Source organism: Amblyomma americanum, chromosome 5 (assembly GCF_052857255.1).
Source record: "Amblyomma americanum isolate KBUSLIRL-KWMA chromosome 5, ASM5285725v1, whole genome shotgun sequence".
NCBI lineage: Eukaryota > Metazoa > Arthropoda > Arachnida > Ixodida > Ixodidae > Amblyomma > Amblyomma americanum.
Window position 1 is genome coordinate 168,911,036 of NC_135501.1, and position 72,089 is coordinate 168,983,124.

Sequence of the window (72,089 nt, forward strand, 5' to 3'; positions counted from 1 at the left end):
CGTATGATGTCTGTAATGATTTTAGATGAGGTGGTTTTTGGGGACAATTTCAGGAAATGTGAAACAGCGTAGGCTTTTCGCCGCACCATGGACAGAAGGGGCGGTATTTGGAAGGGTGAATGAAGCTGTACAAGTACAGGTGAGGGAAGGTATTCGTTTGTATTCGCCTCCAAAATGTGGCTTCTTCTGTGGTGAGTTTAATATGGGGAAGGGGATATGTTCTACGATCTAATCTAAGCATCTCCAGTCGTTACCCATAGTTTGATGGCAGAGGGGTGAGGTACGGGCAAGGATCTGCTCGGTTTGTTAGCTCACGAGCTAGATCGTTTGCCGCCTCGTTGCCTTCAAGACCTGAATGGCCCGGGGTCCAAGTAATGTTATGGGGACATTGAAGTGTAGGTTAGAGGCCCGACGGTATGAGTAGAGCCGCTGTCATTTTTGGGACTCTCCCTGTAATCTAATATTGACAGGCTCGCTTCGAGTCAGTTATTATGTGAGCTGATTTGTCCGCCAGATCACAATGCCTTATGGCAAGGGCGACGGCGGTGGCTTCCGCCGCGGCAGGATCCTCAGCCCGGAGTGAAACACTCGTCAATAGTTGAAAATTGTGGTCAAGGGCGACTGCAACAAAGATGCTCGGTTCAGTGTACGCCGCCAGGTCTACATAGACTGCTTTGTGACCTGACTGTAGACGCCGGCGTAGATGAGTGACCCTAGCCTCCCGTCTGCCTTTGTGGATTTCTGGATGCATATGTTTTGGGAGCGGAGCCACCGAGATCTTTGCACCGAGATGTTTGCAGGTAGGGAAGTGTGTCGCCAGAGCTCTTGTAGATCTCGTGGTGTACCAATGAAGGTTGCACTGAGATAGGCTAGAATCAGGGAGCAGGGTATCCCGAGCTTGCATAACCCTGATGAACAGGCGCTTTTAAAGGACGGGAACAAAGAGAGGCTCATGCGAGCTGATCACGATGTCATTATTGCTGCCAGAAATAATGTTAAATTAAGGCGCAAAGAAACCAGCATAGAGCTAAGCTGCCAATGTCTAGTGAAGCTTTCACATTTTCTTTTTCTTCACATCTTGGAGCCGTGAACAGGAATTCCGTTAATGGTGCCGTGAACAGGAATACACAGAAAAATATGACTAGTGTGAAACTAGTTTATGCGCTAACGATCTATCTAAACGACGGGCCTTGCTGTGATTCATTGAAAACGTGAAATTGGTACAAATAAATAATGAGAGCCATATTTTTCTGTGTGTTGAGAGAGATTATTATTCTTCTGCATACTAAAAGCAGCGCGGATTTGTTGGCACGACTAATTTGAAACATGCAATCAAGGAAATGAAGCGTGCTGCGACAGTTTTCTATGAGACTCTTAGATTCATTCAGAAAAATTGCATAATGAGACAAGGCAAAAAAGTTGTAATTTTAAGCTGCTCAGCCAAAGAAGACGACTGCGCACTGATGACCCAGACAACCTGCAAGCCGATCACAACTTCACAGAACAGTCAGCTCCTGCAACGTCAGCAACAATCAGGAACTTCCGCACATGAAGCCAGCAGTCTAAACTCAGTTCGTCGAGCTGCACTGCGTCGCCACGTCTACCAATGCACACCACATGGCGCTTGACTACACCTGTCAGCTTCATGTATTCGTCAAGGCCCGTCAAGCATCGAAGCCCCAAGGCGCACCTGACCATCGTTTCCGCTTCCTTGGCTTCGACGCCAGCATTTTCTTGAACGATGCTGAGGACCCTTTCATGTCCCGAGACGAGCTCGACCGCTCGCGCGTTGTAAGGATCGTGGTCACCCATCACGAAGCGTACTGCTCTGGTGACGAGGCTCGCGTTGCGTCTGGTGATGTTCCGGATGACCACGAGCTCTCCGTCACGGTCTTTGCAACTTGGCAGCTCAACCCGGAGGAGGCGGCGATTTCTTTCGATGCCCGACACCAGCGTCTGCAAGAAGGCATTGTTGCTATCGCGGCTGAGCACCGCGAACGACATCTCAGAGATGTTTTGGCTGTTGATAACAGCTTTCGCGAAAAACTTGGAGTTGTCTTCGCTCAGAGGCAGCTCTTCGATTGTGATTCTGGTGAGGCCAAGATTCGATGCCAGCGCGTTCACCAGGAGCTTCTCTTTGTCAGGGTCATGCCGCTGGTCCTCGCGCTCCTGCATGTCGATGTAGACGTGCACTTTTATGTCTTTCAGTGTGCGTGCATCCGCTATGTAGGCAGCCATCAATGCTTGGATCCCATCCAAAAAGCAGTATTGCACGCATAAACGGAGGGAAGTGACGTGGCTGCAGGTAGCGAGGATCGCGAAGGTTCGACGAAGGATCTCCAAGTTGTCTAGATGCAGAGAGCTTATGGTGAGTGATGTGACTTCGGGACATTCGGGAAGCACGCGTAGGCTACTGATGCTCAGGTGGTGATCTTCAATGTGAATGGCCTTCGCCAAGCGGGAATCGCGAATGATTTCGCAAATCACCTTAAGGTCAGCGCATGCTGGAAGATAGCCTATGGAGACGTTTTTAAGGGATTTGTTGAGCGCCAGAGCACGAAAGAACACGCAGCACTCATCCTCTGAGAAACCCAAAAGGTCTATGGAAAGTGCTAAGAGTGTGGTGCTTTCTAGGAGCGCAAAAAACCAGGGATCGATCCTTGTAGCCGCGTCTCCGGTGTCAATGTGTACACCATAGAGGTTAGTGGACACGACGCAGTTTCTCGCCCACGTAACACTTAACGTTCGCAGAGTGAAGTTCCGTGCGATAATTTCGGCAAAGAGGGCTTTGTCTTCGACATCGCAGATATCTATGTCGACGACCAACTCTTCCAGTGTCGTCGTCATTGCAGTGGCCTCGACCAGAGACTCCAGTGCGAACCTGCTGACCTCGGGAGTTCGTACTGTCAACTTCTTGAGCACCGAGGGTTCCTGCGCCAGGTAGACGACGAAGCCGAGCAGGAGGTCTACACAGCCGTAACTGAACACGCAGTCTCCAACGGTTAGGTCACTGATTGTGTCGTTCTGTAAAAGCAAGTCTATGAACTGCCCTTTGCAGTCGTCGCTCATTTCCAGATCAGCGACATCCAGCGCAGACAGGGCGATGCTGCCGGTCTGATGAGGGTGTAGAAGCAGTGGCGATCTGATGGAGAAGCAGAGGTATTTTTCTGCGGCATCTAAACCAGTTTGGTTTGACGGGATGGCAAGGTTCTCCAAGGCCTCAAGCACGCTCGCTTCACAGTACGGAACGCCCGAGATTTTCAGCTTCCTGATGCTGTGCTTGCATTGAAGAAGGCTGAGGAGGAAAGGGTTCCTGGCCACCACAAAAGTGAGCTCCACGGCCACAATGCAGTAATGGTGGGCGAGGACATTTCCGAGGAGAATCATGGCGAGGGTTTCGCAGTCAATTTGTGGGTCTACCGAACGGTACATGAGCTCTTTTCCCGGGGAAATAGCGATGGCTAGTTCCCCCAGGCCATTCTCCTCTCTTATCTCAAGGCCTACGTACCAGAGAACCTCGTTATACTCGGCGATACGCTGAAACAACTGACAAATTGGTGCCGCTTCACTTCTGGTGCAGGGCAAGGTTAACGGCGTGCGTTTGTTTGGCATGGTTGTTGACGTAGTTGTCATTTGACGTCCAGCGATGAGAACTTGACTTTCGCTTCAGGATGGCAACGCAAGTGTAGAGCAGGCTTCCGCTTCAAGACTGGGAAGAAAAAAGAAAGGATTTAAGTGAAGAAATTGCGGATGAAACCGTTCTGCGAGGTTAACTGATTGAATATCAAGGACTGGGAACGCAGTAGGAGGCTACAGGTGGTCTTATAGGGTTATCAATAAGGTCAATTTGCTGGGACAGCGTGGCTGGGGCTGGAGTTTAGAGAGCTATGGGAGAAACGCCTGTACAGCAGCGGATTTAGCCCCCATGGTCATAAGGGTCGCCGAGGAATACAGGATGGCTAATTAACGTGGAATTTAGCGGTGTAATCTTAGATGAAGGGCAATCTTGTAAAGCTTGTATCGACTGAAGGAACGAAACTGCAGTGAACAAGATCTCTTACTCTGTGCCACTACGACTTACAGCTAGAGGAAAGCTACATGTGCTACGAGGCGGCTGCCAGATGGACAAGATGGGAGTTTGGGCTTTACATCGCCAATTCGATGCTCGCTGTTATTCACCTTACACTCCGTTTTCCTCAGCTTTTAATTTGATTTTCTTCTTGCTCTGCTACGCGCATATGGTTTACAACAGTAGGCGATCTAATGAATTTGGAGGGGCATGTGTGCTTTCCTCGTATTTTATAACAGCCACGTAGTACCAGAACCAACACTTGCGGACGTGTGTAGTTGGCTCGTGAGTTCAAACAGCCCCCTTCTCGAAGCCGTCGCATGACGCTCGTAGCTTCTATTCTACCGCAGGTAGTGGGATCAAATTTGTATAATTCTTATGAGTTAAGGACGCAAGTACGCTATCGATAGTATTTAGATGCCTCCTGCAGCCTGGAAGCAAATGCAGCACGGTAGAAACTTAAAAAAAATGACTGCATGAGAAACAGTATGTTTCAAAAGCGGTAACAGACGGAAGTGAACCATCACAGAACCTGTCATTAATATTTAAAGAACAAGCATCAGGTGGCTTGTCCCGAACAGCCTAGAACAAAGATAAAAAGCCACCAATATTGAAAAAACTCTAGAATAATTTGACAAAGAATGAAGTAAAAGGCATGCGTGCAAGGGTTCAAAACACGCATGTAAATCTACTTGGAACTCTTTTATGAAACTGACGTACCTACCCTGACGACTTAACTAGTGGCGTATTGCACATTCAGTGTTCATAGTGATGTTTAGGTTGTATTGCGACCGTCATAACCACAGTCGACATGGAGCTTAAAACATCATTTGAAAAGGACATATCAGGATGTGATTGAAATGAATCAGCTCCTCGCTAAAGCACATATGAGCGACCAGAGCCCGCAGCAAAGGTCAAAATACGCAAGGAAGCTCAGTCTGTATGAGGGGCCGGATAATCTAAATGAGCGCAGCAACCGTTCTTTCGGCAGCTAAGCGTGTTTCAGCCCTGTTCCCAGCTTATTCGATGGAGGCGAAATGCTGAAGCCGGCCGTTTGCTGTGGGATGTAAGCGCACGTTAAAGACCCGGTGGTTAAAATTATTCTGATGCCCGCCACTTCAGCACCTTTTTCTCTCTCTCTACTGTTACTTCCTCCTTCCTCCCCTACCTCATGGCGTGGTTGAGGGGTCCACCGAGAACTGAGACATTTACTGCGCCATTTCATTTCCTAAAAAAAATGCCGCCTTGTGGACGCGATTTGTTTTTGCTTCGTAAGAGAGATCTTCACGAAGCGTTATTTGAAGCCCCCTCCCCACTTGTGGTTGGGGAAATGTGGCCGTCCGAAGTTCCTGTGCTCCAGCATGTGCGACTCTGAGTTCCGCTTTGCATGTAAGCACACGTATGCTTCGCACGTTTTTTATGAAAATAATCGAGAGTAAATTGCTCCCTTGAAACTCTCTCCACTTAAAAATTTGGTCGACTTCAGCCAGACTCCACCAGAGCATGTGGTCGTCTGAAAACCATTAATTCGCGAGCACATTTGGTTGAAGGTACATTCCGGGGATGTTTGCGGTTATGGCGTTCGGATGCCGAGGCTAAGAAGGCGGGTCCAGTCCCGAAGGCGGTGCCCGGGTTCCGCGAATAAATAGAATAATAATTGGTTTTTGGGGAAAGGAAATGGCGCAGTATCTGTCTCATATATTGGGGGACACCTGAACCGCGCCTTAAGAAAAGGGATAAAGGAGGGCGTGAAAGATGAAATGAAGAAAGAGGTGCCGTAGTGGAGGGCTCCGGAATAATTTCGACCACCTGGGGTCTTTAACGTGCACCGACATCGCACAGCTCCTGGACACGTTAGCGTTTTTCCTCTATAAAAACCTGGACAGGGCGCAAGCCAGAACACAGACGCCTACAAACAAAGGCCATTATTAACCCTAACCGAGTATGTTTAATCAGGAACGGTAAATATGTCCCTGCATGCCCACGCTGCGGTTACGCGACGCTCTCCACCCAAGACTGTATATAATGGGGAATGCGCAGGCAAAACCCCTCCGACGACACACTTGCCAGCTCCCTCGGCAGAGGAGTGGGACAAGCTCTTGGTCAGATCAAGAAACACAACGCATCTGGCTCTCATCACGCGAGCTCGAGAGATCCCCCCGACGGGGAGCCAGCCTGGCCTCGCCCCAGCCCGAACTAATCCCTTCCATTTTGTGGCAATAAAGTTGTAATCCCCACTATCACCACCTGGCCCCATGTGCACCTTTACAACATCGCTCAGAACACGGCACCCTGCGTCTCGCTTTCATGGAAACGCGGTGGTGACGGCGGGGGGTTTGGCCCTGCGTTCTAAGGCTGAGCAGTAGTGGTGGTTGTTATTTAGGAAAGGGAAAGGCGCAGTAACTCTCATTTCTCGACGGAGACCTCAACAAAGCCGTGAGAGATGGGCCCCAGTGGAGGGCTGCGGAATGATTTAGACCATCCGGTGGAGCTTTACTGTTCCCTGACATCGCACAGAAAACGGGGTTTTCCCTCCAGGTGCTGTTCCCGTGTCTTCAGAGAAATGAGACCATCACTGCTCCTTCAATTACCTGATAACCAATCACTTTGCATTTTGAAGCCAATGTTTTGCTCCGTTAAGTAACGAAGATTTCGCCATGCGTTGTCAGTTCATCTTCAAATGAGCCAGAGGTCAAGCGTGACTGCAAGCCTTGCCATATGTGGTCCACCATGGTGTCACACTACTTGACCTTTTACCTTTTGATTCGCCGGTAGAGGGTGGTAGAATAGGCCGCAGCATTCATTGGGTGACCAACGTCTCGCGATCCACCATTAATTGAACTGCCACCTGCCAGGCAGGGGGGCAGGGTAGGAACGCTGCAAATTATAGTGCAGAACGCACTTGACGCTACAGACGCCGAGCCGCGTCTAGTTTCCCCATACAATATAGGTTTTGCTCTCTATCAGGTTCGGCAGTTGTCAAACCGTAGCTCATTTTTTACTGCGCAGCCATGCGCCCTGTTATTGAGGCACACCGGTGAGGCTCATTTCGATGTAGGTAGAATGCAAAATTGTGCGCCGGCTGCGCGATATCAGTGAACTGTAAAGACCGGGTGGTCTAAGCGCTCAACTACGTCACTTCTTTCTCTCTTCCTGCTTTCGCTCCCTCAAAAGTTCTGCCCTTCAACGGTTCGAAGTGAGAGAGCTAAGGCGCATTGTTTTTGTTGCGACTGCAGGAAAAATGCACAGGAAAATGCACAGGCCTGCCCACTGGCTCACGCTGAGGGACAATCGCTGCCTCGTGCAGACAGTAGCAGAGTTATGGTATGACAGGAAAGACAGGAAAGGAAAGGAGATATGACAGGAAAGATTGAAAGAATGGACGCGCGTCGCACCAAGCGCGTCATCAGAAGCGACGATGACAGGTTAGCAACAGATACCCCCGGTGACAAGGAGCTCTCGTCGCATGTGCGAGGGCCCCTAGATACCAGCCGCGAAAGGCCAGGAAGCCACCACCTCAACTCCCTAAGGCGCGTTCGCACTAGCGTGTCGGGAAGGCTACGCGACCTTTTCTAGTCGACTCTCGACGGACGTCACGCAGCAAGAAGTATTCACACAGAGAAGTCGAATACGCGTCCTGCTTCGCGAAACCTTCCCTCTGACCAAGATTTTACGGGTGAGGCGCCGCTCAAGTGCTCTTTCCCTTTGGTGTCTGCTTTCTCGTGCTGTCGTGATCCCTTCAGCCATGGACGCACATGACGATTTAATAAAGAGGTAGTGACCATGCTCAAGAAATAATCCCGATTTGGAGGCCCAGAAACCTGCACGACAACAAAAACGAAGCCAGCGGCGGTTGATGTGCCAGCATTTGCGGCCACGCAAAGTAGCCGGCTCGCTATCTGGTTGCACCTCTGGTGCCTGCAATGTCATGAGAACCGCTTGAATACTTGTTATGAGCAAAGCAAAGGCGTAGGAACTGTCGCATTCTTGCTGTAGGCCTAAACTGCACCGCACATGAAGGGACAGAGAGACGGACAAAGCAGGCAATGGAAGAGACGCCGCTGTGGGGGCTTAGTTCTAATTTCTCCCACCTACGGTTAATGTTCATTGACATCGCTCAGAACACATGCGACCTTTGCGTTTCGGTGGCACCGGCAGATCTCGGCTTTAAATCGAGTCCTCGTGCTGAGAAACCGGGCACCGCTGCCACTGAACCACCGCGCAGATAAGAAAAATAAGGGGTCGGCGCGAAAAACGAGGGCCTCACCAGTTTCAGGATCCCAGGCATGAAGTCTACGGCTCCGGATGTCTGCTCTTCGAAACGGCACGCGCAGCACTCACACGAGCTGCCTCTTCATTTTCGTTGCATCCAGCACTCGTACTCTATCTCTCAGTGCGAATGAAAAAGAGCAAAGAAAAACACTTTTTTTGCCATTCTCATTCCTAAATTGGTACGCATACGCGCATGTAGTTTAAAACGCTTTTAATTGCACGTATGCGACGCACAGATGCAGACACTGCTGTAGCCACTCTAATACAAGACGAGCCAAAACCAAGCCAGTCCAACTGCGTCGGAGCGCTGCTTAGTCAGGCTTAACACCTGAGAAATCGCCTTGATATCTGGAAAACAAAAGTATTTGCAGCTTGAAACTTTATGCGAGGGTAAGAATGGGCAAATCGAAGGCGAATACAACAGTTTAGAACGCGATATTGCTTTAAGGGATTAGCGACGAAGCTGTTATCGCAGTGAAGCGGGCGGGCAGGGCGCCGCCATGTTGTCAACGCAAAGTACGCGAGCAACGCTAAGACCGCAACACAAAATTATTCCGCTTCATGCGCTTAAAACCAGTCTGATTTTAAAACTATTGTGCAGACTGCTTGCATTAAAGTTTAGGCGAATAATTTTGTTCAAGCTTTTGTACCATAATGTATCGTGTATACGAAAGTGCGCTTGGCGCCACTCTTAAAGAAACGCTAGCAACCTTGGGCAGTGCTCGAAGGCCCTCACAACCTCGATGGAGTTCCGCGTTGCTCCGTTGACTCGATGGACTATTAACTCGATGGCCATTGAAACTGCCCGTGTTGGAGCGCTCGATCGCCTTTGAATCGATAGACTATCGGTTCGAGGGCTTTCGAAATGCCCGTGTGACAGGGGTATCAGGCTATGAGGGATGCCGTAGTAAGGGGCTCCGAAAATTTCGACCACCTGGGCTTCTTTCACGTGAATTGACATCGCAGAGTACACGGGCCTCATGAATTTCGCCTCTATCGAAATTCGGCCGCCGCGGCCGGGATCTGACCTGCGTCTTTCTCTTTACTGTAACTAATAGTAATCGTGGGTTCAGATGCCGTATACACGCTGCGTTCGTGGACGTCACCAACTTGTGCCATCTGTGGGCCATCCAGGAGGACCAACACAACTCAATGGGAACAATTTTACTTTTAATGAAAGAAAACTCAAGCGTGAGGTGATATGGTGCGCGTTGATGGCCTTGGCCAGCTGGTGGTTCTACGCGGTGAAGAATCTGTTCTATAAAATGCTTTATGCGCTCACGCACCCTTAGAAAAATAAAACTAAATAACTTGCTTACAAAGTGTATGCGATGCAACATGCAATAGTAATTTCTGCCGTAATTATTGATGTTCAGTGCCATGAATCGCGCTGTGGCAACCGCGCGAACTAGAGGCGTTTCTCCAGATTTGCACTTCTTGAAAGACCCGTCGCGGTGGCTCAGTGTAAGGCTCTCGGCTACTGATCCGGAGTACCCGGGTTCGAATCCGACCGCGGCGGTCACGCTTCGATGGAGGCGATACGCTAAGGCGCCCGTGTGCTGCGCGATTTCAATGCACGTTAAAAGAAAAAAAAATGAAAATTAGTTTTTGGGGAAAGGAAAGGGCGCGGTATCTGTCTCACATATCGGCCAACTCCTGAACTGCGCCGTAAGCGAAGAGAAAAGGAGGAAGTGAAAGAAGAAAGTGGTGCCATAGTGGAGGGCTTTGGAATTATTTCGAAAACCTGGCGATCTTTAACGCGCACTGACATCGCACAGTACGCGGGCGCCTTGTAATGTTCGCGCTTGCAATCGAAGGCCCTTAATAATAATAATTATTATTTTTGGGGGAAAGGAAATGGCGCAGTATCTGTCTCATATATCGTTGGACACCTGAACCGCGCCGTAAGGGAAGGGATAAAGGAAGGAGTGAAAGAAGAAAGGAAGAAGAGGTGTCGTAGTGGAGGGCTCCGGAATAATTTCGACCACCTGGGGATCTTTAACGTGCACTGACATCGCACAGCACACGGGCGCCTTAGCGTTTTTCCTCCATAAAAACGCAGCCGCCGCGGTCGGGTTCGAACCCGGGAACTCCGGATCAGTAGTCGAGCGCCCTAACCACTGAGCCACCGCGGCGGGGTCGGAGGCCCTTCGCGACAACTGGCGGACTGTGCTGGCTCCGATGAGCCCACCTGCTAGTGATTGAATGCTGGTACTTGATAATAATAATAATAATAATATTAATAATAATAATAATAATAATAATAATAATAATAATAATAATAATAATAATATTAATAATAATAATAATAATAATAATAATAATAATTGGTTTTTGGGGGAAAGGAAATGGCGCAGTATCTGTCTCATATATCGTTGGACACGTGCACCGCGCCGTAAGGGAAGGAATAAAGGAGGGAGTGAAAGAAGAAAAGGTGCCGTAGTGGAGGGCTCCGGAATAATTACGACCACCTGGGGATCTTTAACGTGCACTGATATCGCACAGCACACGGGCACCTTAGCGTTTTTCCTCCATAAAAACGCAGCCGCCGCAGTCGGGTTCGAACCCGGGAACTCCGGATCAGTAGTCGAGCGCCCTGACCACTGAGCCACCGCGACGGGTGCTGGTACTTGTTGATTTTTCAAATATAACCAAGAAAACCAAACACTATACTTGCCCCGCCAGCCAATGTGCACGGAAACTTGCCGAACGTTCAGTTTGGTGCAAACAAAAAGTTACATAACCGACTCTGAGGAAAGGAAAGTCGCAGTATCTGTCTCACTCTCAGTAGGCACCTCAACCACGCCGCGAGGGAAGGGATGTGAAGAGAGATGAAGGAAAGAAGAGAGGAAGAGATGCCATAGTGCAGGGCCGCCTCCATAGTTTCGCCTCCATCGAAACGCAGCCACCACGGTCGGGTTCGAATCCGGGTAGTCCAGATCAGTAGCCGAGCGCCGTAACCACTCAGCCACCGTGGTGGGGTCGTTAAAGATGCAGAGGTGGTTGAAATTATTTCAAAACCCTCCACTACAGCAACTCTTTTTTCCTTTTTTTCGCTCAGTCCCTCCTTTATCTTTTCTCTTACGGCGCGGTTCAGGTGTCCGCCGATATGTGAGAAAGATACTGCGCCATTTACATTCACCAACCATCAATTTCCCAATTCACTTCTTGCGAGCTCGGTTCAAATGCGTTTGCTGTAATGAAAGTTGTTAGAAATTTATCTGCTTAAAATAAAGAAATACAAATTGTATCTTCGGACGCGTTGCCCTTTATTTCAGATGCTGATATTGCTTTCAGCAAAAAAGTTAATCTGGATTAGCTCAGCTAATCCAGGATATACAAAGTGAAATATGTCGGCGTTCACTGTGTTCATTGGCTTTGGCGTTGACAATGTGCTAACGGTGATGGCTTTGAGGAAAGGAAGGGCGCATAACTGGCTCCCTGGATATGCGTACGCCTCATTCGTGCTTTGATGCATGTGGCGGTGCTGAGATAAGAGTGTGGCCTGAATGCATTAGCGCTAACAGCGTTGCGGCCGACATGCGGCACTGCAGCAATAGCTAGGCCACAGCGTTCATTTGGTGATCAATCTCACGCGATCAACCACATGGGCGCCTTAGCGTTTTTATGGAGGAAAAACGGTAAGGCGCCCACGTGCTGTGCGATGTCAGTGCGCGTTAATGATCCCCAAGTGGTCGATTGGATTGTAAAACATTTATTGCGCCGAGAGCAGGTTGCAGGAGACATGCTAGATGACCGCTAGCCCATGGCTGGCGGCGACCTCATTGGCCCGCTCGATTGCCCGTACTTGAATGTTAGGGTCCGAGATGACCAGCCCGGCCTTCCACCGCTCGGGAGAAGGGAGCTGTATCAACTCCACCGGAGGCGGATCATTTGCACACTTCCAGAGATTGTGGTCGCATGTGGCCCTTTCACCACATTTATGGCAGTTTGGGTCGTACTGGCCAGGGTACATGGGGGCAAGCACTGCCGGATTCAGAAGGGAGCGTGTTTGCAGTCGGCGCCAGGTGGTCGAAATTATACCATAACCATCCACTACGCACCTCTTTCTCCCTTTCTTCTTTCACTCCCTCCTTTATCCCTTCTCTTATGGTGCGGTTCAGGTGTCTAACGAAATATGAGACAGATAATGCTCAATTTGTTTTCGCCAACAACCAAATACTATTATTATTATAACCATTAACTGCTTGCCACCTCCCAGGGTGGTAGGGAGGGCGCACTGCCTATCCAATGTGGTGGTGGTAGTGGTTTTATTAAAAATAATAGTAAAAAGGAAGGAAAAGATTTTTGCTAACCCCGGCATCTGCCATCGATACTGAAGCACCTGAGCTGGGGCAGCGGAAATAAAGAATATCAGGCAGAATGGAGAAATGAAATTAAAGGGGTGAGGGGACAGGAAGAGAGGATAGGGGTAGAAGTAATATGTACAAACTATTTACACAATAAGAAATGTGTCCAGGTTGTGCGCGTGGTTAGTTGTGCGGAGTGCAATCAAAGCAGGCTTTTGCAGTTGGACACCAACGCCACCAACATGAAAGCGAGATTGAGCTCTCCTCTGATCCACGTAGCCGGTTGTGCGCCTTTCCTTTCGTGAAAATGAACGGCCTTTGCAAAGTTGTCAACGCCAATGAACTCTATGAACGCAGTTGGCTCACTTGTTTTGTTTGGTTTTTGAGGAAAGTAAATGACATAGTAACCATCTCACATATCTCGGTGGACACCCGAACCACGCCTAAGGAAGAGATAAAGCAGGGAGGGAAAGAAGAAAGAGAAACCTGAAAATTGAAAGTTGGATTTTGAGGAAAGGAAGTGAGAGAGAAATATCCGCGGTGAGGCGCGCGTTGTGACGTCATGTGCCTCCTTGGAGCGCCGCCACGGCGAAATCGCAAGTTCGCGGCCAGTAAAGCTTTCGCTGTAAAATCGCAGCTAAAGAGTGGCGAGTTGAGAAAGTGAAACTAAAAAGCGAGAGTTTATTACTGCAAGAGGACTTAAACTTTCCTCTATCGCGTCCTAAAACACAGAGAGAATTGATTACTGCTACAACTGATAACAATCAAAATAGTAATCTTTACGGACACCGGAGGGCGAAGTTCGCTGCTTTTTTCTGCAAAAAGATTCTTTTGCTGGGGATCTTTAACGTTCACTCGTTAAAGACCCCCAGGTGGTCGAAATTATTCTGGAGCCCTCAGCTACGGCACCTCTCTCTTCCTTTCTTCTTTCACTCCCTCCTTTATCCCTTTCCTTACAGCGCGGTTCAGGTGTCCAACGATATATGAGACAGATGCTGCGCCATTTCCTTCCCCCAAAACCATTTATTATTATATTATTATTATTTCGTGCTCTAAACAAACGAAGTGCAAACTATTTATGATTTACGCCTGATATGCGTTACTTTTAGATCTGATTCTGAGGACGTTCACAAAAAAATCGCTGTTTAGAAACGTCCACCCCGCCGTGGTTGCTCAGTGGTTAGGGCGCTCGACTACTGATGCGTAGTTTCCGGGTTCGAACCCGACCGCAGCGGCTACGTTTTTATGGAAGTAAAAACGCTAAGGCGCCCGTGTGCTTTGCGATATCAGTGCACGTTAAAGATCCCCAGGTGGTCGAAATAATCCCGGAGCCCTCCACTACGGCACCTCTTTCTTACTTTCTTCCTTCACTTCCTTCTTTCCCCTTTTCCTTACGGCGCGGTTCAGGTGTCCAATGATATATGAGACAGATACTGCGCCATTTCCTTTCCTCAAAAACCAATTAATATTATCATTATTAGAAACGTCCGTGGTGAGAAAATGTAAAAACAAAAAGTTCACAGGACGGTTATGACTACCTAACGCGAGATAAAGCGTTAGTTGTCTGGGCGTTGAGTTTCGGGGGATATTTTGAGGGTATGGTAACCATTGTAGGGCACCCACCGGCTGCGCTGACGCGGGACGATTACGACGGGAAAGCCAGAACGGACGCCTTACAGCAATCGCTGTAGAAAAATGCGTCTCGGGGCTCACATGTGTCTACCTGCACACGATAAAGGAGATGACTACATTTCTCTCGGATTCAAGAAGTCGACGAGGTCGATGTGTCTATCTGCACACGATAAAGGAGATGACTACATCACTCCCGGATTGAAGAAGTCGAAGAAGTCGAAGCAGGAAAGGTGTCTAAATCTGCAGCCCCGCCGTGTGTCCCTAATTCTGACTTAAAATTCACAACTGCGCAACCTCTCTGTCTGGTATCAAGAATCCCAAGCATCGACGGGCCAGTCATGACCGACGTGTGTCAGGGAGGGCCGACGACGCTTGCTGGCGGGCTGAATGCGGAACGGGCAGGGGCCACTGAAGAGCGGAACAGGCCGCCAGCTGAAATCAACAGAAACTACGAATACTGCGTCGAAGGGGACGACCTTGCCTCGAGTGCAGTGTCTTGTCCGCATTGCTGTAAGGAGGGGCTCAATGTAGGCGGAAGCGGACAGGAGGTTGTGCGGTGGGATCAGCAGCAACTCCACGGTGCGCTGCGGGTGCAGTGGTGTACTTTCATCTACCAATGGAGCGATTATGCCCGACCCTGGCGAAACAAGTTCTTGCGACTGGACGCAGCCACCAGACAAGCCTTATGTGCTTGTGTCATCGGTTTCATGGTAAGTAGATTCAGGGCGAACAACGTGCGTGCGTAAGGAGGACGAGAAAAATTGATAGGCAGTCAGTTGGATTGATGCGGTGAAAATGCGAAAGCATTATTCTTTTAATTGGAAGTCTACTTCACTACCGATTATTGTATATTTGAATTGTGATTGTATTCCAATTCTGAGCCTATTGTTATTCACTCCCCATTTAGAGCAGTTGCGATTATTTTCTGATTCCAAGTTTTGATTCTTTTCTGCTTCCGACTACGCAACTAAGGAAAACGCGTCACACTGCTAAATTAGTACCTTTTTCTTTATTGTGCCAAATCACTACCCGCCGCGGTGTCTCAGTTGTTAGGGCGCTCGGCTACGCATCTGGAGCACCCGGGTTCGAACCCCAGCGCGGCGGCCGCGTTTCGGTGGAGGCGCACGAAACGCAAAGACGCCCTGTGCTGTGCAATGTCAGTGCGCGTCTAAGATCTCCAGGTGGTCGAAATTATTTCGGAGCCTCCCACTACGGTACCTCTTTCTTCCGTTCTTCTCTCACTCCCTCCTTTATCCCTTTCCTTAATTGTTTTTTTTTTGGAAAAGAAATGGCGCAGTATCTGTCTCATATATAGTTGGACACCTGAACCGCGCCGTAAGGGAAGGGATAAGGAGGGAGTGAAAGAAGAAAGGACGAAAGAGGTGCCGTAGTGGATTGCTCCGGAATAATTTCGACCACCTGGGGATCTTTAACGTGCAGCGTTTTTCCTCCACAAAAACGCAGCCGCCGCTGTCGGGTTCGAACCCGGGAACTCCGGATCAGTAGTCGAGCGCCCTAACCACTTAGCCACCGCGGCGGGTGATTCCTTTGTTTACGGCGATGTTCCGGTGTCCACCGACGTATGTGAGACAAATACTGTGCCATTTCCTTTCCTCGAAAACCAAATACTATTATTATCATTGTTAAAGTCACTGCTAGTTCCCATACCGCTACCCGTGCTGTGGCGCAGCGGTTAAGCGATGCGCCCCTGCGCTGACAGATGGCTCTTTCAAACAAAGGAGCCGGCTGTGGGGCTCGCGACGTTCCCCTTCTCGAGCAGTGAGAGAAGGAATAGCTCCTGCGAGCCTTATTTTTGCCCGAATAGTTCTTCCGGAGGCTGTGTAGTTTGCACGTGGGCCTGCTGTTGTCCGAGTCCTACTCTTAGTCATTTTTCTTTTTGAAGCGAAAAGCTTCACTACGCTAGTCAACACCGAGCCGGCGTATGTCGGAGTACGAGTGACGTCATGCAAGGCGCAGGTGGCCGCCGCCGACTCCGTCGCCTGACCTTTCGTCGCTGTTTGAAGCCAAAAGCTTCACTGCGCTGGATAAAACAGTCGTTGGGTAGGCCAGAGAATGGCCTTGAACGACCTTCAGCCCAAGCACGTTTATTCCTTCCTTACGGCGCCGTTCGGGTGTCTACCGATATGTGAGAGAGTTACGCGCCATTTCCTTTCTGCAAAACCAATTTTAAAAACCAATCTTCAATTTTCTTCGAAACCAAAGGAAATGTGTATAACTGGCACCCTGGGAAAGTGGACACCTCAGTCGCGCCTTAACTTACGCATTCACAACGTTGTAAGAGAAACGTAGCACTGAAGCTATATACCGTCGGCGTCCATTGTGTCCACTGCCGTTGGCGTTGACAGCGTTCTAGACTCCGATGATTTTGAGGAAAGGAAGGCGCATAGCTGGCTCCCTGGGGCAGTGGACGCCTCAATCGCGATTTGAGGTTTGTGGCGGTGGGGAGAGAGAGATGTGGACTGCTTGCATTAGCGCTTATGACGTTGGGGCAGACACGCGGCACTGTAGCAATAGGTCGCAGCGTTCACTGGGTGACTAACCTCTCGCGATCAACCATTAACTGCCACCTGCCAGAGTGGCAGGGGGGCGCGCTGCCAATCCAGTGTCCGGAACGCACTGAACGTTACAGACACCAAGCCGCGTCTATAGTTGCCCGATACACCACAGCTTTAGCTATCTAACCAGGTTTAGCAGTAGTTAAACTGCAGCTAATATTTTGCTCACGCGGGTTCGGCTCGATCCCGACCGCGGCGGTGGATTTTTGATGGAGGTGAAATTCTACTTCGTCCTGGTTCGGGGTTCAAACCCCAGACCAAGTCGAATTTTTCTTTAATTGCCAAGTTTCAGAGAAATCTGTAGAGCTTTCCTTTGTAGCCGTATGGCTGCGCTCTGGTGGATGCCAGTGAGTAACTACTCCCTTATTACAAACGTACTCCACATTTGGGATTCCCCCTAGACATTTAACCAAAACTGTTCCCACTTCGAGTTATTATTTCGCTCTCACCCGACCATAATCTTTCCGTCCGGCTTAGCTCAGTTGGTTGAGCGACTGCTCCGATGAAGCGTTGGCCCCGGGTCCAAACCCCGGACCAGGACGAATTTTTCTTTAACTGCCAATTTTCTGAGAAAGCTGTAGAGCTTACCTCTGTAGGCGCGGTGTATGGCTGCGCTTGGGTGGATGTCAGTGAGTAATTACTCCCTTATTGCAAATCTACTCCACCTTGAGGGGTTCCCCTTAATATTTTGTTAATACACTAAGAGAGGACTCTGAATACAATCTGCGCTAAATAGTTTAAAAATAGAAGCAGGCAGCTATATTTGATTTAATGATACAGCTTGCGGCGGGGTTTGGTGTTTTTGACAGCAAGAGGGAGAATGTAGGGGGCAATTTTATGACGCTCCCATGTTTCCAGAATACGTTCGCGGACGCCACTTTAAGTTACGCGGTTTCTGCAATTTTCATTTCCTTTGTGGGAAAGTAATTGTTGTGATTCTATGCTGTGCCAATTTCATATGAATACTTGTGGGCCTAACTGTGCTCGCCTTGATTTTTGCTCTTACTAATGGATTGGTGGATGGAATAACAAATGTTCAGCAAATGAATGGAGGGCTATAGCCATAACGCCTAGATAACGGCTAATTTTCTTTCGGACATGCATGCATGTGGTGCTAACAGAGCGCAGGAACAAGAGTTCATCCGTTCTAAGCATTTTATTTTTTTTTAATTTACTCAGTGCCTCCGTCTTCTGGCGCACCTGCGCCTGGTGGTGAGCTGTCAGAGGCAGTCCCCATTTCGGATATTGGCCGACCACAGGATGCCGGCGCTGATAGCGTTCGAGTCGGCAATCTACGTCGGTCCCGAATTTGTGATGTACTTCTGTCTGCCAGCGCTTCGAAGGGCCGGGAACGTCGGGCCGTTCGCTGCCTGGCTCCTCATGAAGCTCTGCTACACCACGTGGATGGTCGCCTCGTCCAAGGTTAACGGTCCTCTCCTGGTGTCAGGCTTCAAGGTGAAAGTCACACTGTCTCTTGAGAACTGCTGGACAGAATGCAAAGCGGAAAAATATTTCTATGAAGCACACACTTCAAAGTGGTAGCGCTGCTAGGATTGGAGGGCTATGTAGAAGTATTTTAGAAACAGGGTTTTTGTTCCTTCTGCCTCCTCACCTAATTACACTTGACCAGGTAGGTATACCGTTGTCTGCAAAATGATCTGGAGAATCAGGTGTAAGATACATTCGACGCTAATTTTAATACGTACTGCCACTACTTCACGAGGAAGAAAAGGGTGAGCAAATGTTTCGCACAAGACTATGCTGTGTTCTTAGGATCAACACATTTTACCGACGAAAGAAAGCATCCACATAAGCGATGTCCGGCTGTAGTGTCCATGTGCATTGGCATTTATTTTACTTTGGCATTTTATTGCAATGTCGCCCTCCTGTAAATTCTGGTGGTCTGCAATAAACCGCTGGCACTCTGAAGCAATGCGCGATGCAACTGTTCCTGTGCTTGAATGGGACGAATGAAAGGTTTGCAGTGTGGCATAGAAAGATAATACCCGTGATTCTCTGTATAGCACTGTGGTGTGATGGAACAATCGGCGAAGGATCTTCAGAAGGATGGCTGTCTAGTGCCGCGCATCTTTTTATTATTGTAGGCCACCCTTCTGAACTGAACTCTGAGCTTGTTCTCTCCTCAGATGATGCGGGATCGCGCTGTTATGGCGTCGACGTTCTACGCCCACAACAGCTACAGCAAGTATCTCGTCTGCCGGCCCCGCACGCTACCAGACCTCTACGGTTCACGGACCTCCGCGCTTCCGGAGATCTGCCATGAGCCATCGGGCCTCTCGAGAGAAGACATCCTCAAGGCGTGCGCATGCCTCTATGAGATGCTTGCCTCGTCAGAGCACGGAGAGCTTATCCAGGTACGCGGACTTCTTTGGTTGTCTACTGCCTTCTTCAGTATGTCACCGCAGGAAATCGATCGGACGCAAATTTGGCTACTGTAACCAAACAAACTATGGAAGGCAGCTTGTGGCTAGCGCTTACAAAGAAACGAAGAAAACTGAGTTTAGTAACCCCCTTAACCCCATAGCTCTCGCATCAAGTCTGCAAATTTTTGTCTTCAGTGTTAAAATGTTCCATATATGATGATTGCCATAGTTCCATATGATTTCTGCGGCTGATATGTAAAGCATAAGGAAAACTGGAGAGAACACGTAAGCACCTCTTTAAGGGTATGACGTGATAGAGCTATTGGGATAGTGTCCATATACGCGGAGTTAATCTTTCTCCATTTTACATTTGTAGATCCCTGGGAGTCCTCATACAAATAATGCCGCAGTGGTGGCGCCATTGTTGTACGATGGCAGGTGCTGCCGCCGATGATTATTGCGCGACACAGGTTGCTTCACCCGAGAAAACTCTCGCGACCAGTGAATTAATATTTTACTCCCAACTGCTACGTCGTGCAGTTTGCTTAATACCCTATGGGCTGATGGCGAGGACTTAGCTGGCCAACCTCCCATCTACGTGGGCCATCTAGGTTGCTTGTGTGGGGATTTTTAGCGGAATTTTTGCTCACTGCCAACTACGCTGTCAGCTGGCCGGCAGTGATGGCAAAACCGCGTGATGTGGCCGGAATGCCTACACGGGTCGCAAACTACCAGCGGACAAACGAGAGTGCGCGCGCTGAAATCGTCATCGTTGTCTGAACACCGAAACAAGTCATCTCATTGTGCGTCAGCTTCGTAAATGGCGAATGGGCGCTCGGTGTGGGCGCGTACGTTCTTCCTGGAACAAGCGTGGGACGTGGCGCGGTAGGGATCATTGAGGCTCCCGGTAGGCTCCCGGTAGCCCGCAAAATCTGCTGCACTGACACGCAGAGGCTGTGCCTTATCCAGCGGGTACGCAGATGATAGCATAGCGGGCTAAAAATAAGATCCTGGTAGCGAACTAATCCTTCGCGGACAATCTGGCGAATAGTGGCTGCAAGATCGCTGGAAGCAGCGTTGTCATTGCTGTCATCGTAGTTACACTCTAGAGTGCGAGCAGTGTGTCCACACTGGAGAGGTTGGTCGAGGGTCGCACAAGGCCCATCGGTGGTAGCACATGCCATCGTAGGGCAGCGAGGGATTGCTTAACCGCTGCACCACAGCGCCAGGAGTGGTAAAGGACTCCCAGCGATTTATGAACACAAAATTGGGAATGAGCAGTTTTGCAGATATGGACAATTAACGTTATCACTTAAAGTTATCTCGTAAAACCCCTAAGGTAGAACGCGAGCGTCCCCTCCAATTTTTGTTACCCGCTAGCCTTATTCAACGTTAATGTTCCTGAGCACGGAGAAACATGCCGATTTCAGTTGTTTCCTTCTAAAGAACTGCAGCGTGCTTACGATTATGTGGTCTAAATAAAGCCTTCAACATTTAACTGTGACTTGACTACTCTCATTTCGGGATGTTATATCCCTGAAACAAGCGTCCGTTTAAGGAATTTGCTTACTGGAGCTAACAGTGTAGTAGTAGTAGTCGTATTAGACCTTTATTCGGCCATAATTTACAGGCCGAGCATATCGACCGCCTTGGCGATCAGACGTCGCTGTTCTTCTTCCCCTTCAGCGCCAAGACAGTCGAGCCAGGTGGGGTAAGATAGATAGGGGGAGGAGAGAAGGAGGGGGGGAATAGGAACCCGACTGTTGAGCAGCTGGGCGGCAGAAGAAAAAGCAATGGGCCAGGTCTGCAATATGTTTAATTAGTACACCGGTTACAGCGGTGCTACCACTCCGTGCACGGGAAGTTCATTTTAATAGAGCCATGGTACTTCAACATGGATGCGACCACTAGGTACTGAAAGAAGTTATCTGCGCGGTGCCCTAAAACGAACGTGGTTGTTCGCGGTCCTGAACCATCGTGGTTCTAAGAAAACGAAGTGAAACACGGAACCATCGTTGCGGCCATTGCTTTTTTTATTCATTGTTGCCGTTTATATCCGAGTTCATTGAGTGGCGACGTGTCTCATGGCTCTATCATGTCAAGGCGAGAGCGCTGAGACATCTGACAGCGTTTAAGCGCTGCGAGTTTTATTTTGAGCTAAATATTACGAGAACTAGAGGAAGTTATTGCAGAAACAAATTTTAAAAAGCGCTCTAGAAATTGCACATTCAAATTTTGTACTTAAGTAAACAATATCGACGTTAGATAATATATCTATCCTCTATGTTAATTAATAGACGAACCGCATTTAGAAATGAGCCACACTGGTTAAAACAATAGCCTGCAATCCTCGACTAAAACACGGTAGTTTTAATGACGTGGCACAACTTAGCTAAAAAATCTTGTACGACGCGCATAGTATCCTTTGGTTTGCTGGCTCTCTGATGGCTAATAATCATCTTCTGGTTGGCGCGAATTACTTGCCGCCATTACAGCATTGCTTGCTATTAATAATCATGTTCTGTCTCATACACTTGGCATGAACTAATTGTGAGGTTCTGAGCTCTTGCAAAAATCACTCCCCCAAGTACACAAAACACGCAGAGCCGCATGCAAAGTCACACGCACGCAGCCAGGGGGCAGATGCATTATTGCGAACCGCGGTGGCTGCCGTTACGGAACCATCCCTTGGTAACTTACTCCTCTTTTGAGGAGGACGTGAAAGGCATAATAATCTCTCGACAATATGTTTAAGTGGTGTATATCTCCCGCGTAATGATGGCGGTGGCAGGAAGTAGTTCTCCGGCGCATTAAAGATTGTTTCATAGAAATACAAAACTATTTCTTTTAAGGCAGATTTCAACGCAAAATGGTGTGGTCTTGGGTAGCGAGTTCGGGTCCATTTGGGTAGGTCAGCTTTCACAATGCGACACGGATGGCGCAAAAGGGTGAACTGGCACATTGTCCTGTCAGCAACATCACCTTATCGCTTTGCCACGGTGTCCGTGTCACAGCGCAGAAACCTAACTGACCAAACAGATTTTAACGGTTTTTGAAGCATAGATCGCTGATTGTGGGACTCTTTTTATTTAACCACTGAGAATACTATAATGGGGCCGCCAGCGCGTTATCAGTATTTTTTGTCCCAGCTTAAGCTCCCTCACCCTCCCCTGCTTTCATCGAATTGTGATTCCTCTGTGTCTTGCAGATGCACCACGACAAATACGGCGCGTACATGGAGAACTTCGTGCTGGACAACGCTCTCGGGGCCTGCGTGTGGGTGTTCGCCCTGTGCAACGCATTGTGGACGGCTGTTTCCATGGTCAAGATGCTTTTAGGTGATATGGTCGCCTTGACAATTCTCTACTTAAGCTACACGAGACAACGGCGCCGAGGATCCACTCGTAGGGGCGCCTTTCACGCAGCGTTGCTGGCATTGCTTACGACAGGCAAGCCACTCCCTGACGGTACGCATACCTTCGTGCTAATCTTATGTTCGAGATGGGATGAGCTACCATTGTGTGATAACTATTTGAAGGAGTAGAGGCGTTCACATAAATGAGTGGACAAAAATGGGGAGGCAGAGGGGGGGGGGAGGGATGATCAACATCATCAGCCTGACTGCACCCATTGCAGGGAAAAGACCTCCCTCATGTCTCTCCAATTAACCATGTCCTTTACAGCCGCCCCTCCCCCCCCCCCCCCCCCCCCCATGCCTGCAAACTTCCTAATCTCATGCGCCCACCTAACCTCCTGCCGCCCTCTGCACGCTTGCCTTTTCTTGGAATCCACTCCGTTACCCTTAAGGTTTGATTTGGTTCATGCGGGTTTAACGTCCCAAAGCATCTCAGGCTATGAGGGACGCCGTAGTTAAGGTCTCCGGAAATATCGACCACCTAGGGTTGTTTACCGTGCACTGGCATCGCACAATACATGTCCCTAGAATTTTTGCTCCATCGAAATTCGAGTGCGGCGGCCGTGATCGAACCCCCGTCTTTCAGGTCAGCAGCCGAGTGCCATAACCACTGAGCCACCGCGGCGGCTGTTGCCCTCAAGGACCAGCGGTTATCTTGCCTTCGCATTACATGCCCTGCCCAAGCCCATTTCTTCCTCTTGATTTCGACTAGGATGTTATAAACCCGCGTTTGTTCTCAGGCTCACCCACTCTGTCCGCTTCCGGTCTCTTAACGTTACACCTGTAATTTTTCCATCGATAGCTGCGTTGTTCTTAACTTAAGCTGAACCCTTTTCGTTATCCTCCACGTTTCTGCCCCGTATGTGAGTACCGGCAAGACACAGCTGTTGTAGACTTTTCTGTTCAGGGATATTGGTAAACTGCCATTCATGATCTGAGAATAGGTGAGGAAATAACTCTCACCTATGAATCCTTGGAGGGCGAAAACTTTTCCCATGTTCTTAGCAGGTTGCAAGAAGGAGTGAATGCCAAACCGTAACAATGCCCTTTTCTCCTCCCTCTTTTTTATGGTGCGACCTGTGCACGACTGTGCTGCTTCTGTTTAGTCTAACTTGACAAGGTGGACACACTTATTAGAGGGTGAATTTCCCACTTAAGGCCTATAGGCGACAATTCTTATTGACGCTACCTAACAGCTGTTCCGAGTCCTGATAACGTAAAAAGTAGCTGAATAATTCGTACAAGTTGTTCTATGTTTTTTCTATTATATTTAAGATCCAACTTTTCGAGTTCTTTGTTTGCATGCACGAAGCGAAAAATCAGCTTTAACTGTTCATGCTAACTTACTGAAAACTTTCGCAGCAAAAAATGAAAATAGGAATGATCGACAGTTTGATCGTGTGGGTAGTGCGCCTAAAGTGTTTAACGAATTTAATCGGAGTGCGTGAGTTTATTTATTATTACGGAGCCTTATCCAAGGGCAGCTCATGACAACAAATGCTTGACATGAAACACTGAATCATGTGTTTTCTTTTCAGCAAAGTAATTGTGAGGAATATTGTGTTACGAGTCACCTGATCAGGATTGAGCAATGTGGTGTAAGTTATACCATACATGCCGAATGCGTAGTTTTTGCGAGTATTATTACACTCGTGCCATGGAAAGAGAAATGATAGGTGTAACGTTAAGAGACCGGAAGCGGGCAGAGTGGGTGAGAGAAAAAACGCGGGTTAATGACATCCTAGTCGAAATCAAGAGGAAGAAATGGGCTTGGGCAGGGCTTGTAATGCGAAGGCAAGATAACCGCTGGTCCTTAAGGGTAACGGAGTGGGCTCCAAGAGAAAGTAAGCGTAGCAAGGGGGCGGGAGAAGGTTAGGTGGGCGGATGAGATTAAGAAGTTTGCAGGCAAAGGGCGGATGCAGCTGGCAAAGGACAGGGTTAATTGAAGAGACATGGGAGAGGCCTTTGCCCTGCAGTGGGTGTAGTAAGGCTGATGATGATGGTGATTATGATTACACTGGAGTATTATTACAGTATTATTAGAGTCGCGAGTATTATTACAGTCGAGTAATTTACCAGCCGAGTAATATTAGTCTAGTATTATTATTGCAGTTGAGTATTATTATTACAGCGGGTATTATTACAGTCGAGTATTATTACAGTATTATTACAGTCGCAAGGTATATTACAGTCTAGTATTATTACAGTCGAATATTATAACAGTCGATTATTATTATTACAGCGGGTATTATTACAATCCAGAATTATTACAGTATTATTACAGTCGCGAGTGTTATTAGTCTAGTATTATTACAGTCGAGTATTATTACAGTCGAGTATTATTGCAGTGGCGAGTATTATTACACTCGAGTATTATTTGGCATTTTTTTTGCTGCGTGCGTTCTTCTGGAAACCTTCGAGCAAAATGGTGACATTATTGGCGGTGTGTAATTATGTGGAAAAAATTAGACTACGTATGCTTGTGCAGTCGGCTCACACAAGAATGTAGCAATTCAAGGTTTCCTAAAACCGCAGAATGCTGTAGGCAATTGCGCGAGTTTACACGCAAAGCTAACCACCATCTCGCGCTGCGAACAGTTGTCCCGTACCACCAAGTGGCTGAAGCAGCTGAGGTCCAGGAACAAGAAGTCGCAGCAGCCACCACAACCCACACGACGATGGTCAACCGTACGCTGACAAGAGGTGTCGGCGCTTCATAAAGATCGTCATGTTTCACAGGGCTGCAAAATTTATAGCGGGACGAGGACTGAACCTTGCTTGGATGGCCAAAGACACGCCCGCACGAATGACGTTAGAGAAAACATTCCCATCGTTTCGAAGTGAAACGGTGTCACAGCCATAAAAAATTGTTAAATTAAAATCGGGCCTTGCTGCCTTACGGATTTTGTTGTAATTAAATGCTACATAAAATTTGCTTCTGCTTGTAGCCGAGCCTCTTCACTTGTTCTGCGTTCGGGGAAGAACTGCTGGTTTGCTAACGGCGGGGATAGGAAGCGACGGGTGGAGTTGCACAATTAGTTACCAGCTGCCTGTTGTTTGCTCCGAATATACATAAAACCGTTCCTCCAACCAATGCATGACATTTCTGTCCACTTGCTCACTGTATCGCCAAGGGTGCCGGGGAAGGAGGAAAAATTCCGTGCACCATTAGTGCGCCAGGGTGCACGCGAGGCCATGCCTGCCTTCGAGTGCCTTCGAGAAAAATCTTTCACAGTGATAACTTTTAATGCGAACATTCCCGGGCAAAGAGTGCTTATCGGCGTCATCGTCGCAGTAGTGCTCAAAACGCGCCTGTGGAGGTGAACAGCGTAAAGGGCAGGCGAGACATCCTGGGTACTCCGCACGGGCCCCATGCACACGCGGGATGCCTCCTCACAGGGCAGCTACCAAATGTCTATCCTGAGCACATAGCATATATCTCGCGCCTCCCGCTAAGCTGCTCGAAAGAAATAGAGCAAAGATTTGCCAGAAGGGCATATATATATAGCCAGAAGGGGATCGTCACACTGGTTGTCACTTCCCTTGCGCGGTCACCATCTTCTGCTGGACCATCAGGTGTGGGACATCGCGACCAGCACTGGGCTTCTGAAGCATCAGGTGCGCCGTCTGGGACAAAGATAAAAAGTCACCTGTGCCGATTAACGAAGGCACGCCCGTAAGCACCCCATGGTGAACTAGTTGTAAAAGGTATATATTCTCGAATTACAACGATTACGTTCGAGAGCCACGTCCACTGGTGCAATCGAGCAGAAAAATAAAAGCACCACGTAACCAAATTAAAATGTTCTCTCCTTAGAAGGCGATATCGAGGGGTCGGTGCACTTGGTCGGAGGGCATGCTGTGTTTCGGTAACGACGCTTTCTGTGTTCCTCATTTTTTCGCTGCATTATTAAGCGCTTCAACAATAGAACCGTAAAGGCACCAGCTTTAAAACTTCAATCTATTTGTTGCACATACTGGAAAAAAAAATTATTAGCGCAAGGAGCGCAAGGACGGAAAGACACTAGCTCATAGAGCTCTTGAGTGTTTCTTTCCGTCTTAGTCTATGCCGCGTTGTTTTTTCCACTATAGAAGACTATGAAATATCGTGCACTGCAGAGCAGATTCTGCGACCTTCCCAGTAAGCAGCGTCGACGGTCCGCTTCGCCAGCCAGATAGCCGTGACTACAGGTTCTTCCTCAATAAATGTGGATGACATTCCACACCCACACTGCCAAGAACACTTAGAGAAGATTTACACATCTTATACTGACTTGCACATATTTCTCGCCAGGTAGACACAAAATTCAGCATATAAGATATGAAGACATAGCCACCCCAGCTCACAAAATGCGAACAAGCACCACAGCACAATATGCCATCGCGGCATATGGCAGTGAGAGCGGCCCGCTTTGAGTAGTGTATGATATGTCTTCTGATTACACCGCGTGGCTCTGATGGTTATGAAAACGGCCGAATATAAGTGCCTTCTTCACCTCTGTCTGAAAAACTATTTCTCGTATATTACAGGAAGGAAGTTTGAGGTGGCCCGGAAGGGGCCACCTCTCGTAATCACTAGGTGGGCTCCTCCTTACAGGAGCCCGTTGGCGACCACCGCGGCTATGGCTCGGTCGAGCAGGGCCCTCTGGCTCGCTGGATCGGAGCAGCCGAGAAAGGCTGCCTCCCAGTCTTCCTGGGTGGTGTTGGGTTTTGGGGCGAGGTCGTTGTTGATTGGCATGCCCACACCACGTGGAAGATGTCCTAAGAACTCTCCGCACAGTGCGGGCACTTTCCTCTACATGCATGATCAAAGTGGTTTACAACTGCCGGGCACAGCAGTGTTTTGGTTTAAGAGGGTGCGGCGTATAGACGATGTAAAGGCCGTTGCAGGTGGAAACTAACATGGTGTATGCAATTGTGTTTAATTGTGTTTTGGTTTTCCATTGATATGCAAGACAGATACTGCGCCCTTTCCTCCCCCCCCCACAAAAAAACTAAAAAAAAACTAACCAGAAATCTAGACAGCCTGTCCCGCACCATGACCTCCAATAGTCCCCCCCCCCCCCCCAAGACGTGTGGGAGGTGGGGCACGGAGGTTGTCTGTGTTTATTATTTTCCTGCTTTCATAACGAAATTTACCAGGGTGGTCTTGTATTCGGTTGGGGGGGGGTGCCTCACCAAGCCAGATCGAGTTGATGAAAGCGAAAAGGGTTTCGTAGGTGGGGTCGGGAATATTGGTAAGGAGTTTCACAGTAAACTTCTGCCGGCCTGGTGCCGTTTCTGGTTTCATTTTAGCCAGTGCCGTCTTCAGATCGTGCAGCTGGATATGATAGGATTGGAAAACTTGTAATGTTCAACAGAAAGAAGGTAGCCAGAGGGCTACCCGCCTAGACGACGGCCGAAAAGTCTTGACTCTCGGCGGCGGCTTCGGCCACTCGGTCGAGTTGTAGCTGAGTCGCCGGGTCGGAGCTGAGTAGTAAGTCCTCCTATTGGTCTTCCGTCTTTATACTTCGTCCCTCCCGGGGGCATGATGGTATTTCCATAGTATGCGGTCCCAGCTGGACCTAAGTTCGCAGTTTGCGCATGTTTCTAAAATTTGTCCTGGATACATGACACTCCAGAGGGCTGGGATTGGAAAGGTTTAAGTTCGTAACTGGCGTCAGTTGATGGCTTGGTATTTGGTCGATAGTGCTGTGTAATTTCTCTGGATGCCATCATGCGATCCCTGTCTGTGAAGATCACCTCGCTCCGTCCGCCCGGAAGGAAAAGCCTCGGGCGAACTCGTGGGCCGTCTCATTACCAGGCAGGGATGCATGTGCTGGTGTCCAGACTAGTGTAATTTTCCGGTCTATTTCATGACGGCTTAGAATTGCATCTGTTAGAGGGGACACCCGGCCCGTGCTGAAATTTAGTATGGCAACTTTGGAGTCACTGATGATGTACCTGGGTTTTGTGCCGACACAAGTCAGTGCTATGGCAGCTTCCTCTGCAGTCTCTGGATTAGCCTAGAGTATGGAGGCACTTTTGAGTTGTTAGTACTGACGACCGCGATGGTCATCGTGTTCTTACCATACTCTGCGGCATCCACGTAGACCACGTCCTCGTCTTTGCAGGAATGGAAGCGCTTATCGAGCGCTTCTGCTTGGGCCGGCGCACTGAGGGACGAATAGGATGCATATTCCTGGGTAGGGGGGGGCGGTACAATTGTCCTGAATTTCACCGAGCATGTCAACATTGGCGGTTGTTCTGTTATCTCGACTCAGAGGGGGTTTGTCTAGAATAGGCCTGGCGGCTGTCGTCCCGGCTAAACGTTCGATTTGGGACATTCTTACTGCTTCGTAATTTCTTCCGGGGTATTTTGCCTGCCTAGCTCTAGAAGGCGGGGAGTGGATGTAGGGAGGGCAACCCTAGAGCTTGCTTCGTGATCCGCCTGATAATTCCATCTATATTTTTCTTTTCTGCATCTTTAAGATCAAGGAAGGGGGCAGCATACGAGATACGGCTAACTACGAAGGCGTGTACCAGCCGTAGGAGATGCTGCTCTTTCATGCCCTATCTCCTGTTGGCAATACGCTGTATGAGGGGCATCGTTTGGTGTGTGCAGTTCTCCATCTTAGTTATTGCATCATCATTACACCCGCTGCTTTTTACAATCATCCAAGAATTCTGATTTTTTTCAACGTCAGAAATCTCCGCCCATTGCGCTTGTAATTTTATCTTAGGGATGGTTCTAGTTTGTCAATCAGAGGTCGATAAAAAAGAAGTTCAAACTTCTGCGGCGAGAATTGCAAACGCCTATGGCTGACATAGTTTTGGACCTCATTTATGGCCCTCTGCAGCGTACTTTCCACGTGCGCGTCGTTTCCACTGGTCATCCACATGATGATGTCGTCAGCATACATACAAAAATTCAAGCCATCTATCCCCTCCAGCCTCATAGGTAGCTCTATCATGGCCACGTTGAAGAGATGAGGGGCAAGCACCGAACCTTCCGGGGTGCCTGAGGGATCTCCCAAGTGTATGTCTTGAGGCTGACTTTCACCAAAGTGGATGAGCGTTATCCTACCCGAGAGGAAATTGCAATGTACGTACGTTCAACGACGTTTAAAAGAGCCAGGTCTTCTAGTATCGCCTCGTGTTTTACATTATCGAAAGCTTTGGTGAGGTCAGATCTCACTATTACTTTCGCATCCAGCAACTTAGTGTCTAATATGTCATCTTTGAGTTGTATCATGACATCCTGCTTGGGCAAGTGCGATCTAAAACCTATCATCGAACGGGGGTATAAGTCATTGTCTTCCATGAAATTGTTTAGTCGCGTTTGTATCACATGTTCAATCAGTTTTCCAACGCAAGATGTGAGGGATATAGGCATTAGATTTTATAGGGTGAGCCGTTTTCCTGCCTTAGGTATGAAAACTATTTTAGCGGTTTTCCACTGCTTGGGAATCTCCCCCTTCTCCCAGCATTCTTGCATGAAATTCGTCAGCGCTGTTATAGACTTTTCGTCTATGTTTCTAAGCAACTTGTTGGTCCAGGGGCTGATTTGCTTTTGAACTTCAGAATTTCTGCTCGAACCTCGAATTAGTGGATAGAGGCGTCTAGTTTGCTGATGGATTTGCCCTCATAACGCGGTAAGAGAGTTTTGTTGGCGGAGCCTATATATTGACAAAGAATTGTATCGAGAGTGCCTGTTCCGAACCTTCAAATTTATAAACTAATTTCTGTAAATTTTGTCGCTCTGTTAACTTACTACCTTCTGGATCGAGGAGGTGTCGAAGGAAGTTCCATGTTTTGGAGAGGCCGATGTTGCCCTGAAGCTGGTCGCACATTGTTTCCCAGTTCTTATCGCACAGTCTAAGTGCATATTCCTCAATATCTCTGTTGAGGCGTGCCACGCGTCTTTTGAGATTGCGATGTCTCTTTAATCGCAATTCAATACTAGCTTTGGCCTCCCAGAAATGAAGAAGGCAACGGTCTAGTGCTTCGAGTTCCGCATTGTCGTGTAGCTGGAATTGCTGATAGAGCTCCGCGCTCTCTCAACCTGTATACGAGTACGCGGGCCCTCGGGGGTCCTTTTGAGTGCAATATACTGCTCACGTAGTTTTTGCGCCAATTTGAGGTATTCTACACCCTAATTTCTTCTATTTCCCCAACAGCGGGTTAGAGTTATCACTCTCTTGAAATGAATTCTAATAATGAATAGACTCATTCATTCATTCATTCATTCATTCATTCATTCATTCATTCATTCATTCATTCATTCATTCATTCATTCATTCATTCATTCATTCATTCATCCTTTCCTCACCATGCAGTGGAGCTGTCCACCTAGAAGTGAGATAGTTACCACGCCGTTTCCTTTCTTCAAACCTTTTTTTTCCCACAGTGACGGAATAAAATTGCGAAAATTATCTGGAATGACGTGAACAATCTGATCCCTATGTTGAAGTTTAGCGCAGATATTAGATGTGAGAATATTGCATTTGTCGCATACTACGACAAAGAATATGAGAAAAAAAATTATTTACGTGAATCTTTGCATTGTTTGTTCGCACTCAAAACCGCCGGCACACGGATTTATCATTTTGTTTCGTAACCGATAATTATTCACAATTCTAGTGCTTTTACGCATGTGCGGTAGGGTATCATACACGCTGCAGTTGTTGCAATGATTCATCTGCATTCTTTCCGTACGTCTTGAGAAGAGCAGTTGGCTGGTTATGCCGGCTCTATGGTACTAGCCAGGCTGAACTCCCCCCCCCCCCTCCCCCTTCTCCGACTATGCTGTTATTAGGATGTTTGTAATTTTGTGAGGGAATTACCCTGAGAATGTTCTCTCCCCCCTAAACCGCCTCGTCCGCCTCGGGAGGGCTGATTTTTCAGGTTTCATGCAACAGGGTGTATTTGTGATATACAGTGTGTAAAAAATTAATGGATTAGGATATACAAAGCCAGAGATGTTGGCGTTCACTGTGTTCGCTGACGTTGGCATTGGCTTTGAGGCAAGGAAGGGCGCATAACTGGCCCCCTGTATTTGCGGACGCCTCATTCGTGGTTTGATGCATGTGGCGGTGGTGAGAGAGCGATGCGGCCTGAATGCATTAGCGCTGACAGCGTTGTGGCTAACATGTGGCCCTGCAGCATTAACTAGGCCGCAGCGTTCATTTGGTGATCAATCTCTCGCGATCAATCATTAATTACGTGCCACCACTGATCTCCACTAGGTGGCTGGATACCGCCTTCCCGCTTTCCGAAGTGGCCGCAAGTGAAGCCACCGGAAGTGCGGTGGCATGTCCCGGAAGTTAGGTGTCTTCTGTGTATTTCAAAGCAAAAAGTCTCGTATTTCGTCGTTCCGTTCTCCGTTTTTTGCGTTGTTTTCGTGTAACGTCTACTGTAATATCAAAGGAATAAGTAAGCTCAACGCGAGAAATGTGTGCATTGCTTGGGGAACCCTGTAATTTCAGAGAAACCGAAGAAAACAGACACGCAGGTCTCACTTTGGCGCAGCAAAAAGGGTACGTTCATTAGACACTATTTTCTGATCTGGTTCTTGTCTTCCAAGGGTAATTAGGAAAAGTAGGCGAATGCCGATGAGTCTTGATCATCTTAAAAACAAATTTTCGTGCAGCAAAGAAAAGGCAATGGCGCGGAATTCCTGACACTCGAAGAGCTAGCCACTCGTTATACAGCTGCCACTGTTTCGGTTTCGTGTTGGTGGCGGACGATATATCTGCTCATCGATGGCAGATGATGCTTATCGCTTTAGTGTGCCATATACCTTCCACTCGTGCTTTTAATCTAACTCTGCCACGTTTCATCTACACAGCATGAGAGAAACGATCGACTGACGAGAAAGACGAATGGCAGCAGCGCATGTGACAAGCGCTGATAGAAGTCAAGTGCACCAAGCATCACCAATAAAAGCCCATTCAGGCATAATTTGCTACAGCACGAAACAGTACTTGATACGCTCCGTCGAAAAAGCAGTACCATATACCTTTTGGACGCGCTAATGTGAACCAGCAGAACACCGACGGCACCTCACCAGATTGTGGCCTCGCCATCGCTCCGGTTCGGTCTAAACATAAATCGGTAAAATGGTCATTGAAAAGTCGGCTGCCTAATGAAGGTTCCCACCTATTCTTTCTTACCTTTATCCCTCATTGATCGTATAACTTGGGCTTTGAGCGCGGCAACGTACATCACAACAAAGAGCAGATTTGGCGACGCTAGCGCAACGGGCCGACAGAGAGCTGAGCAGACGAGGTTCCGTACGTACTGTGTGTAGCGACGTTCTGTCGTCTGCTAGTGTCGTCCCATAGCGTTGCAATGGACCCTTATTTTTGAAACGTCTTTCCCGAGGACTTTGCTGCTCTCCTCAGGCAGTTGACGGCGCAACAGGTAGGCATTGTCATGAAAAAAAGACGAGAATGTCGAAAAGAAAAAATGCTAAGTGAAAAACGAAAACTGAAACTGAAAAACCGTGCGGAGGTCCGATTTCATGCACTGCCAAAGGCTGACTTCCGGGACATGCTGCCCAACTTCCGGTGGCTTCACTTTCGGGCGCCCGATGCGGAATCCAGCCCACTAGTGGAGATCAGTGCATGCCACCTCCTAGTTCGGCAGGGAGGGCGCGCTGCCTATCCAATGTGCGGAACTCAATCAAAGCTGCCTTTTGCAGTTGGACACCAACGCCACGTACATGAAAGCGAGATTGATGTCTCCACTGACCCACGGAGCCGGTTGTGCGCCTTTCCTTTCGTGAAAGTGAACGGCCTTTGCAAAGTTGTCAGCCAATGAACTCTATGAACGCCATCGGTAAAGATGTTTTGTTTTGTTTTTGAGGAAAGGAAATGGCACAGTAACCGTCTCACATATCTCGGTGGACACCCAAACCACGCCGTAAAGGAAGGTATAAAAGAGGAAGGGAAAGAAAAAAGAGAAAACTGAAAATTGAAAGTTGGACTTTGAGGAAAGGCGCGGCGCGGCGCAGCGGCTGAACACCTGCGGCTCGGTGCTACTGGTGGCGCATGCGCAGTAGTGACTATGGAGTGAGAGAGAGAGAGAGAGAGAAATATCCGTGGCGAGGCGCCCTTTGTGACGTCATGTGCCTCCTCGGAGCACCGCCACGGCGAGATCGCAAGTTTGCGGCCAGTAAAGTTTTCGCTTTAAAAATAAGGTCAAAGTGTATCTGGGTGGCCTCCGGCTTTGTATGCATTTGTTGTGACCTCAGCCATGAGTGCGTATACAACGTTTTGTGCGTTTGCTTTGCCCAATAAACTTCCCTTTCATGTGAACGAAAATTTTTCAAACCGAAAAGGATGTGAAGACCCGTCGTGTGACTGATCACACCATTCGTGTTTCCCACAGTGCATCTGCGACCCGGGCATTTGAAGCAGACTTTGTGAACAATCCGTTTGGACATATGTGTAGTGTGTGCGACAGACTGTGGCACGAAAAGAGCTTGACACCAGTGAGTAATCCAATGTATGACACTTTGCGTTTGGCCTTTGCAGAATGGCCGCATGAGACGCGAGTGTTTTTGGAACGAGCAAAGGCTTTCTGGTGAAGCAGAAAATTCCACTGCACAGTGTAAGGCATGAGTATCGGTATTCACCCTTACTGCCTGCTTTGCCAGTTTTGAACGATGTGGCAGAACGTTAAATTTCTCCTCGCATTCTCTTCGTTAAAATCCGGCGTCTAATGAGCTGGCGTAACGGCCAGGTAGACCTTGCATACCAGAGACTGCCAAATCGAATTACTGTATAGACAAAATTGAGACCGCTGCATGCTACTTCACAGATCATCGGGCGGTCTCCGTCTTTGTCAAGCAAAATGAATAAAAGATGTGTACACCCTATGTACACCACGCTTGCACTGCGGAACGCCGCCCTAGCCCGCCAGCCCATGACGAAATGTAGCGCTCTCGGCTTTTCAATTCTAATTTATCCATATTTATCTCCCGGAAACAAATCAAAAAGAAACTTCGGATATAGACCGGACAGCTCAGTGTAACCGCTAGAAATTTTGTCGTAGTAGGAGATAGTACAGTTCAACCCACTATATGACATCATTGGCTCAACATGATCTAAGGCGGTTTCAAATAAGCCGCACCCTTTGGTTCAACTTGAGCTTAATGAAAGCATTTAGGGGCGTTTACAACTTCATTTTTCATTTTCCCTTAATGGCGCCTAAACTTGAAAAAAGTTGCGCACATATCAATATTTCGTAATGTGTAAACGCCATTTAAAAGCTGTTCCAGCCTTTCCAGTAAGCATGTAACATAGTATTACTGTCCACAGACGACAAAGTAAATATAGTTGATACAGGGCTGGTGCAGGGAGTGGCGAAAAGGGAAAAGGAGGCTAATTTAAAAGATACTCAGCGAAATACTGAAGTGTGCTTAATTCTTTGATTTTGAATATGTTAAGAGGAAAAAATGTCGAATGATTTTAACGTGGTTAGGTTTTCATGCGCTTGTTCTAGATGGTTTAAGCTTTTAGGCTGGGCATACGAGCTTATTATGTAGCCATTGCAGGCTGCTTAAAAAGACCTAGCACAATTTTTTATTTCTTTGAAAGTTTTTTTAGAATTACACGAGATTCAAGACTTGCGCATGCCCCGCCGCGGTGGCTCAGTGGTTAGGGCACTCGACTACTGATCCGGAGTTCCCGGGTTCGAACCCGACCGCGGCGGCTGCGTTTTTATGGAGGAAAAACGCTAAGGCGCCCGTGTGCTGTGCGATGTCAGTGCACGTTAAGGATCCCCAGGTGGTCGAAATTATTCCGGAGCCCTCCACTACGGCACCTCTCTCTCTTCCTTTATTCTTTCACTGCCTCCTTTACCCTTCCCTTACGGCGCGGTTCAGGTGTCCACCGAGATATGTGAGACAGATACTGCGCCATTTCCTTTCCCCCATAAAACCAATTATTATTATTATCATGCAGGCAGAGCATGCGAAGTTGGCTTTCATTTTTGCTCTATATTTTAAAACATGGGCGCAATAAAGTTTCGGCCATGTTTAGACTTCTCGTGACAACGTTTTGTTGTAAGGAGAAGCTGGGTGGTGACGCCATTTTGGGAGAGATTTGAGACATCTGCTGCCATCGACCGCATTCTGCGGTGCTTGGGCGAATGCTGCCAAGTAAAGATTAGCGGTCATTTCTTTGATGACAATATATACGCGATAGCTTAGAAGCTTCACTGGAGCAAATAGCCGGTGGCAACGGCGTCGTCCAGAAAAAAAAAAAACCTCATTGGAGTGATGTACTCAGTGACGTTACCAGAGCGGGGAGATACCATTGGCTGGAAAGACGTCAAGTTACCAGACCGGAAGTACGTCATCAGGCCGGAGAACACGTATTGGCTGGGGGGAAGCGTCGTCATCAGACCGGCAGTGACGTCATAAGACCAGGTTCGTCTGTGTGAAGCATGTGGAAGCTGGCAGGCGGTCTTCAGTAAGGGCAGCTTGGAACTCACAAGACCACCTGTCATATCCAGCAGAGATGGCGACAGTTTCGATTGATATTGCATTGCCATTTAATAAACACATTAGGTGTTCTTGTGTTTTTGTTTTCATTCAAGCAAGTGTTCCTGCTTCGGAAATATTCCGCCACGTTTTGTAACGTTATCACCCTGCGCCCTGTCTGGAACTGCGAAGCGCAGAGAAACCTGAACGTTGTCACGGTTTGAACCAGCGGTGCGGTGATTATTTAAAACACCGGCGCACAAAAAATACCGCACGCTACACTAGTAAGTTTAATGTTTCACACATTCGGCCCTTCTAAGTTCGTCGATCTCTAAAACTTCTTCAGTGCCGCTTTAATGAAAAGTCCTTTGTGATGCTTACGTGTGCCCAACATGCCCCATTAATATGCCCTAACGGAGGTGGAAGTCCACATCTGCAATAAACGGCGATGTAAAAATAAAACAAAGGGCAGACCACTGTTTCCGCAAAACATAATATTGCCAACCTTCGAACTCAATACTTTCTTGGATCAATCAATGTAGCAAGAAATGGACTTACGTGGAGAGGCTGCAGATGGCGACCAGAGCAACAAAAATCAAAGCGCCTTTCATTGCAGTCGTTTCTAGAGTGGGTGAACAAATGAAGCCCTTGTGGAGATGATGATCGCGTGATTTCACGCAGATATTGTGTAATTATTCAGTTGGAGGAATACAACTCGCAAGAAAAGAATTTCAACATGGTTGACTCATCTCCTTCGTCGTACATGATAATGCTTGCTCTTTTCCAATGCGGATTTAATAACCATATGCGCTTGAGCAAAAAAAGCTGTTTCTTTTCGCACGGGGCGTCATTTTCAACCTTCAAGAAAATGATTCAGATTGTAGCAAGACATCCGAATGAAGAAGACAACATAAAACAGCATCTGTCACTAATGCAAATGAAAGCCACGAAATGGATGTTCAAACTGAAGGTTCGATTTATGGCGCGTCCTCTTGAATTTATTGACTTTTCGTGACGGCCGTGATCGTGGGTTCCATGAGGGTTGCGGAGGTGGTTTTTTGATTCAGGCGAAATGTCAGAAAGTCACTCGATGATTGCGATACTCGGCTATAATACAAATTTTAGCTCGACTTTGGAGGTACTCTGATTCCGCAGTATACTGCGGTAAAGAATTTGAGAACTGTATAAATATTTGGGCTTGTGGACCCCCATTTCTCTTTTTTCTTCGTCAAGCCCTTCTCTCAGAGTCCGTCGCTCGAAGTCCGTCGCTATAGCTGCTGAATCTCTCCTTGGGTGGCGTATTTTGCAGCAGGTCCCGCAGACGGAGAGGGCCACATTGCTCCGCGCTGACCATAACCACCCTTCTAACCACCCCTCCTCTGCTGTGACCACATTTCTTGCCAACCACCCACCGGCGCTTTCGCTTCCGGTTAGACCGACGGCTTACGCCGATACCTACGCCTATGCCGACAACATTGAGGCTGAACCGAAGAAACGGGCGCTTAACAGCTTCGCTGTAGACCACTCACATGCTATGAGACGTCAGCACACTTTATAGAACTCCAGATGGTGCCGAGGTGGCTCAGTGGTTAGCGCACCCTGCTACTGATCCGGAGTACCCTTGTTCGAACCCGACCACGGAGGCCGCGTTTCGATCGAGGCGAAACGCAAAGGTGTCCGTGGGCTGTGCGATGTCAGTGCACGTTAATGATCCCCAGGTGGAAGAAATTATTCCGGAGCCCTCCACTATGGCACTTCTTACTTCCTTTCTTCTTTCCCTCCCTCCTTCATCCCTTCCTTTACGGCGCGGTTCGGGTGTCCACCGAGATACGTGAGAGTTACTGTGCCATTTGCTTTCCTCAAAAACCAATGTTCATTTTCAATTTTTTTCAGTACAAAATAAAGATTACAAGTAGAAAAAATTGGCGGTGGTTTAGCTCTGGTTAAACCTGGAGTGACGCGATAGCTACAGCTGGCCGAATGGAACTTGGTCACGTGACCAACCACGTGACGAGCCACGTGATCAGCCACGGCGCCGCGCGCCAGCAGATGCTCCGTATCACGTGACCAACCACGTGACAGCGTGGCGGCGCCGCCACGCTGAAGGCTCGAAATGCTGCCGTGATGTAGCTATCGCTACAAAATTCAAGTCACGTCTGCGGGCGGGAAGATAACGAAACACGAGAGGATTTTTCAGCGTTTTGTACTAACTAAAAGGATCCCTGATGACCTGGATAGTTCAGGGCGTATCGAAAAACATTTACGGCTGCATAGCAGCGCACTTACTTGAAAAAAAATTATACCAGTAATAATAATTTTTACAAATTATGAATGACGTTGTCTTTCGCAATACTAAAATGAATAAGTTATGAGAGCTCAAATTAAGTGGCTCGCTTATGTCGGGCGCCTCTGTTACCGATAAATTAGCAGCTATTTTATATGCTATAATCCGTCTTGAAATTCTACAGCAAGACCTTAAGTCAGCCGCATGTTTTGCAGCTGATTCTGACGAAGATTTTTTAATGGTACTCCATTTGGATGCAACAAGAAACATTATATGAGAGTATTCAAATTACACAATTGAAATTTATGGCGAATATGATTGCTCCATGCTTGTTTATTTTCGAGTTGGAGCCTTCGACAATGCCGTTGCAGCTGCAAAGTTGTGACGAATAACACGACTGATCTCTCACCTCGTGAACTGAAATAAAGCGCGCCCATCTTTTTTTGCAGCGAGAATTTAGTGAAGCTTTCTCCTTAGTTAAGATCATCGTCACCATAACTGTCAGCCTAACAATGCTCTCTGCAGGGCAAGGGGCTCTCCATGCAGAGAATGTGACGAGTAAAATTTGGCGAAAGGCTAATTTTTACGGGGCATCACTCATTTCATGAACTGAATAGTTTATTTTTTCGTTTGACGGAGATTTCAACGTGCTGCAGAAAAACAGGGCGTGAAATAGGAATATTTAGTTCTAATTAAATGTATTTTAGATTATGGCATTGATAATCTCTGGAGTACAGGTACGATACAGCTGTTGTATACTTTCCTGTTGTGGGATAGTGGCAAAATGCCATTTATCATCTTAGGGAAAGTACGAAACGCATTCACTTCATTCTTATTCTCCTATAGTTATTTCACTCCAGTGGAGCGGATATGCGGTCACAACCTGTTTTAAGTAGATCTATCACATTACCACATCCAACACTTTACTGCTCGCTTCAAACTAATATTTGCTTCCCATACTGCTGGACAATACTTCACTTTTCTCCGTTACAATTTTTAGGCTCGCCAATACACTTTGCCTGAGGCGGCCATTTAGCATGCTTTCCAATTCATTCCCTGAGTTACTTAGTTAGGCAATGTCATCAGCGAATAGGAGATTAGCGCGGTCATCATCATCATAATCAACGTATGTTCAGTGCAGGATAAATGCCTATCACATATCCTTGGCCCTGTCTTGTACTTGCTGTGGCACATTGTCCCCGAAACCGAATCCTCCCCCCCCCCCCCCCCCGCCCCCACCCCATAATTTTGTGCCACCCTCAGCTACACTTGCCTACTCTTTGAATTCAGTCCATTAGTTACTCTTACGAACGACTGGTCATCTTGCCTTTGCATTTGATTGCCTGCCCGAGCCCATTTCTTCCTCTTGATTTTGACTCGAATTTCATTAATCCGCGTTTGTTTCCTCACCCACTCTACTCTGTTCCTGTCTCGTAACAGTTGCATTTATAATTTCCCTAATGCAGACCCAGAGAAATAATTTTTGTCGTTGGGTCGATCGGCGCTCTTAGGCTCCTCTGCTGCCCTTTCTTCATTTTTCACTATAATCGGATTAAAGATTTTCGAAAATGTAAGGGCGCATACATGGAGATACCTTTGTATGTAGGTAGACAAATGAAGCCTTCGGCTCCCGCGGTGAAAATCTAATCTAACTATCGCTTCTGGTACTTTTTCTTGTGCTATTTTTAGGTCCCCTCCAAAATGATTTGAACCACTGCGAAAGAATAAAATGTCGCTCAAACTTTTCGCATCATTGCACGGGCCACGCAATTCATGGTAACTACACAGGAAGAAATGCAGGAGATTTTGCTTTCCGGCAATGTATAGCACCCCATCGTGTTTCCAATTTACTGCATTTAACAACTACCACTTGAAGAAGAAAACTACAGTAAGGTAAAAACAGGTGGAAAACAGTTGAAAACAGTGGAGGGATATCGTCCAATTTCCCTCTGTGATGTAGATTACAAACTTTTTGCAAAGGTTTTTTGCAATCGTCTGCAGGTAGTTGTCGCTGACTTAATAGGCACGCATCAGGTCTGAGGTATCAGAGGCCGCAGGATATAAACCCATATTCATATTGCACGTTCAGTATTGGAGATAGTATCAGATGATACCGAACAGGTAGCTCTCTTTCAGATTGACTTTGACAAGGCATTTGACAAAGTTCGTCACGATTTCTTGTTTGCGGTCTTGCAGCACAAAAAATATTGGAGATTTTTTGCTTAGGGGCATAAGACAGTGCTACAAGGAGTCCTATACAAGGCTAATTGTTAACCAAGAACTAACCAAGCCTATTCCGTTGAAATTATCTGCTTGTGAAGGCTGTCCATTATCGCCTTTGTTGTTTGCCCCATATCTTGAATCTATGGTTCAATAAAACTTGTTGCTGGGCGAGTTGGTGACACATACTTGAAAAAAAGATGTAGCGCAAAAGAGACGAGCATGCGAGGGAGACACAAGGAGGAACGCTACTAATAACTGGCTTTATTTTCCGTGACAGATGTCAATATATACGTGTGCACATCGCATGCGCACATGACACTAGGGCGGCTCTGGGCTTCTTGACAGAAAAAGAAAACAAAAGAAAAAGGGGAAAATTGATTACATATCTACAATCGAAGAAAGAACGAGTACCAATATGTATCATCTGCGAAAAAGGGGAAGGGAGAGGGGGGGGGGACGGGGCAGACAGGCAATGAAGATGAACCTACAGAAAAAAACGAAAGAAAAAATGAAAAAAAAGGCACGCACGAAAGAGGCGGTGTGATTCTTACAGAAACCTTTACAGAAAAGCGTGCGCGGAGGAGAACAAACTTATTGACGCGTCGCTAATGCAAAGACTAGATTTTTTGTTAATGTAGAAGCCTCCAGCAAAACTCTGGCTTTTGTGCTCGCGCTCCTGCTCAGTTGTTAGTAGCTTTCGTCCTTGCGTCTCCCTCCCGTGCTCGTCTCTTTTGCGCTACATCTTTTTTCAAGTATCTTGAACCTCTTTGCCTCACTATTATTAACAGCGCAAATATCCGTGGTTTCTCGCTGGCGCAATGTGAAATTAAGATTTTAGCCTATGCAGATGACGTCGCCCTTTTTTGTTCTGACAAAAAGAGTGTGCTTGAGGCATTACATATGACTGAACAGTTTTGTGAGGTATTAGGTGCGTCTCCTAATTTAGATAAAGCCAAGAGGTTTTGGTTGGGTCATTGGGGTACAACGCCGAGTCATTTTGGTGGCATAAGCTGGGACTGCGGGACCCTTCAGTACCTAAGGGTTCCTATTCCCCAAATTCGCAGCAGTGGAGCCAACTGGGATTCACAAATAATCTCCATGAGGCGAGAAACCCAGGCATGGGTGGGTAGAGAACTGCCAGTGTTTGCTCGGGCTCAAGTCTGCAACATTTTTTATTTGCAAAACTTGCCTATGTGCTGCAGGTTCTCCACTGTGCGAGGAAGAAAGTGCATGTGATGCACAGAATATTTGTCACATTCGTATGGCGCTCCCAATGGGAACCCATGCGTCGCAATAACCTATTTCTTTCTCTAGAATCTGGTGGAATCAGCCTTGTTCACTTATTCGTGCATCAGCTTGTGTCGCGTTGTTTCTTTTTCAAATCGGCAAGTCACCCTGTTTTAGTAGCTGCGCTTATTAGGCGTATCAGTGCTCATTTGCCTTTCCTATTCAAACCGACTGGACACACTCGTGTGGGGCCTTTATGGGGATTCCTTAAGGATGTTGGTGACACCTTCAATTTCCTCACTGTGCGCGTTTCTTTAGACTTCCTGTATAGCCTCTCCAGAAGGCAGATGACTAAGGGACTTACAGAGTATTTGTTGCCTGTACCGTTGTATCGGCCACCTTTTCAGGAGTTACTTGACGCCAGCGTTTTAAAATGTGTTAGGCCAGTGCGCATTTCTTCTGCCGCAAAAACATTCTTCTTTAAACTGCACATATCCACGCTGCCTGTGAAGGCATGATTTCATGCTAAGGAGATGTTTGCGCCATGGACGGTGAATTGACGCCTGTGCAATAGAGCAGATACAATTGACTATTGTTTTATTATGTGCATTGATGCTACGTTCTTCTGGGACATATTACAACGAACAATCAAGCAGGACATTGACATCACACCCTACAGTATCGGTTTTTTGCCTGTGGAGAAACACTGTGTTGTGCCATGTGATCTATTTGTGTTGCTGGGACTATTTCGTCTCTGGAAGAGCCGCACGATGGACAGCCATGCCGAATCATCACCGTCGTCGAAATCTTTGTTTCGTGAACAATGCGTTTTTGTGCGGGGAGTATATGCTGCCCTGGAAGAGCCCCCTAGCTGGCTACCTTATCTAGAAGCATGTGTGTGCCTCCCAGACTTTTGATGTTTTAGAAGGTGGGGACGTGCAGGGGTATGTTGTAGAAAGATGATTTACGCCAACCGGGTTAATTTTTGAAAAATACGACGTTTCGGGACCGCTCGGTCCCTTCTTCACGGTGTGACTACGGGCGAGGCGCAGTTTGGCTTTTTAAGCCCTCGTGTTGAATACCTCCGGGTCAATGGCCGAAAACCATGGATGTAAGACGAAGGAAGTGTCCCCAGGGAGCGACCAGACAGACTTCTGTCAAATGTTTTCTTTTGAGGGGTATGGTGGCCTGGTGTTTTGTATTGTAAGCATACTTAGATTTTCTTTTCGGCACTATTTTCATGCAATTAAGAAAAAAAAACACTACAGTAAGTAGAAAGCGACGTCAGCTGAAACAGGTTTACATGTTAGAAATCTTTACGCGAGCGCTTCCCACACTAGGTAAAAAAACAAAAATGGCAAAACATGTTTTATGGGGGGTGTTGGGGATTACGTGTACGCCCCGTTCGATGGCAGTACTTTTACGTAAGATCTGTGTAGTTTATTAGTAAATCATGGTGCGCGGCCACTGACCCGAAATGCGTGGGTTTGATATCGGTCGCGCCGGTCGAATTTCGATGGAGGCGAAATTATAGAGGCCCACGTGCTCCTCAATGCCAGTGCAAGTTAAAGAATCCCAGGTGGTCGAAATTTCTGGAGCCTTTCACTACGGCGTCCCTCATAGCCTGTGTCGCTTTTGGGACGTTCAACCCCATAAACCATAAAGCATAAACCAATTTCGCGATGAGTGAAGTTCAATATCATAGCCCACGTGCCTTTTCGAAGTAGCGTAACATATATTTAGGCAGTTGTGCATTCAGTTGCGGGAAGCTGGCGTAGCACCTTTTCCCGCACTCGCTGAAGCACTTGCAATAGAACAGTGTACACCTTGACGAGCGACATTGTTATAATATTCTTTTTAAATCCTCAGATTTTGTCTTACGAGAAATATTCTCACACGTGCATTTCTTACACGGTCAATAAAAATGATACACTTTTAAGTCTCTGGCCCACGGAATACTCCGACCACATTATAAAAAAGCGGAGGGTACGCGCAAGCTCCGCCTTAAGGGTATGACGCGGTAGCGTTAATGATTTAATGTCCATATATGCGGAATTTTCAATTCTCTACTTTAATTAAAAGATCCCTGGCAGTCCTCCTACAAACTCCTGGCGCACAAGGACGCGGTGATGACGGTGATGACATGTTGACGAGGGCAAAAGGTCACGTTTGGGGATTTCTCTGTGGATTTTTACGCGATAGTGTTGGAGTCCTCGTTCTGCGAAAAACGCAGCGTCGGAATTGTGAGCGAAAGGTCAAGGGTATGACTCTCGCTGAAGGTCCCCAGAGAGAAACCTAGGAGGCAGGTGGGCCACCTAGGTCACGTGACTTTGCGGCTTCATCGCAATCTGCCCACAGAACAGTGTGCATACTGCCCATCCTGGAAGGTGGCAGTTAAATGAATGATTGGTCGCTCGGGAAGAGCAATCTGGGTCGCGCAAGGCCCACCGCTGGAGCACCTACAATGGCAGGGCAATTGCGCGTCGCTTAACCGCTGCACCACTGCGCCAGGCGGGGTATATCAACACTCCCAGGGATCTATGAATGTAAAGTAGACAGAATGGCCTTCTGCATACATGGGAATTTACCCATTACACTATCGCTTCATGTCCTTAAGGTGAATCTTAAGTGTCCCCTCCAATTTTTAGCTCACCTCGCCACAACGACAACGTCAGGGTCTCACCTGAACGGGACCCTTAGCGCTACCGCGTTAAAAATTACAGCGGCTCAATCGAAGATTTCGCGCTGTCGTTCATGGTCGGTGGGGCGCAGGAGAACCTATCGTTTGGTTGGCGCCAGTGACCGCAGCGAAACTGTTTCGGTTTGTACATTCGAATGAATCCACTGACCGGGTCTTTGTCAGTGACGCCGGTTTTCGCATATGAGTTCAACGCTGCATTAACAGTGCGTATCATTTCTTACCCAGTTGGAGTTCTCCCCTCGCACTCTTCTCACTTTTCCACAACAGGTGTAGTTATAACGTCGCCTGCCAAAGATGTCAGTGGGACCACTTCTCGTACAATCTCATTTAAGATGACAGGAAACTCATGTACATGGCCATTCGTTTAACTGTGAGGCCAGTGTCAAAATTTTGCCTGAGAGTAGGAAATATGTGTGGTCCAAAGTCGTTTCGTTGGTTTTCCAAAAGAGAAAAAGAAGCGATTTCTTAAACCTTAAGTTTTATGCTTTATTTACCTGTTATTTTAAGTCTAGACTTATAATATATCTATGGCGAGCAGGCCCATGACTTGCTATGGATCCTCGTTGAGGTTCGCTGACCAGGTCGCCAAGCAGGGGGGGGGGGGGATATATGGATAGGTGGGGACGTGTGACAACGGGGCAAGAGAGTGTGTTCCATATCGACGTAAAAGGAAGGGCATTTAGGGAAATGGGGCTGTTCTATAAGTTTGTGTAGGCATAGCCTGCAGCAGGGATTAGGAGTGATCGAGAAGAAGGAAGGTCTGCATGGCGTTCCGTGCTGTCCCATTTGGGGCTAGTTTGATCGCCGCAGTCGTAGGCTCCTTCTTCTTCGGCGAATGGTCATGCATACAAGTGGGCCTTGCGGAGAACCGACCATAGCGTAGCACCGACATTCACGGCCGCACGTGGCGCCGGTCACTCTGCACTGGTAGTGGGAAGAAAATGGCGCCATTTGTCAAAAGATGATTTAGTTAACACAAGTTCTGAGGTCGCTGATTTTGCCGCAAAAATTTCAATCAAATGAAACATATAAATTATATTAGTTTCGAAATGATAACACGGTGGATAGTTTCTTCTTATGCAAACAACATTTCTGTATAAAATTGAGGTGCTACTCAAAATCACTGCGCAGGACTTTGTCCACGCTTGCAAGACAGTTATTAAACAGCCTGAATTTAAGTTGGACGCTGATAACTTTTAACGAGCAGCAGAGCAGGTTTGGACCTTCTACATACGCAAGTTAGATCGTAACCATGCGGTTTTGAAAAATACAATAGTCATGGACCCTGAAAAGGCCGTCACATCTCAAAGCAAAGGGATCTTTACCCTCTTGATATCTCGCTTATTACCACTATGTTGGGGAGATTCTGCAAGTTTTGTCACTGCAGCGTTCTCCGAAATGCCTTGCACTTGTTTTTAGTTAAGAGGGTTCTTTCGTTACGATGGTCGAAATCTATCACACTGCCTACGGTGCCCGAGTAGAAGATACTAGTTTTCTTGTCACAGGCTAAGATATAAAATACGTGCCATACATAGGAGGAACATGACAAATGGTTAAACCCGCCCTTAAGGCGAGAAAAGTTGGTTTCGCGGCAAAGCGAAAAGTCGCACCGAGAGGTCCAGAGAAGGAGCCTGAGGCCGCGCTGCTTGCTAAGCAGTGAAAGCTAGTTTTGTCCTTATTAAAAGCGGGTTTGACCATTCCTCGTGTCTTCTTTAGGTGTAACGGGTACTGTACAAACGCTCTTCATCTATTTCCATGAGTTTCTGTGCCCTTTAGCGCTGTTGTAAAAATTGCCTTTTAGTGCAGCGTCGTGGTTGACGCGCTGTTGTTATCCGCGAGGGTGTGAGAAGGAGGGCCTTGTGTGATGGCGCTAGTTAGAAGGGCCATGATATTTCTCGGTTTCGACAGCTGTGCCATAGCTAAGAATATGGATGATGAAAGCTCTCCGCAGTTTGCTCCTTGCATGACGCCAAAACCATCGGATGAGAAGAGATTCCCAGAAGGTGGAAGGAGAAAATTCGGACGCAGGACAAGAAGTAGGAGGACCAGACACAACACGGCCGTACTTCCAACTGATTAGTTCTCATGAAGAAACAACGGCTATATGCTTTTCCTGAGCAAGCGCACGCTCTGAACAAGATCAATAAGGTCGCTGCTGCCGTGCTGTTGTAGTTACCGTAGACAGCGTATTTACAACACAGACAGCCAACAAATCTCTGTTAATCCGAAACACACCATTACGGCGTTGATGACAGTAGATTTTTATGGCACAAGGGCATCTGTGTCCAAACAGCGCCATGGCACAAGGTGTTTTTCGACTGCCCAAGGTGGAGTCAAAGACCCATTTTCAAGCATTTCACCCCAGATAAGCCGAGATCCAGGCCAGGGGAAAAGTTGTACCTGTTGAATCACCGGTGCGTACCCGGCGGCATTGAGGGTCGAAACCCGCACCTCCCGCATGTGAGGCGGATGCTCAAACCAGTAGGTCACTGCTGCGGTACCATTACGGCGTTACCCACACTATATGTACAGTCCTGTGACGAACTCACAAAGCGCCACGCCACAGCATTGATCCGCTTCGATGGGGAACGCATCGCTATTGAGCGGCTGCCCATGACCTACACTCCATGGTCTGTTCTGCAGAGCTCCACTTCTACCGAATGCGTACGATGAAAAGCTAGTTTATATGTGGAATGACGTCTTCCACCTACGCCTTCGCAGTTGTACACTCTGCCAACTTACACGCGGAGTTGGTCGAGAAGGTGCATTTCAGGGCCCGCCGGCGCAGTATCTCCTGTTGCTGCAGCGGGCCGATCTTAATTATTATTCTCTAATCACTGCTGAAGACCCAGATACTCCGCCGATACCTCACCTGCAATAAATGATTCCTGCCACCTACGTAGATTTCTGTTGGCAACACACTCGCCTGTGCATCATTAGCGAGTGCATCATTTGAGGGAAGCCGATGAGAGAAGCAACACGCTACTCCGAATTTAGGCAACCACGGCGCCGCCTCGGTGACCACTAAAGCTGTGCACCGCTGAACATGAGCGGCGCAAGGTGCAGCCGTCAGCCATCTGCTCGCTCCCGCCGCGCCCGCGGGGAGACGGGAGCAATGGTCGGGAGTAGCATGCGGAGAAAGCGCGCACAGCACGCGAACAAGCCCAGTCAAAGCGCCGCGGTGGAGTCGTGCTCGACCAACGCCTCAGAATTCCGCCGCTAGGAGGGGAGTGCGGCGCTCTCTTCGCGCAGCCAAACATTACGTTGTGTTTCTTATCGTAATGAAGCTGTTGCGACCGGGTTCGAATCCGGGTAGATGGTTAGAGTTCCCACAGCTGCGCACGGCGGAACGGCACGGGACGGAAGGAAGCAGAGAAGAAGCGCCGCGGACGCGGGCGACACGAAGGCAAGAGTTCCGTCATCATATGCAGCAGCGTTGGGTACGTGTCGGCGGTAGAGTTACTAAAATCAAAGCAGCGGAAAACCTGCGGCGTGCACAAAAGGACCCGGAACAGCGTTCTACACAGCTGGAGGGGGCGAGCTGAGCGAGCGCAGACAAAGGGTGAAACCTCGAGCCGCTGAAGCCGAGGCGAAGGGTTGTTGTCGGGCCTCTTCACAACCCTTCTGCTACGAGGCTGCAGCACAGTCGTCGTTCAACCGACGTTGGTCGTTTACGTGTGCGTTAATGCGAGTGCAGCGGCCAACGCTACCAACGCAAACGACCTCCAAAACCCCCGCACAGATAAATTACTGAAAGGGCTACTCTGCAATGACCAGGAAACATCAACATCCAGCCTCCTCGGACTCACAGCATTATTCTGCTTCATAATCGTCTGAGGCGTAGATATGATTGCAATTCGCATTGCCACAAGTCCGGTGAATTGTTTGGAGGGTTAGCACAATGATCAGCTACTATTTAAGGAATTATTAAAGTCATTCAGTGCTGTTGAATGGCGTGTAGAGGAATAAAATTTTGCATGCCTACATAATTTTTTTCCATGGTGAGGCGCTTTTCAATGAGTGTTCGGAGATTCTATAAAATGAACTTCACTCCCCAGCGTGTAGCCAATCCCCGTAATGTGACAGTAGAATTCGGAGAAAACTATATTACGCAGCAGGATACGGAGCTAATATGTGTAGGCTGCGAAAGGGACTTTGCAATTTGCACGCACCCAATAGATATGGTCTTCATGTAGAGATTAGCATTGTTCTGGGCTAAACACGTGGAACTGTTACGGACATGCGTTGCAGGCTTCCATTGCGAACACTTTGCCACTCGCTCTCACCTCTTTCCGCCAACAAACATTGATCAAGAGGAAGCTTTTGATTGTGGTGTGGAACTACCGCAGCGCTACCTGGCAGCGCAAGTTCACCGTAAAGATCTAGCACACATTATAGTGTCTATGTCATAAGGCAAAATATTTTGTCGTGCTTACATCTCCCGTACAAGCAGCATCGCCTAAGTCTGATTGTTCAGGCGGAAGTCCTGATCTGAAATAAAGAGCGATTTGAATGTATAATGCGCCACAAGAAAATCACGCTTCGCTACGGCAGCAACACCCATCATAATCACGCTTAAAGCTTCATAACTGTATTCGTGGAATGAATTAATAAATAAACTTTTACTGGTGGAAGAATGCTCGGTGCCGTTTTTGGGGGATAGGGAGGAGGAACCGCTAGATTAAGTAATATCTCATTTCCTGCTCATAGAGTTTCAAGTCTTAAAGTGGAAAGGATTAAGAAAGAGGGTAGGGTAGGAGGAGATCCTCTTCACGCTGCTCTTATAAGCCCACTTCATTTACCCTAGGCCACAAAGTGCTCTTTAACGGTGTTTGGGTTGAAAGAAAGCAGTTGGTAAAGGCATTGGTGCCTGCGGATGAGACATGTTTGATATGCAAGAGGTCCATGCCTCGGTCAAAAAACGAGGAGTGTCACATTACGTGATATAGACCTCGCTTACAATTAAGGTAACGGCATTTCACTCATCTCGGGTAATGTGGGATCAGCTACGACGATCGTGGGAGTTGGTGCTCCAGCCGTTTGCGAAAAATGTGATGAGTGTAGGCAGCATTACCACAAGACTTGTTAGTGAAAACTTGGTCGACCTAACACAGCTCGATGGCGTCAGCTAGAGAATCCTGAGGAGTGGTATATTTCAACGAAGTCTGAAAGGAATGGGCTTACTTGCAGAGGTTGATCAAAACTGCAAGGGCGATGCAAATCAACGTAGTCTTCATATAAGTCGTTTCCAGGCGGCTTCGGGAAAAAAACGGTTGAAATGATCAGCGATAATTCACGCTTTGCTGAAAATACTTGAAATCTGTCAGTCGTTCCGACCAAATTCATGGGAAGTAAATTTTTCGTCGAGTGATTTGTCGCAAAGAGAAGCCCTTAGTGTTCAAGTTTAGCGCTTATCGATGAAATATTGAAATGAAAATAAATTCTTTCTCGACAATACTGACGCTTGGAATTATGACGAACGTTTCACTTTTGCACAAGCTGACGGAGATTTCAGCAAGACGCACAAAAGAGCATTAATTAAATGATAATAGCAAGCTGTGTATTCAGGAGCAACGGGGAGGCTGCAGCAGAACTTTGTGGTACATTGTGATGTTTTCTCTTGAATATGATCAATTTTTGTCGAGTTCCTATGGTAATATATGCTTATATACGGCTATTAATGACCGAACGTGTCTGAACAAGCCGAGTGGCCTTATTCTGCGTCGAATATTAGCCTTTCGAATAGACGACATACCCTAGAAGCGGCTCTTAAAAATGCGCTTTTCTTCTCGCTGTTTTTATTTAAGCTCGCTGCAAATGTGGCTTGTGAAAGCGAAGTGACTGAAATGTGCTCGATTTTTTTTTTGCATAGAGATGTTCGTGTAACGAATTGGTGTGAACAATATGTTCGTCAAGCAAGCTTTCTTTGCGTGCATATGGCTTGAGTGCGATGAAACAGAACCGATAAATCTTGGCATTTCTTGTCAGGTTGCGCTCTTGCCTACCGCCGGTTCCTAAGCACTCTGTACAGGCCACTGAGGTATCGTGGCAGGTAACCACAGGCGTGTTGTGTGGAACAACGTTAAACATTTGCAGCTGATTAGACAGAATGGTAGGCTAACATGCAGCTCAAATTGTTTTTTCAGTGTTTATGGTTCCCCTCGAGGAACCAAGTTGAAAAATCGCAGGACGCTTGCATTGTATCGCTATGTGGCGACTACATCTCCTTAAAATATTCCCGCTTAGGAATATTAATTAAATTAAATTTACGAATAATTTACTCTTAACACGATAAGGTTTTAATTGAGTGCTGAAACTTCCGCAATGAACCTCGTCGCACTTATTTCCATGCAAATGGGTGTTCTTCTAAATTAGGATTATAATTGTTTTTAGCGTTATTTCAAAATAGTTTTTCAAGACTGGTGAATCAGTTTTTGCTGTATCTGCAAAGAGAAATTTGTTTACAAAGACGGAACTTTTCAGTGAAGTACTTTTTGTTCGGTATACACTCCGCGAAAATTGTAAATGTTTTGGGAAAAATCACATGGATGGCTTACTGGCTGCGGAAACGTGTTCCTTAAATACAAAGAAATGTGTTTCCAGGAGACAATATTCAAAGAACCATAAATACCAAACCTTTGGTTGCGCGTTTACTTCTTTGTAATGTTCAATAAGACATTATTATACATGAACTGCCTCTTAGTATTCGCCTAACACTGTTAAAGAATTTGTAATTGAATTTCTTTCGCGTGCTGTTTCGATTTATTTTCAAAAGCCAAGCGAAGGCTGTGCCCTCAAAGGTTATTATAGGTTATGTTAGGCATGAAAAAACTACCAGATAATCATTTCTTCGCTATTATAGTTTCCCAAAATGTTAAATCCAGCCAGCCTGAATACCGACAATGACAGTGATTGATGGAGCAGGGGATATATTAAAGGCTTAATGCCTGACGTAATCTATGCTAACGTTTGGGGACACAGCCATCGGTCGACGGTTTAAATCGAAAGCAAAGCAAGGTGACAGAAGAAGTTCATCTTTAAACGATTTAGCTGCTGGAGGTGAATGAAACGAGTGGATGAATGTATACTAATAACTTTCCCATTAATCCAAAGAACAAAATATGAAATGAAATGTGTCTATTCTCCTCTAAAGCTTCGTCAGGCGGCTGCAGTCGCAAAAGTCTCCTTTGGCGGGGTTTATTGAACTGCACCTTATGAAGCATTTACTGGCGCATTTCTTCATTTCCTTCTCGCTTTCGGTAAAGCGCCGAAAGTTGGTCCTTGTTACCCGCAATATATCATTATGGTTGCGTTCCAAATAGAAGGTAGATCGGGTATAATAAAATGGTTGCGCTCATAGCATGGGCTGCTTTAGGAGACTGGCAGAAAAATCAGTATCGGAAAGTTGAAAATAGCGGTCAGAATATGTAAACTCTGAGTACTAGGTTCCTCAGCAAAGAAAACAACCGATGACGGTGCAGCACCGATAATGTCCCGGTCCTAAAAGACCATATGGGATGAAAAAGATGCATACAGGTATTCAAAGAACCGGTAGGTGCGGACCAGATTCCACAAGTTCCATTAGGTAGTGTCTGTTAGCCGTGCAGACGTGCAGGTTAGGTGTGTAGGGCATACAGGTAAGTATAGGGTATATATTGTAACGTGAAGATGTGCACACCAAAAGGGAAAAATATATTTACAGGGAAACAGCTTACAGCCACGCAGCCGAACAACCGGGCACGCGAAGCCCAGCCGCAGAAACGCACTTCGTCCTCTTCGCGTTCCAAGCGCGAGCGCACCAAGCACGAGCGTTCCAAGCACAAGCACAACCGTAGCATAACTCCCGGCGGCAAAAGCACCGTCCCGGTGCTAAGTGGATGATGTAGCAGGCGTGTGGTACGGTTTGAGACGGACTACATGAACGACGTCAGTCAAAGGGCTAGTGGACGACGTCGGAGCATGAAGAGGTGTAATCTCGTAGGTCACGTCGGTCACCTGACGGAGAACTCGATAAGGGCCACTGTACTGACGTAGAAGTTTCTCAGAGAGACCTACACGGCGAGAAGGAGACCAAAGGAGGACGAGTGAGCCCGGCGGATAGTGTACTGGGCGATGCCGGCGGTCGTAAACTGACTTCTGGTAGGTCTGAGATGCGGTGAGCCGGTCTCGGGCGATTTCACGGGCCATAGTTGCTCGGGAGATGGCGTCACGTGCATACTATGAGGTCGAGGCAGTAGAACTCGGTAGTAATGTATCCAATGGCAGCGCAGGATGCCGACCAAACAGAAGGTAGAAAGGAGAATAGCCGGTGGTATCATGCCGCGACGAATTATAAGCAAATGTTACATAAGGCAAGGCAGCGTCCCAATCGCGGTGGTCGGGCGAGACATACATGGATAGCATATCGGTGAGAGTCCTGTTGAGGCGCTCGGTAAGCCCGTTCGTCTGGGGATGGTAAGCTGTAGTGAGCTTATGCTGCGTGCCACAGGACCGGAGGATATCGTCAACTACTCGGGACAAAAAGTAGCGGCCGCGGTCCGTCAGCAATTGGTGTGGAGCGCCGTGGTGAAGGATTACGTTCTGCAATAGGAAGTCGGCGACATCGGTTGCGCAACTTGTTGGTAACGCACGCGTGATAGCGTACCGGGTCGCATAGTCGGTCGCGACAGCAATTCAACGGTTGCCGGAGCAGGACGTCGGAAAAGGTCCGAGAAGGTCGAGTCCAACACGGTAGAATGGTTCGAGAGGTACGTCAATAGGCTGTAGAAGGCCAGCAGGCAACGTTGATGGTCTCTTCCTGCGTTGACAGAGGTCGCAGGAGGCAACGTAACGCCGAACAGAGCGGTACAGACCAGGCCAAAAGAAGCGGCGTCGGACCCGATCGTATGTGCGGGAGACGCCGAGGTGGCCTGCGGTCGGTAGGTCGTGTAGTTCCGCTAGGACAGATGAACGGAGACGGTGGGGAACGACTAGCAGGAGCGGAGGTCCGTCAGGACGAAGGTTGCGGCGGTATAGGACGCCATCCTGAATGACGAACAGTTGCAATGAAGGATCTCGGCTGGCACAGTTGAGGCGATCAATGAGAATACGCAAGGAAGAGTCTTGTCGCTGCTCGTCCGCGATGTTAACCAGATCGGAGATAGCGAAGAGGCACGGGCCGAGGTCGTTGTCTCCAGGATCAGGCGGCTCTACAGGGTGCCGAGACAGGCAGTCGGCGTCTTGATGGAGACGCCCTGACTTGTAATGAACAGTGTAAGAATACTCTTGGAGGCGCAACGTCCAACGTCCGAGCCGGCCTGTGGGGTCTTTCAGTGAAGACAGCCAACAAAGGGCGTGGTGATCGGTCACTACGGAGACTGGACGGCCAAACAGGTACGGTCGGAACTTAGCTACAGCCCAAACAAGAGCTAGACACTCGCGCTCTGTAATTGAGTAATTTCGCTCAGCTGTAGAAAGGAGGCGGCTGGCATATGCAATAACGCGTTCTTGCCCTTGGTGACGTTGGGCTAGCACGGCGCCAATCCCATAACCGCAGGCGTCTGTGCGAACTTCAGTCGGAGCCGACGGATAAAAATGGGCCAGAATAGGTGGGGAGGTGAGTAAGTCGAAAGATGTCGCGAAAAGACGACAGAAGATACCGAAGGTCGTGAGCTTGCCCTGGTAAGAGGTCAGCAGCAATCATTTTTGCATATTCATCAGGTGGTGGGACGTCAGAGTCGCGGTAGTTCGACGAGGGTGGGACGCTTCTCACCGCCGATACGACGCATTCGGCAGCAGGGCACAGCGTGGCGAGCGACATACCTTGTGGGAGCGGCTGAACGTAAGAGGCAAAGTTGAGAACCGGAAGGGACGCTTGATTTGCCGACATGGTGACAACTGTATGCGCAAGGGCAACACTGCGTGTAAAGGGCACATCAGGAACCGGAGTAATGATGTAGTCACCATCGGGAACTGGCGGGACAGAGGAGAAACGGACATAAGTGGCGGCATCGGGGTCCAGACGGACAAAGTCGGCGGTGCACAGGCGGTGAACAATTGGATCCGGTGGCTCTGAAGGAACAGGTAGAGCGAGTTGAACGATGCTTGTGGTTTTTTCGCCCACGTTTACCCAGCACCTCCACCAATAATGTAACGTGAAGATGTGCACACCAAAAGGGAAAAATATATTTACAGGGAAACAGCTTACAGCCACGCAGCCGAACAACCGGGCACGCGAAGCCCAGCAGCAGAAACGCACTTCGTCCTCTTCGCGTTCCAAGCGCGAGCGCACCAAGCACGAGCGTTCCAAGCACAAGCACAACCGTAGCAATATATAGACGCCTCCGATAGGCATGCCGGCATGTTCAGGCTCATATGGGTGCCTCCGTCACGCCCTTCAAATTTTGTACGTTTTGCGAAAGAGTTCCAATCGGACTGGAAAGGTAATGGCCAGAAACCGACGCCGGTCGCCGGGCAGAGGGCAGTCGATAGTGTGATAGGCAGCGACGTGTTATCTGTCGCAAGAATATTGCGAGAGAGCTCTGCAGGCATATTCATGCCTGCAGAGGTTGCAGTGCTGATTGCAGATTGCAGTGTGCAGGACTCTTTTCAGCGCAGCCACATCGTACATCTAGCTGCTGAACAAGAAATTAGATGCACAGCTGTGACTATGTCATCGCTGTTTTTGCCTACGCACTTTGACTATGATGCTGCAAACGTCATTAGTCTGCCCGATGGCGACATTGCTGAAAATAAAAAAAAGCTATCCACTCGGGTGTAATATCCTCTACCCCTATCCATTCCTACTATCGCTCCCCCCTTTCCTTCCCTCTCCCTGTCCTTTTATTCCCGCTAGCTGCTGCTCAGGTGCTTCAGGTTCGGAAGGCAGATGCCGCGGCTTGCAACATCTTTTCCTTCCATTGTTATTTTATCAATATATTGCCACTAACAGGTTTCCACTCATGGTAAGCTGTTTGCAAACACGTGCCCTTTGCCTACCGCTCGTTGATTGTAACTGGCTCAGGCTTTACCCGGCACTGGAGTTGGAACGGACTTGCCTCTAAAAATTAACTCGCAAACTGCGTTGTCACAACCCTCACTCTAAACAGAAAGGAGTAAAGAGAAAGTAAGCTCTCCTCAAGCGCACACCCTTTTGTGAAAGGGAGTACGCTAGAGGTCAACTTACTCCCTTTTTACTCCCATATAGGCGTAGTTTCGTTTAGAGTGCAAGAGCGCAGGCCAGCACGCATTCCATCCTGCCGTAGGGTATTCTAGGCTTAGCAGGGATTACACCGCTGATTTTCGGGCACATCATTTTGTGTCACTGATTAAATGAGTGTACCAACTGTAAATTTCGTAACGTTGAGTTGAAAAAAATGACATTGTAGTTCGCCACTTCAGACCGTTGTAAAGAGAGGGAAACCGTTTCTGATGGGGAAATGCCTAAAGCTACAAAAATCCTCATCATGGCAAGGAGAGAGATATATATGAAATAAACTTTAATACTAGAAGAAGATATTGCTGGAGGCATCGAGGAAGAGTCCTCAGTCCTTATGTCCTGAGTTATTAGCTGGGCTTGGTAGACCAGCTCACGCTGAGAGGACATAGTACTAGCGTTAAAAAACAAGGACGACAGGGTAGAAGAAGACAACACAGGCGCTAGTAGGATTCACGCTGAGAATCTATGTCTGAGCTGGACAACTGCGCCTCCCACTGCTCCCGATTCGGATTGCGTACAGGATTAATATTCCTTATTCCTAGAAATTCCTACTTGAGAGGATAAACAGCTGATGTTTGGTAGCACTAAGAGCACGAATCTTGAAGTAGGTCCAGATAAATTTGAGAATATATATTCAAGTTCGTTTGCAATCGCCTCCAGGCAACAGACTCCTCCTTAGTGCTCTTTTTGGCGGGCGGTATATCCCTTACCTTGTCACAGAAAATCCAGTCTCTCTTTGAAGACCAGGTGAGGGTTGTGAGCATGTGGTCGGTGTATTCTCGAGCACTTCGGTCTACCTTTTCATTCCCCGCTAAGCCCTCATGTCCAGGGACCCATATGAGAGTGTGGTTAGTCGTGAGTTGGCAGATTGCGAGCCATAAATTGCGAGGAGAAGTACAGTAAAATTTACCATGTTGAGCACCAAAGTGACCCGAAACTAATGGAGATGCTGCACCCTTGCTACAGCGTAGTGTGAGCTGAAAAATGGCTGTGGTTTAGCTCTGGTTAAACCTGGAGCGACGCGACAGGTACAGCTGGCCGAGTGCAACTCGCTCAGTCGAATTGCAAAGTAAGTCTTTCGCCGCTGCGTTTCGCTGGGCGATCCTTCTTCATCCTCATACCTGGACGTGGATTCGCTCTCTCCCGCTCTCCAATCCTCTCCCACTCGGCGCCGGCGGCAGCTGCCATGGTGACCACGGCGCTGACACACTGAAAGCTCCAAATGCTAGCGTAATGAAGGCGCGCGGCGCGCACACTAGCGGCTTGTTCTGACGTCACTCCGCGCATGCGCACAGCTGACGAGGCTGGCGGCGCGCGCACCAGCTGCGGGCTTTGACGTAACTCCGCGCATGCACAGAGCTGGCAGAGCGGTGAGCCACGGCTCAGCGCGCAGCCACGCTAGCCTCGCGAAGTGGCTGGCTTAGTGTAGCTGTCGCTACAAAACTTTATGATGATATCACTAATTCTAAGTGCCAATTTTTCTATTCGATAGTGCTATTTTGGTTATTACGCTGATGTTTAGGTTAACCTCCGTGGCTACTTATGTGAATGACAAAGAGATCATAAAACTGCTTCGGTAAATTTATCTTGCACGAAGAATAAAACATCTGTATTGTAGCTCTGGCAAATGCTCAAAGCGCGGAAGATATACGGCATGTAGCTGGCCACTCAGTACTTCTTAATGAAGACGCTATTTAGGCTGGCTTGGCTTGTTGGAGGGTCCACCCATTCTTGTACAGTTCCTCTTGAACTCTTGGGTGAGGTTCTTGCAGAGATGCTTGTTCTGACCTTATGAATGAAGAAAGAAGATCTGAGCCAAGCGTTCAAACCGGAGGTTTCCTGCTGAGGATTACGAAATCAAATAAGCGTTTTTGCCTGAAGTGCTTTTCGCTGAAGTACGAAAGCGCTTTTACATTATTTTGCTCGGAATATGGTGCTGGAAAAGTAGAATTAAGTGACCTCGGGCGAACAGTGGAAGAGGCACAGAAGAAGAGAAATCAAACGGAACTAATGCTAACCTTTGCATTTTGTTTCATGTAAAGTAAAATATCTCTGAATAAGGACAAGAAGAATGCACAAAATATATACAACGTAAAGAAAGGGGAATGTACGACACGAAAATGTTAATTCATGAACATTAGTAATAAAATCTAGAAAAGTTTTTGCGGCGCTAGTGAGGTGTGCCGGATAGGCCAGGGGAAAAATTGGAAGTGGCTTAACTTGGTTCACACTGGAATTTAGCGAAATGCATGCACGCTTGCTAAGCGTCTGAGGCTCGTCCATGGCAGCTCCGCTACACGCTCGCGACAGCCGTTCTGTATATACCCACACGACCACGTGGCTGTGACGTAGTATATCACATGGTCTTACAACACCCCCATCGTATGTCATCACGTGGCTTCACACCACCCCATCGGATGTTCTTAAGGTCAAAGGACAAAGGTGAACTAAAGATCATGGTTCAAGGTCAGGGGTCAAACATTCGACACCATAACGGTAACACATATGGTCATACACGGCTATCCTTGGTTGGGCTGACGGTCGCTCAAGTTCGTTGTGCTGCCTACCCGAAGACTGCTTTACCTAGCGTAGTGAAGCTTTTCGCTTCATAAATATCGCCGGAAACGGGATGGCGGCTGACTGTTTAGAGTTACGGCGGCCCTGCTGGAAAAGAAGCAGAAGTTGAAAGCTTGAAAGCAGGTTGGGCCTATACAGGAAGAAGAGAGCAAAAAAGGTGCCAAGAAGAACTGTGGACTGTCGGCAGCATGGAGGAAGGAAAACTAGGAGAGGCCCTTTCCATACAACAACATGGGAGAAATGTGTGGAGGAAGTCACGTGGTTTTTTCTCGCTCGGGAAGCCATCTTGTTCGGGCAGCTTAGCAACGGCGTGGTAGTTGCTGTTTACAAACCTGGCGGCAGCAGTCGGCCGCGGCGTACCATATAAGGTGCGGCGTAGGCGTACTTACGTTAGCTGCTGGAGTTTTGTTTTTGGTTGTGCTCACAGGCTGACGTTGACGGCGTTCAACCATATCTTAGTGCAAAATTCTTGTTGCGCGTGCCCGGATTTGAACGCTTTCGGCGACAACCATTCAACAACAACGTCTACTGCAGCGCTGCTCGGAGCCGTCGGGAAGACCGCCGCTGTTCACTAAAAGGAACATTCGCGCTGTTCGTTCACCAGTGATTCGAAACGGCGTGCACTACAGAGTGGTCGTCGGCGTATTGTGCGACCGTTTTGTGTCTTATGCGTGCAGTGTGCTATTTGCGTTCCCGTTTCGATCAGCAGAGAAACCTCGTTGCTAGTTATGCGTGTTCTTGCAACGCTCAAGCGATTGCAACTGGTGTTGATTATAATACAACTGGTATTTTTGTTTTTCGACGATTGCGCTTGTGTGAGTGCGGGGTTCATGACATGGGCGGAGAGCGATATTGCAAAGGAAGTAGCTGCGCTCGCTTTGTTCTTAGCATATAGAAACTTTGTCGCATGCCTGTTTGAATTGTCGTGCGAGCTATTTGCCTTTGGGACGTGCCGGGCTCATGCGTATTCATTCATATCGAGATCAAGTCTGTATTTCTGGTCGCGCGCTTTTTTTAGATCCGTTTCTTGTAGCAGGTTCAGCAATTGCTTTGTTGAGGTCATGAGAAAAAAGTGCGAGAAAGGCGAAGCATTTTCGCACTTCATGACAGCGAAAATGTTTCAACTCCCGATATGGTTTCCTTTGCCACCCTTCGCGTATTAATAGTATGAACGTTTACGCCCCGAGCTTTCACTGCGTAATGAAGCTCCAACTGAATTTGGGCGCCTTTTCTCACATGTGTTTATTTTTCCCATGTCCTATGACAGTGTCATTTGTGGTAAAAAGTACTCATTGAAATAAGAATGCACATGTGCATTCAATATCAATGATGCCTGTGGTTATGCTGAAAAAAAGTAATTTGATGTGTTCAATACATTAACTTTCATTTTCTGTATGGTGGATCACAAGTAAAGTGTGCTACTCTGCAGTGGCATTACAAGCTAGTATTTCAACAACTAGAGAAACTTTATGTGTACAGCTGCAACTGTGCACGTTAAACATGAAACACAGCATTAAAATAATGCACAGCACTGTGAAACCTATACTGAAGCCACTGGGTAATCCTAAACTTCTAGAAGCAGTCTGAAAAGGTACGGTCATGTATATTAATTATCATGCGCTAAACTAGATCTGTGGATGTAAAACCTGACACGTGGATTTATGGATCATTCATCCTTAAAGGGTGAGGGGGGGGGGGGCTGTCTCTTATGAAACATGTATTTCTTGGAATTTTTTTGTTGAGAAATAGGGGCTCGGCACGGTTTTCCTATGTAAAATTTCAGGCTTTTGGATAAAGATGACATCCCCCCCCCATAAATCCTTCCTTGCCGTGCTACTATAGCCACTGTCGGCACTTTCTGTTTCTGTCACCTTTATGAGTGGCTCTTGAAGTTGTGGATCAAATGTCATTGTTGGCGCGGTCATCATTATGAATATGTTATGATGCTAAGTTCTGCATTCAGGGTCAAGAACTCAGACTTCTTAGTATATTTGCCAATCCTCGCTGCTGCATGAGAAAGCTTTCCTGGCATGGCCAGCCACACAAAACTTGTTATGAAGAAAAATACAGTATTCAAGACTAAAAACAAAATACTCCAGGATTCTATTTGTACTCACTGCTGCAGCAGGAGACATTGTTGAAACAGCCAGCTTCCCAAACATATGCAATATAGAGATTGCAATATTCATCAACAAGAGCAGCATTAAAAGGCATGTTGAATACTAAGCTGCGGTGTTACCGTGCATGGAAGCATTGTTCACGACTTAGCCAAAAGCATGGACGTGCACACTCATTGAGCATAATACTGAGAGGGTTGTGCTATCCGCCAGAGAGCGTGATTGAAGTATGGCCAGTATACGGACCACTTTTATGCGAGCACAGCATGCAAACATCCCGACATAAAGAACCTTGCTCAGGGATCTCAGGCATGAAGTTCTAAATTCATTCCAACAAATAAAGATTTTTTTACAACCTCATGAGCACGTTTGACAGCTGTCCATTCGAGAATCATGATGCTCTCATGTACAAAGTGTTGCAGAGGGCCATTTAAATATAAGCCTCGTGCCAGCAAGCTGGACATGGAAAGCTTCCAGGGTAGCCATGTTCTAAAGCTTTTCAGGAAGCTTAAATTTAAAGGCAGTACTTTACATTGCATTAAAGTGGGATTGTTCTTTCAGAAGTATCATGAAATGCACAGCACAATCCAAGGCACACAGCATAAAAAAGAATGAAAGATGATACACGGCACAGAGTAAAAGTTCTATTTCAGTGGCACCATTTGTAACAGTTTATATAAAAAACGAACAAAAAAGCATGCTCTTCAAAGTATATAAATGCACGATTTGGTTTTGTTTTCTTCTGCTATATTTTGGCAGCAGCTATATATTGATACACAATTTCACTGAACTAAATTTTTTTGTCCTTCACCTTACCTGGTGAAATTAACCTTCTATCCCTGCTATTAACACGTACGAGTCTAGGATGAACCGGATGTAAGTATACCAGTATATTTCGCAAAGTGCAGCCTGGAAGGAACCCAGGGACACATATCTCCGTCTTCGCAAAACGACGCAGGCATAAGCGGCAAAAAACATGGCGTACCATGGTGGGCCACCGTAATAAGTTCCTTCCTCCGCTTACCACAGTTGCGATAAGTGCCTTCGACGAATGCTACTTGACTATGGTCATGCAAGGCCGGACTGTTTCGCTCGAACGAGAGAGCGGGGACGGCACGGAGACAACGCGCGCAAAGAGCAATAAATGGAAGCAGCAGAATGTCTCGCACGAACGCTTCCGACGTCTCCCGTACATGAACAACGGCCAGAAGTCAAGCGCCACTCGCACTGGAGTCTCTTTAGGCTGGCTCCTTCGCGTCGTTTTAAACGCGCGCGAGGAGAAACGTAAACAAGAGCGCAAATAAAAATAAACAAAAGCGCGCCCGGACAATATGGCGCCGAGCTCGTTTTCGGCTTCAAAAAATGTCACCTGACGGCCTCTCCTTTTTTTTCCCTTCCTCCATGGTCGGCAGCGAACAGTGAAGAAAAGGCAACACCTGAAGGAATAAAGAAAACTTATTGAAAATAAAAAAATTGAAAGCGAAAAACGCCTTTAGATATGGTGCATGAGTAATTTTCCTTGCAGTAAATATAAAAAAACGGAAAAAAAATTAATTATATATCCTAAGAAGCGAAGTCTGGACATCGGCCACAACTGAAGTGATTAAATTTCACCTTAGTGAAAAAAAAAAAAGATGTCTGATGCAGGGTCTCCCCCTATCCTCTCTTCCTGTCCCCTCATCTCTTTCATTTCATTTCTCCATTCTGTCTGCAATCCTTTATTTCCGCTGCCCCAGCTCAGGTGCTTCAGTATCGACGGCAGATGCCGGGGCTAGCAAAAATGCTATCCTTCCTTTTTATTATTATTTTAATAAAACCACTGAAACATTTACTACGACTACTACTACTGTCTGATGCGGCTATTATTCTTTGAAGAAATTTCCGGTGGTCTGTCCTCTTCGATGCTCTCTCAAGTTGCTGCTCCAGAAAATGCACCCCGCTTTTTACCAGAAGTGTCGTCACCTTTGCTCGTACTAACAACTGCGGGTTATCAGCTGAAACAGGGGTCTGTTAAGGATATCACTTGAAAGACCCAATAATGGCTAACCGTCCACAGAATGGCGACGAAAGATAAAGAATGGTGCGGCGGAATAAACAATGAGGAGCTTACTTCATGCACAGTTTGCGAGCGCTGTAGGATTCGTGAAGCCATGTAACTTGAATCTACCTACCGCGATATACTCTACCTGCTGAGTCTATTAATTGTATTTGTTTACGGAAACAGCATAAGAATTCCAGCGTCTTGAGCAATAATATGATTAAGTATTAAGATTTGGGAGGAAAGTTAGCAACAAAGACTACTGCACCTGAGTATTGGTTTTATGACCAACATTCAAATGAAAAGCTTGCATGGGTGGCGGCTGTGGTTTTAAATTCTTTTAATTTGGTCCAGGGATTCATACTTCGTTATAACGTACGGGGACACCTTATAGACGAAGAGTCGTATAAAAAAGCGGCGCCTACTCACCTCTGCCACAATTACTCATGCACTCCCAACAGGTATCAAATCTGTTGCCATTTCCTTCGCAGCCTCCATACACGAATCCCAAACAGTACTCTCTTTTTTAATCATAGTACCACTGCGGATTATGAGCCTTGCAGATGTCTGTATCAGGCTTTAGACGACAAACCGTACCGGGCCGACGTTTCTCTGTAAAGAAGAAGAGGTGAAGTTGAACTGCCCTTCGTGGTCAGAGGGTGTCTGGCAAATGCGCTCCGCCCCGTTCTCATTCTTCTTGTGATTTAGCTCTCGTGGTCCACATCTGAGGTCACCAAATGCCCTAAGTAAATATAATCTCTTACCATTTCAAGAGCTTGGCTAGCTGCCGTAAACAGCTGTTATGTTACGAAACTTTTGAATATTACATTAGTTTTCCGCACGTTAATTTTAGACACACCATTCTGCTTTGCCCATCAAATTCATTGATCGTGCTTTACAATTTGTCCCCTTATTTACTTAGCAAGGCAATGTCATCAGCAAGTCGCATATCACTATGGTATTTTCTTTTAACTCTTATGCTCAGCTGTTCCCTACTCCAGAACTCCGAATAACCCCTGTAAACACGCGGTGATAGCTCTGGAGAGATAATGTCTCTCTGCCTGACATCTGTCTTTCTTAGGATTTTATTACTTTGTGGATTTCGATAGTCGTTGTGCAACGCTATAGTTATGTTCCGGTATGTCGCATTATGGATATTCTACACCTTGATTCCGTAACACTTGCATTACTGCTGAGGTTTAGACTTTCACAAATGCATTATCTCGTTTTCGATGAAGGCTATATACAGGGATTCTCTGCAATCGGGTTTCTTTCCTACTCCCTCCCATACTGTCGAGATCTGGCCGCACTGGCTTGAAGCTGAAGGTGCAGAACAACACTGCCTGCTCGTGCAGAAGGCCATATACGTCTTGGGCGCCTAAGTGTTGCGCCTAAATAAAATATCCTACAACAACACCAATAACAATAACTACTACTACGATGACGACAACGACGATGATGACCTCCGAGAAGCTTCGAGCAGCACACAAGCAGGTGTTGAAAATCCTTTGGAACAAAACTGTTCTTTACCGAGCCCTGACATCGCACAGTACTCGGGCCTCCAGAATTTCGCCTCCATAGAAATTCGACCGCCGCGGCCGGGATCGAACCCGCGTCTTTCGGGTCAGCAGCCGAGCGCCATTATCACTCAGCCACCGCGGCGGTTTAGTAGTAGGGTAGGTGGAGCAGTAGCAGAAGTTGCCGTAACCACTGGGTGCATAGCCATTGGAACCGCTAGTAGGGTGGTTTACTGGGGAAGGAAGTGGGTATAATAAGTGCGGAGGAACGCACAACCATTGCGTGGTTACAGTGTGGTTGCAGTGAAAAGAAGAAGGTATCGTGAAAGCGGGTGAATCACCTACCAGAGGATGGTTACCATGGAAGGAGTATAGGGTGTGGCGAGAACGCATAACTGCATAACCGGAGAGGGGTCGCCTGGGATTCCCTTATATAGATACCTGCGCACGAATCTGTTCCTGGCAACGAGGCTGCACACACGCTCGCTCGAGATCTCTGCTACCGAGCGGCCAGAGAACAGCCCGGATGCAAAGGAATGAAAGATTTCATCATTACTTAGCACGAACTTACTGAACACTATAAATTACATAGAAGGATATTTTCACCCCAAGATTGGTCTCTCTCCAATAATGAGGCGCCCATTTGGAGGCGGCTACAAGCTGGAAATTACATCTGCCCAGTCGGTGTCTACCTGACACAGGCCAGGGATGACAAAGATTTTAAACGTAAAAATTGCGATGAAAGGGGCACTTTTCACCACATAATTTGGAAATGCGCAGATTCCCCGGGCGCCGGCTTAAACATCAACCGTAGAGAAGCCTGGGAAGTTTCGCTGCGGAGCGAAGACCCCGCAATCCAGCAGCAAGCCACCCACCAGGTGGCTGAGGCCGTGAAGAAAGAATGCATCTTCATTTGTCCTTAGTCTACGGAGCATTCCCTGCCCGCGTCCCAGGCCTGCTTGCCGGGACCGGGGATTGGGGGCTCCTTCTCGGTGGGCAAGAAAGTTTTCATTCATCCATTCCCCCTTAGGGTGTTTACCCTAGAAGGAGATGGAGGAGGGTTACAATGAACGGAGAAGGGTATGGCAAGAGTTTAAGAAGGTGCAAACAAAGGGTGGTTGCCACGTGAACCGCACGGAGGGTAGTTGCTCTAGAAGGAGGTGGAGGAGAGTTACCGTGTAAGGAAAGGGTACGTCGAATGTAAGGAATCAGCAACCCGTGGGTGACTGCTACGGGTACTATCCGATGAGTGATTACCGTTGAGGGAGAAGGAATAGTGATAATCTGGCGAGAGCTGAGGAATGTAGCACGGTTCATCTGCCTCGGCTGCTGCGGGACCCGCCGCCAGAAGAGAGGGCGAGCGGTAGTGGCGCCGCGGCTAGAGCTGTGGACTGTCTAGTCTACCGCTTAGCGTGTGGACAACGTGGCCAGTCCGACCAGCTTCCATTCTGCCGAGTATGTGCAAAAAACTTAAAAGAGCGTTCTATAATTACCCACATATGATGTCGCTCTCATATCGTTAACCTCAATATTTTAGAACACGTAAGTATCTTAAGAGCTGTAACTGAATCTCGCGTTGCACACTGTTAGCAGTCCTGCGAGGTTTTTTAGGGGCTACACTGCACCTGAGTGAGGTGCCTTCTTTCAGAAGCTGGCAAAATATCCGTGTTAAATTTTGGCGGCAACAAGCGTTTTATGACCTACTGTAGGTACGGGACTTGCATGTACAGCACCTTGGGGTGCCGGGAGTGTCAGAAAGGAATTTAGAGGTAAATATTAGCTGCCGGAAATCCAGGAAAGATTGATAGGCAATGCAGCTTGATGATGACATAGTGGACGAGAGGGTTGTCTTCCGACTTGAAGTGTGTTCTTTCCCAAAGTAACCAAAATAGTCAGAGGCGCAACACACTCTAAACAAGTTCTCACCCAAAGGGCTGCAAAAACGTTTGCCGCTAGGCGAACATCCTCCATCACGCATTGGGTGCCAGCTCACCGGTGTTTAAAAAAAGATATATTTGTAGGAACCCTTTTGCTCTGGTGTTCAGTGCAAAAATTTCAACAGTGTAAGAATTGCACCCCAGGCAAAGAGTGCTAATTACGAGTAGAGCCCAAGAAGTGGATTCTAGAAGGGCGCTTACCATGAATTCACTCCTGCTATGAAAGCCTCGGATTGACGCAGGAGAGCAAATGCTCCTACAACTGCAGAACACTCAGCTGCATAGGTGGTGGTGAGTGGGAAGTCGCCGGTGGCAACTAGTATATTGAGAAACATTCCTACAATGTAAGCTGCGATTGTGAAATTCATGCGTACATGCGGAATTTCGGCACCAACGTCTGACAAGAAGACATAAGCATTATTCCATGCCACTCGTCATTAACCGCATAAACTTTGTACCTCTCTAATTTGGATGGAACACAATGGATAAATAGCGCAGTTCAAGTCCTCTACATGGCCACATGCTTCACGAACTTAGGTTTTCTCCAATCCAGATATGCCTGAAAAGAAAAAAAGGTACGAAATAACGCAACGTTCACTTCTGCATAAGGGCAGTCTACGCTTATTGCTCCGTAGAGGGAGATAACTTACACTATACCGCACCTCGCCACATTTTGCTCATTTAAGGCAATCTTGGTACAGGAGGCTGTTGTATACAAGGCCAAAGTTTATAATTTGGTAACATAATATTAGGGTATTAAAAACATCAAAATCCAAAAAGAATGTTCAAAATATGACATATTTCAATATGGCATTGAAGACTTGTAATCTCTTGCCTTGCGCCGTGTAATTGGGCACGCTTAAAAAACTATTTTAGCAAGGAATTTTGTTGAACCAATTTTACTGAAGCAATGTCAAAATAGGCACGGAAGCCATAAGCATGAAACAGCTTGCTACAAAGTGTGTTTTAGCTTCAGTTTCCTGCCAACATTCATTACACTGTGAGTCGTTCGAATAATGACGAAAGCAACATCGGGCCCCAGTCATCCATAATTGTGCGTAGTCCAATCTCCCAAGTCACGCCTTCCCAAACACAAGGACTGTAAACTGAAAACTGCATATGTAGACCCACCATAGTCAACTGTTTTGCACGACTAATTCCACTTTAGAAAATATTCAAATGTGTTTCTCCGCCACTGAATGTGTTCAAAGAAATGCAAGAATGTTCACTTTCATGTTGCTCGTATTCATAACAATTGCTTACATTTAAATTTCCAAATTTACCGTAGGGTCCTAGCGGAGCAGGTGCGAACACTTCTTAGCCAGAAAGAGCATATGCTTCTGGCGCCAGTTGTGATTATTTTTTTTCTGGAAAACACCATGAACTGCATTTGGGAGGAATGTTAATTTAATGGCGGATCGGCGGTGCCGCCCGGGCGTTCTAATGGCACATCGAGAGCGATTGCTTAACCTTAACCAAGGTCATTCGTATTTCTTCAGAGAAGTCGAGAGCGTTCCTTCGAAATCACCGGAGAGGGCCAGAAATCTGCGCGGTGTATTTACCGACTTTAATCTAATCCACCCTCCCCCGATTCTCTCCACCTGTCCTATTGTGTTCGCAGCCCAGTAGCCTCCTGGTCGCAGAAAGAGATTCTATCAAAGCACGCTCCCAGATCTCGCTGCAGCAATGTAAATAACTGCACGTCATTCCACTTGAGCAGTAGAGCACGGTCAATCACACAGAGCTACTTATGCGTTCGGACTTTCGTCTATAGTTTTCGTTGGCATTGGTCTTCACACACAGCTATAGCTGTGTGTGAAGACCAATGCCAACAAAATGCCGACTACTGTCTACGACAGCTTCCGGCAATTATCCGAATGCGGCTTCGGGTACAGCATGTTTGTTTCCAACACATTTGGCGGGAATAAATGCAAGCTCAGCTTCGGCGACTTGACTGTCTGCTGGAAAAGCACGTTCTGTTTCTCAGTGAGTGCAGCAGCCTAAATCTTGCATTGCAATTCATAACTTTACATGTGTGCAATAATGGCGGCGTTTATTAAAGTAGCTATTTTAACATTTATCGCAGTAAATGACCTGCTGCATTCTTCCTGAATGTTGTACGAGGCGTGTCCATAAAGCAAGTATACATGACACGCCACCCTTTGAGTTACAAAGCTAGTCGAGAGATGGGAGCGCTGCCATCTTTTCTGACCTTCATCTTCCCTCTGCACTTTATTTTATAGAGCTGCATTAGCGCATGGCCGAGTAGCAGACTGCAGAAATATCTGCGCTGATCTAGACTCCCGCCAAATGTCGGGTGCAATGTGTGGTCAGCTCTCTTCATGCACGCAACAGGCGAGCGACCGGAGGCCATTCAGTCGGTCTTGTGCTGTTGATGATGATGGTAAGAATCGACAGAATGTGGTGAAGTGGTGCCGTGAATTCCCGGAAGGCGGAGCTGATGTTCATGAAGAAAAAAAGAAAAGAGTGGGAGCCGGCCTCTTGTCACTGATGACCTTTGCGAAGTCGACGATTGAATCAGATGGATGAAGCCAATTTAATGAACTCGAAATGCCTCCAATCATAATAACTACATCTGCTGCATACTGAAAAACATTGGAACAGTTACGGCAGGTAATTGAAAGCAAACAGAAGAGACTGCTGACATGTGGCGTACGGCGGTTTCATGTCTGTGCCCAGGTCCATACCGCGCACGCCACCACCTCACTTCTGCCAAGGTTCAAAAAGAAGATTTGGTAGCATGCTGCGCATAGTCCGGACCTAGCAACCAGTTGGTTTTACTCGTTTGTTAATCTGAGAAAAAAACATTTCGTCAAAAATCCATTCGCTGATAATGAGTTCACAAGAAGACTAATGGTGTAGGTTAAACGATTGGCAGGAGAGGTCTATGACCAAGGCACCCAAAAGCTGATTCCCAAGCTGAACATTTGTTTGGATAATCGCACAAATATGTGAAAAAATGAAGATGTGTAAAATGATAGCTGTTGACTTGATTTATTAGACAGCCGTGCTGGTCTTTGTACTTTCAGTCTGCGGGCACACCACGTGGAAGGTTGATGAGGAAGCTTATTCTGGTCTTCTTCTTTCAAGTAGGTGACCCTTCGCTCTTTGTCTGTCAAGTATGGCTTTAAGCAACCTATCGCAAATCCTTTTCTTCCTGGTCGTGTAGGATCCTAGGAAAGTAGTAGAATAGAAAAGAAATCAGTCTGAATAAAATTCGGCACATAAAACAAAGTGCAAATTTTTCATAAAAAATAAAGCGTTGTGAGGCCGACATAGGATCTGAGGTAAAAGAGAAAACTCACGCCAACCAATATATTATATTTGCCCAACTTTTCGGGACCAACTCGGGTCCTTCTTCAGGGGTGACTAAAATGTGTGCCAGCAGCAGCAGGGTGCTACCTTCGCTCTATCTTTGTTAGGATATGGCGCAGTCCACTAACGTACGTGGGGGTCACGTTCCTAGAGTCCTATTCATCGCCGCCTCTGTGAGCCGAATGTGCCATGAGTCCACATGTCGCCTCTTGAACAGGTTTGGCTCCACGGCCAAGACGCTCACCTAGAAGGCTATTCGGTGGTCGGCGCGCTCGCAGTGTTCTGCGAGGAAGTCGGCTTCGGAATTCATTAGGCGGATGTCATTTTTGTGTTGCCTTATTCTTTGGTGGAGGTTTTTTGTTTCGCCGATGTTTGAAGCCGTGCACTTTGAGCATAGAATTTTTGTAAACAACACCCGGTTGTTTTTCTTTGGGGGGACGTGGTCTTTCGGTCGTGGTAAGAAGCGGCTTATTGTTCACACAGGTTTGTGAGCCACGTAGATTTCATGTTTGTCCAGAATGCGTGCTAGTGCCTCTCTGATTTCCTTTGCGTATGGAAGCACAACGCGAGCGCGTTTTGTTGTTTCATTGCTGGCTGCTCCCCCTTTCCTCCTAGCCTGACGGTAACCAACGCGTTGAATAAAGCCACGTTAGTAGTCATTCTTCTCTAGGTGTGCGAAAACGGTGACTTCTTCTTTTCAGTCCGCTTCGGAGGAGCGGATTGTCTTTTGGTGTTCTCAAGAGAGCAACTGAACTCGGTCACGCCTCAACTCAGTGGAGCCTTCTGTACAGCTCACAATGGAACGAGGGGTGAACAACACACTGCCATTCCTGGACGTCTTGATAAGAAGAAAAGAGGCAGATCTAAAGTTCGGTGTCTATAGGAAGCCAACCCATACGGGAAGCTACCTAAATTTTAATTCCAACCACCCTACTAGCCACAAGTGATCCGTCGTCTCCTCTCTCCTGAGAAGAGCAAAGTCAATCTGCTCCTCCGAAGCGGCGAAAAAAGCAGAAGAAGAAACCATTTTCGCCGACCTACAAAATAATGGCTACACATGGCGGCTATAGGGATACCAACGTCAATCGAAGACCTACGATAATTTTGCATGGAAAGCTCATGGCATTTTCTTAGGGAAAATAAGTAACCACTAAGAGATTTCTTTACTGCTGTACTTGTAACAAAATCACGGCAAGACAAAAAAGGCACTGTTTTTTATAGCCCTACGCCCATGCGTTATAAAGAAAAATTGGCAGTTTTCCCAGCTTCGAGAAACAAACAAGCAAGCCTAATTCATAAATTAAAAATTTATTAATAGAAATACAGCTACCCAGAAATAGTGGTAACAGATTATGATTAGTTATGAAGTGCCAAAGCACTTTGGAGGTAGCTATTAGGTGAAAATGAACAGCAGCCCTTATATTCCTAGTGTTTTTCACATTGCTCTAACAATTTTTTTTCAGGCATTCCACCTAAAGACAACTGTAAACCAAGTTCTATGGATAGTGTTATAACTTTTGGACTGCGCAAGCTTGAAGGTCTCTCGATTAATATAAAGGTTGTACTTTGAAAAGATGACAATTTGCGGCGCCTAAGTCCCAGTAAGAAGCGATAGCTCATGCAAACATTATTAGGAACGCGTGTTCATCGCGAAGGGATGACACAAGTGCTATTCCCACGGCAACACGCTTCATTTTATTGCTGCCTTCTTGCGTATATATGCTCCCTGACACTGCAAAGGGGTGCCTTTCGTGATCAGATTAACGTGTTCAGGGCATCAGCAACATTTAAAGGGGATAGTGAAAATGTCATCTATATTTAGAGCTCTCTATACCTCTCACCACTGCTTTCTAGTTGCGGAACGCATAATTTAAAATGGTTACGTAATATTCTGTGCACTTAAGATATAAGTAAACAGAGATATGAATTCGCTCGGAAATTATGGCTGACTGCTATGCTGCACATTACTAAATTACTTTCAACATCAGCATTCTGCAATGGACATTCTCTTTATTTTCGTAAAGCATTCGCTTATATTAAACATTAGGTTCTGATGAAAAAATAACAGATCGTGCCATTGGAGGCATAACATTTTAGAAGGTAGAAAGCTATATGACAGACAGCACTCTACAAAACTGAATAAATTTCAGTGAGATGTAAAAGCAATCTGACTGAAATGTCTTGAAACTAGTGAAATATTTCTGTGTACGTCAAGAGCTCTATCAATGCGAAGCATTAGATGGCTATGTCGCGAGTTTCGGGTCAGGAAAATTTTCTCCGCACGATTACTTCTTCTGTTAAATCAAATGTGCAATAATTTGGTTACTTTAGATAGCGCATGATGAGATCTCGCTGTGGAAAAAATTTGATCGATGTGTTGCATTTAGTTAATTATTTTAAAGGCGAAAATTACACTTCATTGTCAGAATAGCCATGGACGTCGACATAGCTTCTCCGCATGATTGTGTCGTTCTATAAAAATATATGTGTGCAAAATTTTGACTCTATTAGATAATTCGTGAGGAGATCTTGTTCTGGGAAGAATTTGGTTGATGAATGGTAATTAGAATATTATTTAAACGCGAAAAGTACACTTTGACGCCACAATAGTCCGTGGTTGTCACCCGTGTTTCGTGTCAGCAATACTTTCTTCGCATTATTACGTCTTCTGTAAAGTGTAATGTGCAAAACTTTTAATATGCTAGATAGTGCATGATGAGATCTCGCTTTGGCAAAAGCTTGATTGACGTGTTGCAGTTAATTAATTAAAGGCGAGAATTACACTTCTTTTTCAAGATAGCAAAGG

The 72,089-nt window shown here is 47.2% G+C and overlaps 2 protein-coding genes across 2 annotated transcripts; one reads left to right on the forward strand and one right to left on the reverse strand.

Moving 5' to 3' along the window:
• Positions 1 to 1,431: 1,431 nt before the first annotated feature.
• LOC144135253 (uncharacterized) lies at positions 1,432 to 2,297 on the reverse strand. Its single transcript, XM_077667985.1, has one exon. It carries the CDS (start codon positions 2,236 to 2,238, stop codon positions 1,489 to 1,491), a length of 750 nt encoding a protein of 249 aa, XP_077524111.1. The 5' UTR covers positions 2,239 to 2,297; the 3' UTR covers positions 1,432 to 1,488.
• A 12,666-nt stretch (positions 2,298 to 14,963) lies between these two features.
• On the forward strand, positions 14,964 to 25,538 carry LOC144135254 (uncharacterized). The gene is made up of 5 exons (XM_077667986.1): positions 14,964 to 14,993; positions 18,039 to 18,314; positions 19,007 to 19,234; positions 22,452 to 22,710; positions 25,257 to 25,538. Exons 1-5 carry the CDS (start codon positions 14,991 to 14,993, stop codon positions 25,376 to 25,378), a joined length of 888 nt encoding a protein of 295 aa, XP_077524112.1. The 5' UTR covers positions 14,964 to 14,990; the 3' UTR covers positions 25,379 to 25,538.
• The last annotated feature ends 46,551 nt before the right edge of the window (positions 25,539 to 72,089 follow it).

Excerpts from the sequence above, each read along its gene's own strand:
- LOC144135253 (XM_077667985.1), bottom strand. The coding sequence starts at position 2,238 with ATGGCTGCCTACATAGCGGATGCACGCACACTGAAAGACATAAAAGTG.
- LOC144135254 (XM_077667986.1), top strand. Across the intron at positions 19,235-22,451 it reads AGCACGGAGAGCTTATCCAG|ATGCACCACGACAAATACGG; the intron begins GTACGCGGACTT and ends TGTGTCTTGCAG. Across the intron at positions 22,711-25,256 it reads AGGCAAGCCACTCCCTGACG|TTGTCCCGTACCACCAAGTG; the intron begins GTACGCATACCT and ends CGCTGCGAACAG.